The 51,967-nt window shown below is 45.7% G+C and overlaps 1 protein-coding gene and 1 long non-coding RNA gene across 4 annotated transcripts in view; both read right to left on the bottom strand.

Moving 5' to 3' along the window:
- LOC120096209 (glyceraldehyde-3-phosphate dehydrogenase-like) overlaps window positions 1-2,577 on the bottom strand; it is a 9,873-nt gene extending 7,296 nt beyond the window's left edge. The window contains exon 1 of the mRNA XM_039091209.2: window positions 2,337-2,577. The gene's annotated coding sequence lies outside the window, so the exon portion shown is untranslated. The remainder of the gene's footprint in view (window positions 1-2,336) is intronic.
- Window positions 2,578-23,918: 21,341 nt separating this feature from the next.
- On the bottom strand, window positions 23,919-39,273 carry LOC102549556 (uncharacterized). 3 transcript variants are annotated; one of them, XR_005492711.2, is made up of 5 exons: window positions 39,094-39,273; window positions 37,191-37,400; window positions 29,309-29,450; window positions 29,050-29,175; window positions 23,919-25,810 (listed from the first exon to the last, which is right to left on the bottom strand). It is a non-coding gene; the product is annotated as an uncharacterized LOC102549556 (long non-coding RNA). The 3 variants fall into 3 exon arrangements; XR_005492712.2 differs by lacking the exons at window positions 37,191-37,400; window positions 39,094-39,273 and adding an exon at window positions 29,689-35,132; XR_359180.5 differs by lacking the exons at window positions 37,191-37,400; window positions 39,094-39,273 and having other exon boundaries at window positions 29,309-35,132.
- Between the last annotated feature and the right edge of the window lie 12,694 nt (window positions 39,274-51,967).

Here is a 51,967-nt window from a genome sequence, read left to right on the forward strand (position 1 = left end):
GTGGAGGAATTTGAGGTTATAAAGGCTAGAATTAAATAATCCCGTTAAATAAGTGTGCTGGAATGCGTTTGGAACAAGTAGGCTTTGTCGTCTTACTGTAAACAAATGTTTAGCTCACAGGATGGACAGAGCGTACCTCAAAACAGGCCTGGTTGGTGAGAGTTAGCGCTGTCTCCCTTGCCAGTATCATCCTGCCCTGTTGTGGCTTGACTTTCCCTAAATACCTATGATCATCTGTGGGCTTCGGAAGGCTCTAAACTGAGCCAGGCACAGTGGGGCACACCTCCAGTCTCAGAACATTAGAGATGTTCTCCCATTTCCCAGACGGGAGAATTTATAACACATTTGAAACCAGTATGGTCTACGTGGTAAGTTCCAGACCGGCTAGGACAAAACAAAATGAAATGAAAAAGAATCCCCCAAATTCTTTTTTTGTAGTGTTCTGCTAAGACAAAAAATTCTGAAGATGTTTCCTCTCCTTTGTGGTAAACTTCTGACCACAAACCAACAAAGCCTCACTCGTACCTCTCTATCTAAAGGGGCTGTGTACTATATCCCAAGACTCTTTTGACTCTTAAGAAACAGCAAAGCCGTGGGTAGTTCACATTCACTCTAAAAAAGAGGGATTGCTGGGACCTAAGAATAATTATCCCCACACACACACACACCACACCCCTCGGAGCTAATGTCAATATTAATAAAATATAAATGGCAGACAGAAGGATGCTTCACATCAAGAAGAAGGAGGCTGCAAGAGTGTGAAGAGAGATGATGGCCTCAACCACATAACTCAAGGATGCCCTTGTGAAAATTCTGTGTTGGGTAAGAAAAGACAGAAATAATATGAGACCTGCTCAGGACACATGACAACGGGAGAGCATCGCCGCCGGAACCAGGCTCTCTCCTCCTCTGCCTCTTTTCTAGTTCTCTGTGCCATGGTCGGAACCAGGCTCTCTTGAGCAGTATCTTCTTTCCAGATTGTGTACTCTGCTTGGAGAACGTGGTGGGGAGAGATAAGCTCACAACTGTCAAAGAAACGATTGTGGAATTTATCCTAGTCCAATCTCATTGGCTTCTCCTCATTGTGGGCGCAGGGAAAACAACACCAGCCAGAGACCCAGCCCTACAACTGGTGAATGCCCCATGCTGGGCGAGGGAGACCCCAGCTAAGTTCTAAACCGTAGCCCTTTGGTTTCCCTCATGTCCGGCTCCTATAGCAGAAGCACAGAATGCTGACCGGCTCATTGGTGGGACACCTTTCCTTAGCCTCTTTTGCAAATGATTTGTGGAGAAGAACAAGATGTGAGATGATAGCTTGCGCCATCAGATGTGTATGACAACGGAGGCGGCTTTCCACGTGAGCCCGTTTGTCTGTCCTTCTGTGCCCAGTCCCGTTAAGAATCGGGACTGGAGAGATTCTGTGATTGACAGGACCGAACCCGTTCCTGAATTGTGTTCAGTCAACTTAGTGGAGGTGGAAGCACAGATCAAGAGACTCTTCCCTCAGCCCCAAAGCAGCTGGAATTTGTGCCAAAGGAAAAATGCAAGAGTTCTGGTGAAAGGGCTGTGTGACTAATTAAAAATCCTGATGCTGTACGAGATCTGAAGCAGCTGTACGGATGTGAGGATACCTAAGGGTCGGTAGAGAAAGCCGAGAAATGCAGAGTGACATGTAGGCAGTGAAGTCATAGACGCAGAGCGGTTGGGTTGGGTCAAGGAGTCAAGTTGCAATGGTCACAGTGAGGAAAGGAGGGGAGGACAATGTTAGGGGTCTTGGCTAGAGTAGGAGACAAAAAGAGCCCAGGAACAAAAGAAGTTCATGCCTGATAGGTACAGGTGCCCAGCAGCAGGTCAGTGAGCCTCCCTGACAAGGGCCAGTGTCTGGTGCTTCTGACCCCATGACAGCTTGCTGTCTGGAACTCCTCTATTCATGGAGCTGACTGTGCTAACATGTTTCTTAATTACCCACAGGCCTCAGTGCATTTGCTCATTCTCCTAAAACAGGTGATCCTAGTCAAGGAAGGGAAGGCATACTTTGCTTTGCGTTTGGTCCTTATATGATGTCATTGCAATATATGTGTTATGAAGGGCAGGTTTTTAAAACATAACATTTACATTCTCCCGTCTTCGTATTTAACCCCACATTCACAGAACTCTGCTTTGTTTGTGTGGAAATTGCACTCACATCCTGGTCCCCATGTCGCTGTCTTTCAGGGAACAAAGGCAAACACCAACCCCAAGTGTTCCCTTCTCCACCCCTTCCCCCTGTGTGCCCAGTCCCTGCTCTCCGCTTTCTCTTTACCTTTCCCCATGGGAATGAAAGGAGAGACACATACTTGCCTAGCAAGCGCTTTCCCATAAGCAAGGCAGCAGCTGCATTTGAAAGATGATGTCCGGATGTGTGTAGAAGAGCAGCAGGATGCAGGGTGGGTTGAGCTGGTGTTTCGCAATGCTGCCACAGTAAACACAGCCCAGCATCTGTCTCGATTCCAAGCCATACTGCTCCTCATGAGGCATGCTCTCGATGGAAGAGCTTTTGCCCACAAGCCCCTTGATGTCTTAGCGGCCCACGCAGGATCTGAATCCATTGCTCCTGGGATCCCGTGGTGTCTTTGAACACACTTCACAGGAGGAATTAAATGTAGGTCTCCTTAAGTCTCTCCCAAAGCAGAAAGTAGGGCTCATTTTACTTTCAAATCTCCAAGTGGATCAAAACTTTGGTCAGAAAATGCACAGAGAATGTGTGAGATTTGATTCTATGGGAACAGGTGCTTGGGCAAGATTTCTGCCATGTATTACAGCCTCTGCCATGGACTGCCACACTAACCATTCTTAGTGCCCTCTGGTGTAGCATTTATTGTATAAATGAGCAGGCTATACGCACAGAGAGACCAGCCCTTTCCCATCCTTTTGGTCCCTCATGAAATTACAGATTGGCATTTTCAGGCTACTTATAGCTTATTCACACCATAAACAATGTGTCCATTGGAAGATGACTGATTCCCCTTATTAATCATCAAAGGACCCGGGTTCCATTCTCAACACCCACAGGCAGTTTCCAGAAGATCCAATGCCATCTTCTGACTTCCGCCGGCACCAAGCATGCACACTGTTCACATTATATAGTCTAAACCTAAACACTCAGACACATAAAGAAACCTAATTTTTTTCAAAAGAATTTGTTAAAATAAAATAAAATGGATCCAGGCATGGTGGCACACACTTGTAACTCCATCACATAGGAGACCAAGGCAACAGGACCGTAGGTTAGAGGCTAGCCTTAACTGCCTAGCAAGACCCTGTCTCAAGCATGCCCTGTCTCAAGATATCTGATGCATACAGAAAGAGACGAAGTCTTGGCAGCTGGTGGAGCTCAGCTGGTAGAGTGCTTGCCCATCATGGAGCCTCGTGTTTGATCTCCAGCACCGCCTTAAGCTGGATGTAGTGGTAACGAGCCTGCATGCTCAGCACTCGGGAGCTGGAGTTCATCAGCTACACAGCAAAGTCAATGGCAGCCTACAGAGAGAGTGAAAGAAGGGGGAAAGGGTTCACATCAATGCTTAAAACTACAACTCACAACTCTGCGATGCCAAAAAGCTTGGAGATATCTTAATTAACGAGAAACATGATAACACAGCAGCCCATGTCTTCTTAGAGCGAGCTCTGAACCAATGGAAGAAAACAGACAGTAAAATCCAGAGATAAAAGGTTAGGGTGTGGTGACCTGAAGACAGTACGGGGTAGATTAGCAGTTGACTAGATGATTAGTGGTAGACCTTTACTGTGGTCCACACAGTAGCCACTTAACGATCTTCAGACTTAAGGCCAGAATTGTTTAGGCTCTACTGGTTTTGCATTATCATCTCCTAGTAGGCTGCTTCCTGTTCATTCTAACAGTTCACTGCAGCAGATGGGTTTGGGAGGTATCTTGTCCTATAACTTTTTGGCATCTTGCAAACCATAGTAATCCTGCCCTTGCTCAGAAACCAGAAGATGTGGGTGCTACCTGGCCCCAGACAAGAGAGGAAAACGAAGCCATGGTGGCCCTATGGCTCAAGGCCAGCACCTGCTCAAGGCCAGACTTGGATCTTGGATCCAGTAATAACTTCAGTAAGGGTGTCAATGTCTGTCGCCCATGTTACCACCAAAAGCTAAGCAAACATCCTTGGTCGGGACTGCTACCAGAAACCTTGTTGATGTCTAAGGGCTGGTTCTGCCCCTCACCTGGGCATCATGGAAGAACTTGCCCAGAGGGTAGAAGGACAGGAGAGCTGGCTCTACCCTTGCTCTGCTAGCACAGTAGAACTGGCCTTGGTGACAGTATTCAGGTGAGTGTAGGAAAGCTGCCCTTCCCTCCAGGGGCAGTGTAAGAGAGCTGGCCCTGGTGGCCTAGGTGCCCCCAGAGTGAGCTGGACAGCCCTGCCCTTTACTGGCTTCAGCACTCTGGAGAGCAGGTCTGCATCTTGCCTGGGCAGCATGGAAGATCTGGCCCTCATGGTGTGGGTCTTGAAGAGCCGGGTGTGCCACAGGCAGAAGAGCTGGCCCTGCCCCAAGCCTGAGCAGAGTGGGAAAGCTGGCTCTGGTGGCATGGGCACGGGAGAGATGGCAAGCAGACCACCTCAGCCACTACCCAGGCCCAGGGCTCTGAGTTTTCCCACCCCAACATCTACCCCATCTATGAACTACTGGGGTACGTGTAGGAGCTGCAGAGCTAACACTCTGGGATCTCTATGACACAGGGAAACAACAGGATATCCCAGAGGGATCCCAGTGAGATCCAGTGTTGATGTTGTAGCAGAAGCCAGAGGCCTTGGACCAGACCAATGGCCCAAGGCAATGACCATGTCTAAGTAAAGCTCTTTGGGCAAAAGGGTAAACTATGTGACACTCCATGGCACACATCACCTCCACAGCAAATTTCTTTTCTATTTTTATTTTTTATTTTTTTGTTCTCTTGGGGGGAGGGGTAAGGGTGCAAAAGCAGAGATGGAGGAACTGGGAGATGAGTGGGATTAGGTGCATAATGTGAAATTCACAGAGAGTCAACAAAATGTTTGTAAAACCCATGCTGAAGAAAGTAGACGGAAATGTAAAATCAGCTCTTCCCATAGCGTGTACAGGTAGTGATTTAGCCAAAGCCTCCCTCATCCCAACCCTGTTGATATCAAGCTAAGGCAAAAGCTGATATCAAGAACCGTTGAGGCCCACAGAAAAGCTTAACTGGTGTCCAGATGAGGCCCAACTTAGCTGAGTGCTTAAGACACACGGGAGAATGGGTTTGAACCCTTGGAACCCGGAGGGGCTTTAAGGCATAGTGTACCTGTGGAAAGAGTGGTGGTGTTCTTCTGTGAGGAGAATACATGAAAGACTGAGGGATGAGAGACATAGCTCTTAGAGCCTCCTGCTGTGCTCTGCTCACCTTGCCTTTCCCACCCTCCTTCCCTGCAAGGGTTGCATGTGTGTTCCGTGAACGCCCAACTCCAGATCCTGCTCTCTGTCCTGCACTGGGACATGGTTCTTCGCTTCACTGATATGTCAGTGCATTTAGCCTGGAGAGGTTAAGGACCACTGCTCAGCCAACCCTTCACATCCCTCCTCTCCATTTCCTAGACTTGGATCTCTCCAAGCTAATTGGCTAGGCCTAGTCCCTTGCACAAGTCCAATGGGACCACTGTTCTTTTTTTTTTTTTTTCCCAGAGCTGGGGACCGAACCCAGGGCCTTGTGCTTGCTAGGCAAGTGCTCTACCGCTGAGCTAAAGCCCCAACCCCAAGGGACCACTGTTCTTAAAGGGAAAGAAAGGGCAGTTGGTGTTTTTGCAGGATGAAGGAAACAGGCCCAGGAAAGCTTCAACACAGCTTCTTGTGACACTTCATGAATCAAAAAGAGATGATCCGGTTTTACATCTTAGAATTTAGCCATTTAACACCTGTTATTAAAAAAAAAATACACCTGTCAGTCAAGGGAACACACTTAGATGAGTACACTCAGGATATGAACGGTAGTCATTAATTCTTCCAAGATCTCACTCACATCAAAGGCAGAGTTCTTCTTACCCCTTCAATTAGGCTGTCTGGATGATCAGCCCCTACCTGTTACCCCTACTTCCACATTGATGCCCATGAATGAGCCTGCAGAACAGCCTCTAGGAAGATAAGAAGCCACAGGGACAGAGAGACCCCAAATATGAAGAAGGCGGTTTGTGGCAGCCTCTCTTACGTGGTGGTTTCTGGGGAGCCTGCTTCTCATTTATTTTGTCAGGCTCCCCAGGTATGTGTCCTAGAAAATCAGCCTAGGAGACATTGTATTTCTTTACCAAATGTAATACCAGAAGTCACGTGGTGACACTTCTTACATTGTATTCTTCAAAAGTGAGTGACTAGAACCAATTCAGTATTCAAAGGGAAGGGAGCTCAACTCCACCATGTTATGAGGGATATGTAAAAGAACTTACAATTTGTGTCTTAAACCACCACATAACTCGGGGCACTCCAGCTCTCAGTGGAAAGCAGCAAGATGTTTGAGAGTTACAGTGTATCAGCCTGCAAAGCACTTCAGGAACTATTCCAATGCCCTCATCACTATGTCCTGGCCTCAGATACCAACAACTGTGTGGAAGATGGGTAAGAAACAGTACTTAGAATTTCCTACATATGTATGAAAATGATTTGTGAGGATTAATGATCACTCTTTCAAAGGTAAAAGACTTAACTTCTGTAGCACTTTTCATGCAGTGGTGAGATCTCCCCACTAGCCTCAACTCCTCATCTTTCCTCACAGTAGTGGTCCATGTGAAAACATTCTGCACTTGTGGGGGGGGGGTCTCTGTGACCACCACAGCCAGCAGAGTAAGGATCTGTAGGAGGCTGAATGCACTACTCGCTGGTGTTGGTTCAAACTGAGTCTGATCCTGAGGACTTCATGTTAGGAATATTTAAGCACAGCATAGTTTGGTGATCTTTTTTTTTTTTTTTTGGTGGTGGGGGGTGGGGTGATAATTAACTTAATCCCACATGCACAATAAAACTTAAGACATGACTACATCAAAACTCATTATAAAATATATGTGACATCTTCCATAAAGAAGGAGTCTGGAGATTGACGGGCTCATGATAAGGGTCTGGGGAAGGTCTGCTGTGGTCTTGGCCACAGTGCAAAGGTCACCAGGTTATGAACCACCTTCTGGGCATTCTCCCAGCCTTATGGGCAGAACACGGTTTCCCTTTGAAGAGACAGCCCTGGGTGTTTACCGCTCCTAGTCACTTAGTGTTTATCTATGAGCGCTGAGAACCACAGTGCCTTCCATGCACACTCTCTTTCCTTCATGAGCAAGTCGTTCCCCCATCCACATGGTACCTTTTGGTATTATTTAGAGGGAACCCCTTACCATGAGGGAACCTTGTGTTCCGATCAGTAAGGACACAAATGGTAATGGAACTAAAGTCATAGGTTCTGAGCATGAATTAGGGGTACAGGGGCAAAGCTGACATCTGTATGGGGCTCTCTAAAATCATCTCATGTTTTCACTGTGGGAGGTTACCATAGATTTTCTGCCCAGTTGCCAATAAGAACATGGAGAAAGAGAGTGATGTTAGAGCTTGTGTTCAAAATAACTATCTGTTGCTATTGGTAACAAAGTCTCAGTGAACTGAGCTGTAGGAATCCGTGGCCCTTTTTGACTTTGGGATGGTTGAAGGTTTTAGAAAAGGGACTTGGCTTTTATTTTTAGTTCTTTATAGTTCACATATTTCTCAGAAGGTCAGTAGGCCTTGGGAAGGTTTGTAGCCTAAATTTAGATTATCAAAACTATGTTTTAAACAAAAATGTTGGGGAGTTAGCCAAAAATTGAACCTTACAAACTGAATTGGGAGATAATTTGCGTATCTTGGTGACACAGCCTGCCACCATGAGCTGCCCTTACTTCCCAGGAATCATTGCTCCTACTCTGTAGACCTTCCTGGACCCTCTTACCATGTGTTGGGACTTTTGTTTCTGTCTCCATTCTGTATCCACCCTTTGCACTTGAAAAAATTGAACTAACTCAGTACCTACATTCCAACTGTTTTTCCACATCTGCAGATAATACCATATTTGACTCGAACCAATCTGAATCAAAAAGAAATTTATCAGCTCGTTTCCTTGGGAAGTTCAAAAGTTCAGGCACGAACGAACATTCGACTGACTTCTGGGACTGACTTTCTATGTCACCTATGAGTCAGCTTCTGTGTTGATTCTGTTCTCCAGTTCTCTTTCTCTACAGCCCTAAAATAGTGCTACCTGCTCTGGGAACATCTTCCTGGTGATGCAGAAACATTGGTTGTCTTAGAGAACAACGGAAGCTTTCTCCACTCAAACAGCTAGGGTCCTGGTAAGAAAAATCAGTTGAAGGCCACGGAAGCCAACAGCCTTCAGGATCTTGTCTTGCAAATTTAAAGAAATGAAATTCACAGACCTCAGAGGGTGAGTTCTAGAAAGAGGTTTGCTATGGATTTCTGAGTGGAGAAGGGAAGGAGAAAAAGAGGGAGGGAAGGCAGGGAGAGGGAGAGAGCACACAGAGCTCCTAGTAGCAGGAGGGGTCATTCTGGTCAGACTTTGTAAAGGTCTGACTTACTGAAGAAACTGGGATGAAGTTGGAGAGTCGGTGAACTCGCTCCTCAGGGAACTTCTCTCTGTCTCTAGGCAGAGACAGGAGCTAAGGGAGGGATAAGAACCAGAGCTCTCTCCTGACATGATTGCTCTCTACTATGGATGCTCTAGAACTGTCATTTTAGGTCCCTGCCCTTCCTTGCCGGCCTTTATGTCTATTGTCACTCATTGTAAATTCGTACCTGGAGAACACAGTGAACAGTTCTTATTCAGAACTATTAAGAGATGTCCAGAAACTCGTGGTGACTCAACTGGTATGGAATGACAATTGGTTTAGGCCTTAATCCAGCTTCCACCCCCAGAGCAAGAGCCCCATCTGGACTGTAAGTGATAAGATGGAAAGGAAATGGATCCCAAAGGAGAACAGGGGCTCCCGACAGAAGCAGGATTGGACACCAGTGAGGCAAACAGCAAATATCCACCCGGCTTTGGCCATTAGTGCTTCCTCTGCCCAGATGGCACTCAACGCCGTGGCAGCCCCACTGAGCTCAGCACAGCCCACGAGCGTCTCTTCTCTTTCATCTTCGTGTTGACTGACGCTGACACGTGCTCAGTGGGTTCTGGTCCCACTGAATGTCGTGAAAGAGTATAAATGTTCTTCCTTTAAGACACAATGCAGGACACACATATACGGTCACCAGATTCCATTAAACAGAGCAGCATCCTGGCAACACCAGGGACTGGCAGAAATAAGTATTATCGTTCCCAAATGTGTTGACCATGTAAGCCAAGGCACAGATGGTTTTAATAGTCTATCCCCATGTAGAAAGAAGGGCGATAGTGATGGAGACAGGAATATACCACCCCAAAATAGGCTCCACGGCATATGGACTATTCTGTGCTGAAGGCAGTTGAGGAAAAGCAGACCCAGGGAAAGCTCTGGAAATAGAATGCTTAAGTTTCCCTTTTTAAGGACATCTACACTTACAAAAGCAATTCCCACTTGTAAAAGTGGCACATTCTCCTGTACCAACAAGAGGAAAGGACAGGAGCTGTAAGTCACTATGAAAGAAAGCACCAAGTTAAATCTGCAAACTGTGCAAACTTAACAGACTGCCCTGCCTAAGTCCCTTTCCCCACCAGGATTAAAATCCCCCATTCCTCGCCAAGCCTGAAATGGCTTGTAAACGCCTGGCGTCCGGCTGCTTCCTCAGCTCCATCTTCCTCTAGATGCTCATGATTCAAACTGACTTCCGTTTTCTCTTGCCCGTCTGTCAGTGTATGGCTTTGCTCACAGGCCCAAACCATTGACCCTAGGAACATAGAGAGCTATGCTAGGAAGCACTTAGCAGAGCGGCAAATCAAATTTGAGGGGGCTATAAGCTCTGTTATTTTTAAAGTATTAAGTTTCTTATCTGCTAAACAATTAATCCCTTTGAAACTACCTCCTTTCAACCCAGCTTCAAGTGTATCAATGAAGAGAACGGGTCTCCTATGTGATAGCTTTGCGGGGCATGTAGGCTAGAGCTAACGGGAAGGGAGCAAAACGAAACAGATCCCACTTGTCAGATTTTTATCGAGAGACACTAAGACCCAGATCTGGGTAAATCAAAATGACCCAAAACAAAGTCACCGCCCTCAAACAGCAGCCTAGAAAGAAACAGGCCCACAAGCAGTACACACGGGACCACCCGTGTTAATAAATGTTCCCAATGTAGCAGAGATGACACTGGTTGAGGGTCACTCGAATGCTTCACACTCGTCTCTCAACACCCACTGGAGAACAGGTGAATAGATCCATGCTCTGAAGTGGCCCTGGTCCACAGGTCCCTGTTAGGCGCCTTCCTGTTTGCGACCTCTCTCCCTTTCTGTTTCTCTGCCTGTTAAATCTCTTTCCTGTTGCTTTCCCCGTTGTTGCAGACCTGTGAACTGGAGAGAGGTTCACTGAATAATTTAAAGGCAGCAGCAGCATCAGACTTCCAGAAACAACGCTCTGGTTACCTAAGATAACATGGCCACCAGAGCGTTTGCCTGTGTGTTCCGGACAGACACATGCTGATGGTGACACTCTTAGGTGCTAGTTTGACAGGATTAGAGACCATTGGTGTCGGACTCCCTCTCCCCTGTAGGGAGCCGTATTGGATTTGGGCCTGGCCGCTTTGTGACTGTATGGCCACAGTTAAGATTCTTGAGATTGTTAGACAAAAAGCCTCTCCCATGAATTTACGGCACAAGAAGGTAACAATCAGCCCGAACAAGATACCTGCTAACTGGTGTACTTGGGGTATATAGTTTGGTGAATAAAGTTACAGGAGGCCCCTTCCTCTTCTGGCTTGACACGAATAACCTGTGTGTGTGTGTGTGTGTGTGTGTGTGTGTGTGTGTGTGTGTGTGTGTGTTTCTTTAATCCCACAGGCTTTCGCACGATTCTCAGTACCATGTCGATGCAGGCGCCGACACTCCCCTACCCGATAATCGACAGCTTATAAAACTAAGGCTAGAACTACAGTACCGAAACCACCAGCCCAAGGAATGAACCAAGTCAGACCTCTGGCTCTGGGAGGAGCTGCGGCATCTAAAACTGCTACATGCATAGTCACTAGCTGATACCTATTTAAACCTGATTCTACGATCCCTCAACCCTGTGAGATTACTATCAGGGTGTTTTCTGATAAAACTGAAGGGCACACCTTGGTCTCAGGGGAGAGTCGATCAAAACGGCCCTGTCAATCACCTATCCAGGAAAATGCTTCTCTGGAACACTCCCTGCTAAACTGTTTGAAATAGTATAATGCTATTCTACAATGTAGATCCGCACAATGGCTCATCAGGCCATTTTTACCCCTTAAGAGTATTTCTCTTTGTTCTCTTTGCTCCCTGGAACACGGTGTGCATCTTCTACACTACGCTGTGTGTGTGTGTGTGTGTGTGTGTGTGTGTGTGTGTGTGTTTCTGAAAATAAATTTCCCTCGGAGAGATCATAAGGTCTGAGGAGACGACAGTGAGATCCTGGTGATGCCATTAACCAGAATTGCCAGAGAATCAGCACCGATTGTAAGGATCCAGGGAGTTTGAACATCATGAGGAATTGAGGAACGATGATAGAAGTAGTCGGATTAGCTGGTGGTTAGCGACAAAACAAAGGCATCGCATAGCTGGAGTTTGTGGGAAGACAATACGTCCGCGAGGAGTTATCCGCCTTCAAAAGATCTGTGCACATTTATCTGATTCCGTTTCGCTACTCCCAGCCTCCCAGACACATTTCTACAAACACCTTCCCTAGGGAGTCAGCGCAAATCACAAATACATTAGAGTCCTAGACAGAAATAGAAGCGAGAAGCAAAACGTGGAAAGCTCTAGAACACCCTCCCCCCCACAGCAAGATTTGTTTATCCAAGTCCCCACAAAGCTGGGTTAGAACCAGTCCTTAAGTTATGAACCCTTAAGATTTGTAGGTGACTGTTGAAACGCGGGGACTGAGTCAGAGCCGGATGCAGAATACAAGATAAGCAGAGGAAGACCAGAAGCAAATCTGAGAAACATGGCACCTGCCCTGTGAAGGTTGCTTTTATTAATTGAAATAAGTTCCTGGATTAATTTAGGGAAACCCCCACCACTCCACCACCTCCTGTTCATTCCAGTCCCTACAAGGAACCCAGCCCTCACTTAAGGCTATCCGAGCCGGGGCTAAGGCGTGTCAAGGCTTGCCTCAAGGACTTTAGGAGTGTGGGAGAGCCACCAGGAATTTTCTTAGATGAGAAACCAGAGGTAGAGAACTCCTCAAGAAAGCTCTGGAGCAAACAAATCTGGGCCAGGAGAGTGGTCCAGAGTGGGAGAGGCCGAAGGGTAAAGAGAATGAGGGGGCATCTCTCAGAGGCTGGTGGAGTTTCAAATTCTTGAAATTTCCAGAGTATTACAGTAAGGGATATCAGCACTAGGTTATTATAAAAAAAAAAGGCATATTTTACACGTTTTCATTTAGCATACTTACGTGTTTAGTTTTTGACACCGAAATAAAAGACATGGCAAGTAATTGGTGTTATATTCGCAAGATATTAATGGATTTTGCAAGCCTTACAAGTTCATGGGATTTGTAGTGTTGTATTTTTTTTTCTTTTATCTTTTTTTCGGAGCTGGGGACCGAACCCAGGGCCTTGCGCTTGCTAGGCAAGCGCTCTACCACTGAGCTAAATCCCCAACCCGCCTTACAAGTTCATACTTCAGTGTTCGGTGTAGGTGATGTGATCCATCCAGCTCTTCCCAAAAAGGCATGCTGTCTTCCTTCAGTCCTGCTGATATCTCCCTGAGATGCTACCCAGGACCCCTCAAGTCATCCTTTTGATCCAGCCTCACCATCCCAGCCTGATATCATGCCTAACGGTCACAGCAAGCAGCAGACGTTCACCAAGACACCAAGCGTGCGGACCCGATACCAACAACGTCTTCAGCAACTCTGGTGACCATAGCAACCACAAGCATCCACACAGACATTCTCACCTTGACCAGGTGTGGGCAGCCCTGGCACCGCCCCTGTGTGGCACCAGCACTGGCTGCACCTTCCTAATGCACCTTCCAGATTGTCAGTGGAACTGTTGCTCACTGTTGGCTGCAAGACAGGTCACTAGTGAGAGCCAGGGCGGTGGGAGGAGCCAGATAGCCCAGAGATAACCAGGATTATTGCCTCCATCAACTTCCCTGCCCTCTCCATGGGTGGCTAGGCTTCGCTGTGGGAACACACACAGTTTCTGGTTTATTTTATAGAAGCTGACCATGCTGAGAACTACCAGGAATCACTGAATGAGTGACTCCTTTTAATTCTTTAGTTTAGTACCAAGAAGCCCAACCGGGGGCTAAAGAGAAGAGAAGGCACAAGGGGTAAGAGTATGTGCTGCTTTTGCAGGGGACCTGAGTCTAATTCCCAGCACCCATGCCTGGAGGCTTATATCCACTTGTGACTCCTGTCCCAGAGGGATTTGATGCCTTTGATCTCTGTGGGCACTGACACTCACTTGCACAAACCCCCACACAGACAGATTTTCATACACGTGGTTAAATATTTAAAAGAAGCAACACAAGGAATGTTGTCCCAGAACAGATTTATTGGGAAGATTTAAATGGTGTAACTTGGCTTTAGGCCACAGCGCTTTCTTTTATTCTTTTATTTTATTTAGTTCATAACTTGGAAAAGAGAAGTCTCACAGAAATCATCATCACCACCACCGTCGCCATCATCATCATCATCACCATCAATTGTTATCTCCCCCAGGATATGGTGTATTATTTGGTCCTAGAAGATGCCTAAAAATAGACTTAATGTGGGCCATTGAGATGGACTAGCAGGTGAAGGCATAGTACCCAGGCTAAAACAGTAAGGGCAGAACAGGTTTACTCCAAAGGAAGCCATGCATAGTCAACCCTGACAACCTGAGTTCAATCCATGGAACCCACATGGTGGGAAAAGAGAACGGACTTCCCCAAGTTGTCCTCTGACCCACACATGTTCTCACACACATATCCGAGAAACAAACAGATTGATTAAAGTAATATATGAGAACAGATATAATACTTGACCCTGGGTAATAACAGATATATTTGATAGAAATTTGGGGGATAAGGCCAAAAAGGCCTATCTAAAACACCGGATTAATGACTGTTCCATTACCTCGGTTTTTAGTTGAAGGGTGACGTACCCCATTCTTTTATGGATGTGTGCTTTGAAGAAACATGGTCTGCTCATCTAACGTGAAGTGGGTGTGTAGAAACCATCCCTTGTTCAGTCAGCGCACAAATCTATCTGGGCAGACAGTCTCAGTGTGAATATCAGAAGTTCAATATGACATGATTTACTAGCAATTCAAGCCAGTTACTGACGTGGTAGGAGGAGGTGAAAATTTATTCTGCTGGTCAAGAGGGCTGGGAAAGGTTCAGAAAACTGAAGACAGAAGTAAAAAAAAAAAACCTGAAGTTACTCACCTGGCAAGACAGCAGGTTAAGGGTGGGGGTGGGGGGGAGGTCTGTCAGCAGAGGTGAAAGAGCAGCACCACAGGATGGCATCTCAGTATTGGGCACCCTCCAAAGCTCAACACTTAGAAAGGTTTCCTTCCGAGGTTGGGGATTTAGCTCAGTGGTAGAGCGCTTGCCTACGAAGCACAAGGTCCTGGGTTCGGTCCCCAGCTCCGAAAAAAGAAAGAAAGAAAGAAAGAAAGAAAGAAAGAAAGAAAGAAAGAAAGAAAGAAAAGAAAACATAGCCTTTGGGCTGGAGAGATGGCTCAGTGGTTAAGAGCACCGACTGCTCTTCCTGAAGTCCTGAGTTCAAATCACAGCAACCACATGATGGCTCACAACCATCTGTAATGAGATCTGATGCCCTCTTCTGGTGTGTCTGAAGACAGCAACAGTGTACTCATATATAATAAATAAATAAAATATTAAAAAAAAAAAAAAGAAAGAAAGAAAGGTTTCCTTCCTGCCCAGAGGGGAACGGACTTGGGCTTTGACCCTGAAAGACCCTAGAGTCTTTCATCAGCCTTCTATGCACTGCCTCAGGTCAAGACTAGGCCAAGTACCAGCTTCCCGCCTTGGGTCAAGGCTAGGCCAAGTTTCATTCTCCATTCACAGTTCTCAGGGGGAGCAGGGACTTTCTTGAAAAACTGTAGAATGTACTGACTGGTAATCACCTGACCCTCTGGTCCCAGATAGAGCGAGTTCGAATGTGCGTCCTTTGCTTACTAGCCAATAGATTCAAAGGTCAATATGCTTAGCCAATAAGTTTAAACTGTAACCTTGCTGATGTAACCTGTACCTCTAAAAAGTATAAAAACTGCTTGTTATAGCCATTCAGGGTCGCCTTCTAGTCACTTGCCACAAGGGGCTGATTGAGGGTCGACCCCAACATGCTGGAAAAATAAACCTCTTGCGTTTGCATCGAACTCCATTCTCGTGTCTTACCTGGGGCGGGGGGTGTCTCCTGGTAGTTAAGGCTCACTTCAAGCCTTACAACCCCAACTTGAACCCATAATCCCCAACATTTAATAAAGAAGATGGAATCCAGAATCATCTCACAGCAACAGCAGAACATGAAATAACAAGAATGCTTCTGCTCTGGGAGACAGAGGGTCACAGCAGTGACATCCTCGAGTCCCAAAGTACCCACTGGAAGAAATACGTGTAAACATGGCTGCTGTGGTTAAAAAAAAAAACCCTGACAAAAGAAACAAGGGCTCACAATTCAAGAGGACAGTCCAGCGTGGTGGGGAATCCCTGGCAATAGGAGCTTGAGGCAGTCGGTCGTGTTGCACCTACAGCAATGCATGCTTCCACTGTCTTTTTTTTTTTGCATATTATTTTTATTGATTCTCTTGGGAATTTCACATCCTGCACCCTGATCACACTCACTTCCAAGCCCTTCCGTGTCTACCCTGTCCTTATGAACACCCCCCCCCAAAAAATAAATAAATAAAAAATTTAAAAGTCCGATTGTGTTATCTGTGTATCACTGGAGCATGGTCAAACTCTCAGTAGTCTGCCACTTAAATAGAACTGAGTCCTCCCCATCCTGCCAGAAGCCACCAATTGTAGAGAAATGCTACCCCTTGGAGTAACTTCCCCCTTGGAGTAGCCAGGCCCTTTGTGCATGGAGTTGGAGCTGGAGGGAAGGAAGCTTAACCAGGTGCTGGTGGATGCTGTGCAGGGTCTTGGTTGGCAATGAGTTCCAGGACAATGAACACAAAAGGGAACAGTTTCAGAGAGCTGGTTCATTTACTGGGGGCAGAGAAAAAGGGGTATTTCCATCCTTGAGGTTCCAGGGTCTCTGGGACAAGGTTTGTGTGACTGTGTATCATTGGACACGGGAGAGATGTTGAGAGATATTTCATCTACATACTTAGGGAATGTAGGGTCAGAGTGGGAGTGGGGGGACCTGTAGGTGGATGTCTTTATGCAGGAAGGCAGGTATAGGATAGAATGAGGCCTGTCATTGGACAAGAAGGAAGGCTGGGCAAGAGAAAAGTTTTAGAAGGACGACAAGGAGCCGGAGCAAGGAGAGGGACCTGGGAGAACGTGGCGGCAGGTGTTAAGATTCTTCTCTGTGCATAGATACAGGTTGATATGAATATTTTTAAGGGATAGGTGTGTACAGGGTTTTGTGCTGTGTAGATGGGCAAATTGTATCTCATGAATTGGGATCAGATTATTGTGTGGTGTGTTCTTGCATGTGGTGACTTAGTTGAGTTCATGGAGTTCAAGAGAAGGTATGGTGGCAGGATGCACCAAGCCTGCCACAAATTGGGATGTATATGCCTGGTGTGGTAACAACCTGCCAAGGGAACTGTGGATTCCTGCTAGAGTTGATGGTGGGAAAGCTGGCTTTATGGCACCAGGTTAGGAGGAAGGAGAGAGCCAGTTCCTGTCATCCTCATACTTGAGGTATCCAGGTTGAAGTTCCCTCAACCCTTCCTCCCTGAGCCTGAGCATTACAGTCCCACAGAGGGCCACACGTCACCATCCTATCACATTTTTAAAGAGTTCTCTTTGATGTTTTCCTATTTAGGCTATTACTTTGGGGAGAAGGGGGGAGGGTTGTCACAGAAGCCGTCTGTGTCCCTCTTTCTCAACTGTGCACCTGCAGTCATCGATATGCCTGAAAAAAAAAAAGTAGCTTCCTTGCTTTTTACCGTCAGCAGGAACACAGATCATGCATTGGGCTTCCACATGGTTTCTATCAACAGCACAGACCACGGACACCGGCCCCCAGTTGCAGTAGAACCACAGATCCAGACATAACCCTAGAGGGACAATTTTGGAATAAGAATGTGCTCTTGTTTTAATCCCAGGTATAGGGATGTGGGGCTGTTCCAGACTGAAGCAGCTGGCTATGATTTGCCTCGTGCTCTAGCAGAAGCGTGGTTTTCCCAGCTGCAGATAACTCCTGTGACCTGTGAATTCTGAGAACTTTTCAGAAGGTATATAAATGCTGGAGGTGGGGAGTTGGTGGTTAATGGTCCTTCAGAGGGGTTGGTTATGGTTTGTTAGTAGTCGTGCTCAAAGAAGAAACAGAAGAAAGAAATTAGATTCAAAGATTTCTTTCTCTATCCCACCTCCATCTTTCTTTCTCTCCTCTCTAGTAAAACTGAGAGGATAAAGGATGGGAAGAAGGATCCACAAAGTAGCAAAGACCCACTACACGGCCCTAGGAGGCAGCCTGGACCACAGACATTAGCATGGCTTCAGGATGCAGCACAGATCATGGACATGCATATGACCTTAGGTGATAACAGGGCCACAGAGGGGCCACATCAGAACCACTGACCTATGGTCTTCATGGTCCAGGAGCAGCATGGACCACAGGCCTCAACCTGGCCTCAAATGGTTATACAAGCCACTCACATCAACATCTGCCACCACCCCCATCCCCACTACCCTCATTCCACTCCCCACCCTGCCCCCAAGCTGTAGGACATCACCAAGGCCTCAGTCAGCAGCACAAACCAAGCTCTTCTATATGGATCTCGAGCTTCATCACAGTCTGAGGCAGCAGCATGGCCCAGCACAGACACCAACATAGCCTCCAGTGACATCGAGGACGACAGTGGTCTTTCCTTATCTTGGGCCTCTGTTGTTGCTCAGAGACAGGGTGATCCCTAAGCCAGGTGTTGTGTTGAAGGACTGAGTCTGAATCTGTATGAACTCCAGGCCATTGCACACTATTCCACTGATCCCATGGGGCAACAAAAGGTTCCACTGTCAGCCTCAGCCCTCTTCTATACCTGCCACAGGTTGTCGCATCTCCAGATCCAGATCTCTCCACAATGCACATACTGCTCCGTTTTTCGACCTTTCCCATGGCTCCATCACTTGTTCATCAGAGCAACACCTGACTCATGAGGCAGGACCGCCTAGCTTTACTTCCTCTTTCTAATTCAAACTGAGACCCAAGGCAAGAGAATGGTGTGCCTACTGTTAGGGTGGGTCTTCCACATCACTAACCAAATTAAGGTAATTCCTCGTGGATATAGACAGGCAGAGGCCAGATATGGGGAGAGAAAGTGTAAACCCAGTCAGAAAGAGTAAAAATGGCTTAGCTGCTAATAACCCAAGTCTTTGTGGAACAGATCTGCCTTCTACTTGTGGTCCTCTTGCTTCTAACAAATTTTATACATTCTTTTTTTTTCTTGCTTAAATTAATGATATTGATGGACTCTTGTCATTGAAGAGGTTTAGTCTTCAAAATGAAGGAGGGGGAGGAGGAAGGAGGAGGAAGGAGGAGGAGGAAGGAGGAAGAGGGAGGAGAAAGAGGAAGAAGAAGGAGGAGGAAGAAGAGGAAGAAGAAGAGGAAAAAGAAGAAGAGGAAGAAGAAGAGGAGGAGGAGGAAGAGGAAGAAGAAGAGGAAAAAGAAGAAGAGGAAGAAGAAGAGGAGGAGGAAGAGGAAGAAGAAGAAGAAGAAGAAGAAGAAGAAGAAGAAGAAGAAGAAGAAGAAGAAGAAGAAGAAGAAGAAGAAGGAAGAAGAAGAAGAAGAAGAAGAAGAAGAAGAAGAAGAAGAAGAAGAAGAAGAAGAAGAAGAAGAAGAAGAAGCAGCAGCAGCAGCAGCAGCAGCAGAGGCTCTTATCCAGGAGCTGTGATTTGTAACTAGGGTGGAAGAAGGTTTAGTTCACTTCACATTTAAAGAGCTCTCCAGTTGAGCATGGACAGCATTATTATTGGAGGTGGCTTATTTTTTTCCATTAAAACAAACAAACAAACAAAAACCCAACCAAACAGAGTTTCATAACCTGTCATATTGGGACCAGTAGATATGGAGCATGAATAAATGACTCAGAGACAAGGAACTTTTAACTTCTTTACCTTTTGAGGGATTTGGGAACAAAAGGGCTGTGACTCACTGAAAGTATAAGGTGAATGTTCACAAAGACAGCCCCACAGAGAGCGCTGACTTTTACCACAGTGAGGCAGCAGGCAGAGATATAAAGACCTCATCTAGTGGACTCAGAGGACAGGCCTGCTGGTGAGTCATTTTATTTTACATTTTATTGCCTTGTAATTACCTTCTGTGATACTAATATCTTCAGTAAAGTTATTATTACAGTCTGGTCTTGACTGGACTGCAAGGACAGGAATGACCTGTGTGTTGGGGTAGGGAGAGGCATAGACTCTCCTCACTCTGAGAAATCAGCTGTGGGATAGAATATTCCAGTAGAGGGAGATAGAGTGTTCTGGAGCAGCAGGCAATGGTCAACAGGAGAGTAAAGAAGACCCCAACCCCCACACCCACGCCTGCCCCCACCCCTGCCTCCACACCCACCCCACCCCAAGGCTGGAATCCTGCAATGCAGCAGCATAGGTGTGGGAAGATTGACCAGGAGGCAACCTCTCCTCCCCCACACCCTCTCCTCCCCACACCCTCTCCTACAGAAGCTGCAAGAGAGAAAGTAACAATTACAGCAGTCTGAATAGACGCTTAATATCATTTCTTTCTCCAGAGGACACACAAGACACCTCCCAGATTCCGTGGACTAGCCAAGGGAACTGTATTAGTTTCTTTTCTTGATGCTGTGATCATCTATGTGATGAAAGCAGCTTAAGGAAAGAAGGGCTGGTTCACTTTGGCTCACAGTTTGAAGATACAGTCTGTGTGGGGAGGGAGGGCGGGGAGGGGGCGGGTACGTAGGCAGAAGCATAAGGCAGCTGGTTACATTGAATCCACAGTCAGGAAGAGTCTGGTATTACAGATACTCACTGTTTATTTCCACATTTTTCTTGGGTTCTGGGGATTCACATTCAAGTCTGCATGCCAGGCCAGCAAGCTCTTTTACTCCTTTTGCGGCCAGGGAAAGGTACTGCCCACATGCAGGGTGGGTTTCCCCATCTCAACCATCACCATCTACATAATCCCTTCACAGACGTGCCGTGCCGTTGGTTTGCCTGGTACTTCTGAATCCCAACAAGTGGGCAGTAGAGATGGATCTTCAGAGGGGTGTAACTGAAAACCGTGCAAGCCTAGAATCTAAGAGTCCATAGACACCTCTACCCAAGCACTCTTTACCTGCTTTATTTAGTCAGGAGGATGTCAGGAGGGCTGCGCGGGACAGCATGCTCAAACACAGAGACTGAGTTCCTGAGCCATTAGAGGAGAGCTTGTAGGGCTGGTTTTGAATCCTGATGGAGTAAACAGTTACTGTATTAAACTATTGAGATCTTGTAGAAACCGAGAAAGACTGTATCCCTGAGCCATTAGAAGAGAGCTTGTAGGCCTGTTTTGATTCCTGATGGGGTAAACAGTTACTATATTAAGCTAGCAAGACCTTTTAGGTTGTTTTGTTGACATCAAATTACTCTGACTAACACAGCATCATAAAAGGATGTCTGTGGTCCTGTTGTTGTGCAGCCTTTAAACCACCAGAGATTTGAGTTTGCACAAACACGAATCCTCCCCGGGTCCTCACTCAAAGAGCTCATCTCATAAGAAGCTTAGAAGAAAAGATGACGACAAGAGGAGGAAAAAGCAGAAAGTTCCTGAACGGTTTGTTTTCCTCTTGTAAATATTAGTGATAAAGCACAGAGCCATCAGAGCGCACTTAAGCGGAGATTGCCGTGGAGCTGTTCCCTGGACAGAGCTACTGAGAGGAATACTCCTTTTACAAGTTGAGCCCCCGAGATCCTCCCGCACACTGAATGGAACTCTGTTCTCTCTGCTGAGCACATGCGTTTCTGCAGATGTCCTTTATTTCTGTATTGGTATAGCTTTGCCTCTTGCTGCCCTGGGTCTAGCGGAAAGTAAGACCCGTTAAAGAGGAGAAATCACGTCCACTCTCACTCATCCCCGGCCTAGCCAACACAGTACCATTCCTAACAGCTCTAAACTAAAATATAACCAAGACTTACAAAACAGTTGACTCTGTCTGGAAAAGTAGTTGTTCATCTGAGATGGATAAATACGTTTAATTTCTTTTAGTCCCCTTTGCCCATTTTCCAGGAATTTGGATGAGGCACTGCGTTTGAGTTTGTGGTGACCAGCGTTTCACAGACCACCAAGGAGAATGGGACAGATGGAGAAACCTAACAGCAGAAGCGGCTGGCTTATCTTTCTCTCTGAAGGTCAAAAGAAAGTCATGATCTAGGATAGGTCTTGGAAGCATGCTAAGGGAGCAGAGGGCCACGTGTGGTAGCTTCTGTCTCTGTGAAAGACCCAGGCAGATTAGTAGTTCCCAGAGACTGGAATGGGAGGGAGAGAAGGAGGGCTGCACCTTCGGGGCTGACAAACCATTCTGGAACCAGGAGGCGATGATGTCTAGCAATGCCGCCATGTATAGTGAAGGTAACTGGATAGTCAACTCTCTCATAATTAAAATGATTTTATGTCATACGAATTTCTTCTCAACTTCTAAAAAACCCTAATTTAAAAAAATCGTTTAGGGAGTCTAGGAGACGTCTCGTCACATACAAGCACCTGCTGAGCAAACACAAGAAACTAAATTCAAACACTTAGAACTCAGGCCAAAAAGCTAGGCCTGGCCACTGCACACCTACAACCTGAGAGCCATGAGGGTGGGGACGGGACAATCCCTGGGGCTTGCCGGCAACACCCTAGTTCCAAGATCAGTGAGAGACCCTTTCTCAACAGAGTAAGGCAGAGAATGGCTGAGCAGGAGACCTGACATTATCTCCAGCCTCTGAGCATGTGCGTGTGTGTTCAGGCCCCTCCCCCAAATATGCATACCTGTCCAGACATAATACATATATGCACGCTTACACACAGAGAGAGACAGAGACAGACAGAGAGAGTCAGAGGCAGAGACAGAAAGAGAGAATAAAAAAGTAAGTTATACGATCCCAACCTTCCAGATGAGCTGTGCTCACAGACAGAATAGTGGTACAAAGGTTATGTGTGTTATCCAATTGTCTTTGCACTGGATTTGAGGATTTCACAAGAGGGAATTCATGCCTGGTTACTATCAACGTGGTTTGGGATGCTATGGGCACTGGGGGCAGGAGAACTGACCTACTGCAATTTTGTTACCAAAGGGACACATTGTTAAACTGTTTTCTTCATAGTCGTGCTTAATCCCACAGATTAGGGCTTCTTTCAAGCTCGGCCAGATAATCTTCTCTCTCATGATCATCAGTTAATACGGAAACTCGTAGTTTGTCAACGCACCAAGAATAAGTGACAGCTGAGTGTCCAGCCCTGACTGGGGCACCTCGCTCTAGTCCTCCGGAACAGAGAGGAGAAGGTGGGAAGACTGTGAGATCTGGAGAGTGAGGAGATGTTGCTGCAATAACGCTGTCTCCGGACACGGCACGGCCATTGCACGCATGAGCTCACCGCAGCCACGGATGCCTGCACAAGGGCCGCACAGATCCAGCCAATGCCAAGGGTTAGCATTTCAACAGATAGTATCAGCTGGAATCACTGGGTTACAACAGAGCAGGGAGGACACGGAATGAGAAGGGAGAGGTCTTAGGAGTGCATCAGGCGAGCGAGAGGGGAGAGTTGGGGGTCAATATGAACGTGATACTTTGATGACATGCATGAGATTGTCTAAGAATAAATAAAGTACGTTCCATTTTTTAAAGTAGGCTCATGCTGACTTCTGCTTTTCTCCCCCTTGCTCCCGCATTCTCGCTCTGTCTCTCTTATGGGTTCAACATGAGAGATCTCTCACAGGCCCATGTATTTAAACAGTTAGTATTCAGCCGACGCTGATGGCAGTTTGGGGAAAATTGTCCATCCTTTAGGAGATGGAGTCCATCAGGAGAAGTAAAATCACTGGAGGCGGAGCTTGGGGAAAGTGTATCATTGGAGGTAGGCCTCGGGGGAAGTGTGTCACTAGATATACTGGGCAGCCCAGCCCAGAAGGGCCAATCCCAGCCCCACCACCAAACCCCTACCAGTAAGCCAAAAGTCTCCCGCTGCCAAAACTGAACTCCAAATAAACTCCTTTTTTAAAGTTGCTTCTTGTCGCAGTCGCATTCATGAGAAAAGTAATTAATTCGGTCTCTTACTTATTTTCCTGAAGCTACAGAGTTAGTAATGTCTGCATTAATCACAGTGGAAATTAAATACAACTCTTTGCAGAACTGGCAAAACATGCAAAACTCAATTTTAGGGCAATTGGCTGCCCAGTCAACAGACAACCTGAAAGGGGGAAACATGTGCTCTCCAGTGAGTCCTGGGGGAGCCTGGGTTACTACTCAGAATCAGCACAAAATTGTAGGTTCCCAGGTGGGAGGGAAGGTAACACAAAAAAATAAAGAAACATATTGAGGTCCTTTTTCCTTTTCAGTCACACACACACACACACACACACACACACACACACACACACACACACAATGATGTTGTTACCAATGCTTTTTATAGGTTCAGTCTTTTTTAAAATTCTTACCCTTCCTCTCCAAATTGGCTTTTGGACAAACCAGATGTGTGGAGCAAGGAAAGAAAGTGGTCAAGGCACAGAGAAGGGTTGGGTTTGGCTTGTGATTGTTACATTGACCTTAGAGACTCACGTCACAGACGCTGTGTAAATCAAGTGGAAAAACAAAAGCCTAGAGAAGACCCCTTGCTCTAAGTCCACTCTTCCTTCCCCTCGGCAACGCAGTTTGCTCCTCCAGGAACCAGTACTTCGGCCTGAGCTGGGAGAGTGGTTCTCAGGGGTGCTGTCACCACAGAAAGAAGCCAGAGCTCCACTCAGAAGCCCCCGTCTCTCCTGCCTGCTGATTTCCAAGCATCCAGGATGGGGAGTTATCAGGTGTATCAGATGCAGACTCTTCGCATGGAACACGGCATAGAGCAAACAGAATTTGGTGATTGGGGAAGGTGTGAAAAGAATCTGACCAGGTGGCTCGCACTCCCAGAGACAGGGGCAATCTGGGGCTGTGACAAGAGTGAAATGCCCAAGAATTCCCAAGGTGGTCTTAAGGAAAACTATTATTTGAAAGATTGCATCAGAAACCTTACTGGATCTCTGTTTCAAAGTCATAACCCACATGCAGTAGTAAATCAGCAGATGACCACAGGGCAGATATTAGGATAAACTGATTATGAGGGGATTTCACAGACTGGGATCAGCTCTGTTTCTCCTGTTATGGTTGAATTGCTCAAACATTGACCTTGGGTAGATAACCCAAGGAAAAATCAACAGAAACCTTTCGTGAGTGCCTACTGAAAGCGTCGAGTTTGCAAATAATCATAGTATACATTTTTATTACTAGTCATAAATAGTATGCCACCCATTGTTAAGGTCAATGAAGCAACAAACTATTTTTCCCCAGAAAGCCAATCATTAGATTTCATTAGCCCTCCGTTGCCGAGAGCTTGCAGCCCCAGGAGACCTGAACTGAGCAGTTTGTTCATCTTCTCAGTGAAAGAAGGAAAACAAGAAACTAGTGAAGAAGAAGAAGGGAGGGAAAGAGGGCTGATTAAGGTTGGGCGTCAAATTGATCAGGTTAAGAAACATCGAGGGGAGGGGTTGGGGATTTAGCTCAGTGGTAGAGCGCTTGCCTAGCGAGCGCAAGGCCCTGGGTTCGGTCCCCAGCTCCGAAAAAAAGAAAAAAAAAAAAAAAGCTCGAAGAAACACCGAGGGGATCCAGGATGTCCATCTCTGGATGCACCCTAATCTTACACAGGCGGAGCAGAAGGCCCCCTGATATGACTTTAGAGGTACCCCAAAGTCAGCCAGCTCATCACTCTCTACTGCTTTAGCCAATGCAAGCCTGCTCTTTGAAATTCATAGACTGTGTTGAGTCCTACCTTTGGGTCCTCCCAGAGCATTCTCCTGTCTCTATTACTGGTTTCCTCCATAATCATTATATAAATACCGAGATAGGACCTTGAAAAGCACCAGACTTGCCAAGCAGACACATACTCAAAGGTCCCAGTGTGGAGAGGAGCTGGGCAGTCACAAAACATCCATCAGATGTGCCTTGGCAGTGCAGGTCCAGTACGGTGTGACCCTCTCTGCGTTACAGCACAGGTGCTCAAGGGACATTCGGGACACGGAAGAGCTTTGAGGGGGAATTGCAAAGGCAGTGCAGACTCCATCACCTGCAACAGGCCTGCTGCACATTGGCGACTTCACTGGGAAGGACGAGCCCGTGCAGGACCTTCAAGTCTAATAGAGGAGCCGCCTCCTTGGATATGCTGGCCATCGTGGAGTCTCCGTCTATGTGGGCACAGGGCATACGGAAAGAGTCCGAGTCCTTTATTCCATTTCGCTTGGCCCTGAGATTGCTCTGGAAAAATTAACGACTTCTAAAAAGGAGGTTCAGCCCTAGTATTTGCCCAGTCTATAGTTTTGCAGCAGCACACCCAGGACCCCCACCCAGGATCCCCACCCAGGACCCCCACCCAGGATCCCCACCCAGGACCCCACTGCCCCTGGACCTTGGTATATTTATCTCCCAATGTCTCTCACCCTGACCGTGCTAATGAAATATAGGAAAATATAATTAGAACCTAATAATTAAGTAGGCACTAATGTCTACTTCTAGGGAATAATGGTCTGGTGAAGCAACCCCTTTATAAAGTGCTTGCACTGTAAGCATGGGTGCCTGCCTTTGATCCCCATCACTCACATTAAGGTAAGTTGGGAGTGAAAGTGTGTATATTCCTAATTTCAGTGCTGAGGAAGAGGAGACAGGTCTACACACACACATACACACACACATACACATATATACACACACACATACACATATATACACACACACATACACACACATATATACATATATCTACACACACATACACACACTCACTCACACACACATATATACACACATATATACACACTCATACACAAACTCACACACTCACACTCACACACTCACACACACAGTCAGTCACACACACACAGTCACACACACACACACTCACACACAGTCACACACACACACATACACTCACTTACACACACACACACACACACACTCCCCTCACATCTAGAGTCCACACCGAAGAGAAAACAGGCTGTTTCTCTGAGTCTGGCATAAAGCTGTATTTTTAGAATATGTATAGTGTTTGCTGTTAAAAAGCTCTTATAGCAATACATTAACCTTTCAATCCCATGTTTTAAAACAGCTTTCACCGGAAGGAATGGCAGTGTACTGCTTCTGAACTATTCTAAGAACCCATAGTGCAGCTTCTTCTCTCACACAGGTCATCAGTCCACAAGTGTCGATGTGTAAAAACTCTTAGAGTCCACATGTCTAAGGTGAGCGTGCCCTCAATACCATATCCCCAGCAAGGCGTCACATTCGAGACATTACTGCACACCTGGCCTTCGGTCTACATGGGATCATTTTTCTCAGATCCCAGGCAGACCAGTTGATGAATTGATCTGTCCAGATGTGAATAAACATTCTGGTTATTTCACTCTTCCCCACCAAGGAGGTAGCACCATGGAGACAGAGTGAGGGAGATGATGGCTGTGGAAGGCTATTACTTAACAACTAGAAACCGGACCAGGCATGGAGACCCACGCTTGCATTCCCAGTACTTGATGGCTGAGGCAAAAGGATTCCCATGAGTTCAAGGCTAGCTGAAGCTTCACAGAGAGACTGAGACCAAGCTAAGCTACATAGCAAGACCCTACTTCAAACAACAGCAAAGTAGAAACCACAGTGAGATCATGACTGCTTGCTTGCAGCCCTGGTCATCAGTACATGTGTGGCAATGCCTCTGAAGCCTTGCTGAGGATCTTGTCCATAAACTGTCAAATAGAGGCACTGCCCGGTCATTGCCCTCTCTTTGACTGCCTGCCAGGTTCTCTAGCTTCCTGGTTCTCAATAAAGGCAGAGGAAGAGGCCAGCAGAAGGACAGTGCGTTCTGTTGGTAGAGCGCCTACTTACTGTACTGCAGTCACAACTTAGAACGATCTCCTTTATCCGGGCTGCTGCAGATGCTGGTTTAACATCTGCAGGCAGCATTCATGGGCATCATCAAATGTAAAGAACATCTACCTAGAATTGGACTAACGTACACACACACACACACACACACACACACACACACACACACACACACCAGCAAGAACATTAGAAAAGGGGTGGGGTACTGGGCCGCTGAGTAGAGGCTTCTGGGCTGTGAGATGAACCAATAGCAGATACCTAAGCATAGCAGAGGGAACTAGAGTTGGCCAGGTGGTCCCATTACTGCCATCCCCACTGCAGCCTCCCGAGAGCAGGCAGGCAGACAGACAGACAGACAGACAGACAGACAGGAAGGTTGTAGGTAAGTAGGTAGTTGGATAGATAGATAGATAGATAGATAGATAGATAGATAGATAGATAGATACATAGATACATAGATACATAGATACATAGATACATAGATAGATAGATAGATAGATAGATAGATAGATAGATGGATAGGTAGATAGATAGAAGATAGATACATAGATAGATAGACAGACAGAAGGATAGATAGATAGACAGAAGGATAGATAGATAGATAGATAGACAGAAGGATAGATAGGTAGATAGATAGATAGATAGATAGATAGATAGATAGATAGATAGATAGATAGATAGATAGACAGACAGAAGGATAGATAGGTAGGTAGATAGATAGATAGATAGATAGATAGATAGATAGATAGATAGATAGATAGATCTATAGCACAACCTGATCTAAATGAGAAGCTCAGAGCTTCTAGAGTAGCTTTACCATTCATGAAGTTACATCTCTCCTCTCCCTTCTCACGGGTCATGGTTGCACCCCACTACAGCACACTCACATCTGCCTATCCCTAATTCTCATGGAGATTTATTTCGACTTGAATACAGTGATCTATGGAGGTCATCAGAACACCAGGACTATGATTCGTAAAAATCAGTGGGAAGACAAATGAAACAAGACAGGGTATTTGGGATTTGTGGTACTCTTTATAACACACTGCTGGTCATTGGCACCTCCCTGAGGCCCTATGAATAACACACCTTGAGCACTCTCTATGCAAGAAGCTTGGCATCGAAAGGAGCTTAGATTCTTTTCAGATTTTAGGATGTTGTCTCATAAATATATATATATATATGTGTGTGTGTGTATACATATATGTACACATGTATGTATATGTGAATATATATTTATATACATATATGCACACCTATGGATGTGTGTATATGTGAATATATATGTATATGTATATACATATATGCACACATGTATGTATATGTGAATATATATACATAATAAAAAAGGTAGAGATTGCATGATGCCTAAACACAAATTTAAGCCATCACAGAGCGATGTCTCAGCAAGTAAAAACGCTTACCATGCAATCCAAATGGCCCTACTTTAATCTCCAGAACCTACATAAATATGGAAGAAGAAACAAGCTCCAAAGGTTGTCCTCAGTTTTTAGGCATGTGCTATGGTGTACACACACACACACACACACACACACACACACACACACACACACACATACAACTTTTAATTAAACATGAAATCAAATTTGTTTCATACACACCTGTGAACATAGCTGAAGGTAATTTTACACACGCTTTTTTGCGGGCCTGCATTGTTGCTGTTTGCTTGCTCTGATTTGCTCCGATTTTTGAGGCAGGTTCTCTCTGTATTGCCCAAAGGCCGCAAACTGGTTGGAAAGGGAATGGGAAACATAGCATGGTACGTTAGCTAGCTCACAGGTACCTAACACAGCATTCCAGTTCTGCTTAAGAATCTCCATGTCTGGGGCTGGGGATTTAGCTCAGTGGTAGAGCGCTTACCTAGGAAGCGCAAGGCCCTGGGTTCAGTCCCCAGCTCCGAAAAAAAGAACCAAAAAAAAAAAAAAAAGAATCTCCATGTCTTCTCAGTGTGCAATAGGGCTCTCCAGGAATTCATTCTCAATTACCTCTGTACGACGGAATCCTAAGCCATAAAACAGAGACATGAGCAGAGACTTGAGGTCAGTCTGTCATCAAAATGACCCATGACTCTCTGGATAAGATGACAAAACTCCCAGAGTAGAGGAAAAGAGAGAAGAGCAATCAGAGTTCCAACTCAAACTTCAGAACAGGATGGCCAAGTTAACTGTGTCCTCCACGACTCCATGTTGAACACCAACAGTACTAGTCCCCATGGTCATAAGAACTATAAAGATACATACCTGGCAATTTTCTGGCATTTCCCCTTCCTATTTTGAAGCATGCCTAATTTTTCTGAGAAGAGGGTGTTCCAAATGACAAGACTTGCTGTCAGTCCTCACAGTTCACTGAGTATCTTCTTCTGAAGAATTCATAGGCTTCAAAATTAAAATTTCAAAGGTACCTACCTGTGTGGATAGAATCCACCTACATCTTAAAAAGCTAAAGGTTGAATCTTTGCTCTTGCTCCCGGCAATTAGATTTTTGTTATATAATTCTCTAAAACATTAGAGAACATTAGAGAACGTTAAAAACATTCGAGCTGTTGCATCAAACCTGTTTGGATGGGACGCCAGAGTCCTCAGAGCTCAGGGTTGAACATTAGATGTGAGAGTCATGTGGAGGCCAGGAGGGATGAGGGCTAGGTCTCAGATTGTTTATTTTTCAGAAGGCATTTTGAGGCAGGAGGAAAGAGGAGAAGGAATTCTAAAATGTGATCCTGTTGTGAGGCAAAAATAAAGCCACTTGCTCTGGGGAAGTAGGGTTGCCTTTGATAGACTTACCTGAGTGCTGGAGTCCAGTTATTGCTCTCCTGCTTCTTTACACCACAGGGGCATGATGGTGGATAAAGAAGGTGCCCCATAGTTGTGTCTAGAATGCCCAAAGTCCCACATATTAATGGGTTAGTTCCTAGCTCTGTACAATTGGAAGGCGAAGAGCCTTTAGGAGGTGTGGCCTAGTGGGAAGTAATTCCATCATGATGGGTGTGCACTAGAAGGAGACTATGGCACCCTGGGTTCTACCTCCTCCCTTTCATTTCTCCTCCTGGAAGAGACTGGTCTTGCTCTACCATGGACTCCCCACCCTAGGGCTCAAACAATGGGCCCAATTGGCTATGGCCTAGAGGGTTCAGAGCTAAGACCTGAAATAAACCTTGCTTTTTTTAAGTTGATTTCCTTAAGTATTTATTACAATAACTGAGAGCTGACTAACAAGGGTCATGGAAATGTTTCTTTTCACAATACCATACCCTCTCTCTGTCTCTCCCTTGTGTTCTGACAACTTTAAAAAACAAAAACAAAAACAAAAGCCTACAGGTTCTTGTATCATTTTTGAGAGACGCTGAGACATCAGTACATTCTGAAATAAAATTTCACAGGTGAGAGGATGAGAGAATAAGGACTCATCTGGCTACACCCTGGAGACAGATATACAGGGTATGGTAGGATAGAGAGATTGGTTGTGGTGTGGGGGAACCTGTATGTTGGGGATAGGAAAAGCAGGTATTGATCAAAGTCTAGGGATTGGTGGTGACACAGGCAGGGTTAGCCAGACTAGACTAGGGCACTGGTTGTGGGACCCAGATTAGATCTAGGTGGTTTTGGGGTAAGTGAGTGAAGGAGAGGATCAAGCAGACTAGACCCTGGAGAAGGATGTCTGAAAATGCAAGCTAAATAAACCATTTATTTCCCCAAAGATGCTTTTGGTCATAGTGTTTTATCATAACAATAGAGAGTCAATACTAGAACAGGTATTCAATTAAGCTGTTAGATTTCAGAAATAGAGGTACCAAAGGAAAAAGACCACAAACATCAAATACAAGAAAATAGTGTGGCATGAATCCAAACTATATCAATAACTACATTAAATATGAACGGACTAACTAGGGCTATTAAAAGGCAATGGTTATCAGATTAAATAAAGGGAAAGATTCCACTGTGTTTACACTATGTGTATTTACAAGAGATGTGCACTACATAAACAATAAGGTAAGTTACAAGTAAAAATGATAAAAAAAAGAAGATATATCATGCAAACAGGAATTATAAGAAAGTGAAATAAAATGTAAGAGGTGGACTTAGGGACTTAGCTCCATAGCAGAGAGCATTGGTTTAGCAAGCACAAGTCATCAGAAGACAAAAATAAGACAGCACAAAAGATAACATGAGAAGTGCAACAGTGTTGGTCACTACAGAAAGTAGATCTAAGGAAAGGGTCAAAGAAGTACCATGAAATTTTTCCTAGATTTGAAAGACATATACCTTCAAATTTAAAAAGCCCAACTGTGCCCAATATAATAAAAATTCTTTAAAATCCTCTTCAAAATACCAGTGATAGAGCATACTAAAAATGCTCAGAGAATAAAAATATCTATGTATGTACACATTCTAGGTTAAGAGTGACATCGGGCTCCTCAACCTTGTCCAAAGACAAAGACAAATAAATGGTTGTCAATCTAATCCTCTACTTAGTCCAGCTACCATTCAAGTGTGACACGACATAGAAGATATTTCTAGCCATGAGACACCTTGAAAATTTTAATTTCCTATTCCAAAAGCTATTGATGGGTATGTCTTGCCTGCAAGGGAGTAACGCTCAAGCGAAGCAGAGGCTGTGGCTCTGAAGAGGGGAAGGAACCAGAAGAGTGCTGAGGTTCTGGCTGAGCACCAAGCCTAAAGCATATTCAATGTAGGAGGTGACAGAACAAACTGGGGATGTCTCCAGGGAAGAAAAGCGGATACATCTACATAGGGAAAACACTGGGTAAGGAGGATTTCCCAGCAACCTTTGCACTTAGGAGGGACTGAGTAGCACAGCTCTGGCCAATGAGATGTGAGCTACATTCATGGGTAGAGATGATAGGAAAAACAATTGTTTTTCAATGGGGGAAATGCCAAAGACTGGCTGACAGTCACATTATGGTTCTCACTCCTTCCCCCTGCCTAGAATGAGGATGTGGAGTCTGAAGAATATGGAGAAGCCATTTTGAGCCCACCAGAAAGAAAGCCACACACTAAGGATCTTATACTCCTACCATCTACCCACAAACTCCAAGCTTGGACCAAGATGCAACTCCTGCGAATCAGCCAGCCCCAGACCTGGATTTTATTACATCTAAGACATAGCCAATGTCTAGACCCAACCCACACGGCCTTTGATCTGCCCCAACCTGCCCTGTGTGCATCTGACACAGAACAAGAGAAGTTCACACTCCACTTGCAAAAATAGAAATGACAGGAATAATTAAGGCAGCATTTGCCCCCAACCCACACAACCGTCTTATAGAATTGTCTGGCAATGAGAATGACTTAGGTGAACCCCGAGATGCAGAATTTAAAACTCCATCAAAAGATTCAAGGACTTTAAAGAACACACTCACACATTCACATGCCTGCACACGCGCACATGCACAGGCTCACACACGCTTAATTGTCTTAAAGAGAGAGAACTTGAAGAGAATAAATGCCTGAGAGATGCCCAGGAAAACACAAACTTAAGGCTGATAGAAACAACCCAGGATTTGAAAATGGAGTCCACTGAAGAGATTGAAATACTGAAGAGAACCCGGGTTTAAATAAAGATGGAATCGAGAACCCAACTGCCCTAGGGGAAGTCTCACGAATAGAGTGAACCAAGCTGGAGATGGTGTGGATGTGATTACAAAGGACGTGAAAAACTTGACACGGGAGAGGAGCAGTCAGGAAATGCGGGACACTAAGAAAAGATCAAGCTTTTCGGTTAGAGGCATCAACGAGGGAGACGAATCCTGACTCAGTGACGTAGAGTGGATATTCAACAAGATCATAGAAGAAAACTTCCCCGGACCAAAAAAAAGATATTCACATACAGATAAAAGAAACACACAGAACTCCAACTAAACTGGACCTAGAAAGAAACACCCCTACAGCACACCATAGCTAAGACACTAAGCATACAGGGCAAAGAGATGTGTCTGCTGGTGATACCAATTTACTCAATTCATGATCACGGATGACAGAACTTAAAGCATATGCAACATCCCCAGCTTGTCCTGTCACCTCCTACATTGAATGTGCTTTAGGTCCTCTACTGCATTGTAGCTAGGACCGAAAATCTGATCACTGAATTTTGCAGCTCTGGAATACATTTTCAGTCCATCTATAACAGAATTTGTTTCAGCACTTGAAAGGGGGCAATTTTATAGCGTTATCTGATTCTACACCTGTGGACTGCTCGTAGCTTGTGATGACGCTGGGGGAAATTGAGGGGTTTTAGCACAGAGTAGATTATGTAAACATGGCATAATTGCTAGTAAGGTTGAATTTTCACTCGAAAATGAAGCTAAAAGTGTTTTATCCCTAGATTAATCCAGAACAGATTGTCATTCCCACCTTGAATGGGTGCCCAGAGACATCAAACGTTAGCTCCCCTGCCCCCCCAAAATGGTTTCCAACTTAGGAAAGGAGGGAAGACTCTGCCAGAATAGGCACACATTATGGTAAGCGTTTTCTATAGTAATCCTAACACTTAGCTAAGTGAAACAATTCATTAAGCCCCAAAAGCTTCAGTAGATAATTAAAAGCCACATTGGAGAGAAAAAATAATTTATTCAGACTCTAATGTAGAAACCGCAACTGGGAACCCTGGGGACATGGCTCAGTCAGTCATGTGTCAGCTTCATAAGTCTGAAGCGCCCCTGTAAAAAGCCAGGCACTGTAGTGCCCACCTATAATTCTAGAGCTGGGGACAGGTCAGCCAGCCTGTCTAGCTGATTTGGTGAGCTCCAGTCTCAATGAGAGACCCTGTCTCAAAAACCAAAGTGGAGAGCAGGCTGAGGAAGACACTCAATGTCATCCTCCTGCCTTCACGTGCATGTGCACACATTTGCATGTGCACACAAGGGCTTGCATGTGAAACATGCATACACATGCACACTTATGTACACACGTCTGCTTGCATGTAAACATGCATACACATGCTTGCAGTAAACATGCACATACAAGCACATATACACCTGCTTGCATGTGAACATCCACACACATGCACACATACTGCTTACATGTGAACATACACATGCACACACCTGCTTGCACATGAACATGAAACATGCACACCTATCTGCTTGCACGTGAACATGTAAATGCATGCACACACACCCACACACCTGCTTGCATGTGAACACACACACACACACACACACACACACATAGGGGGAGAGAGAGAGAGAGAGAGAGAGAGAGAGAGAGAGAGAGAGAGAGAGAAGAAACAGACAGTAGCTGGGCCCTATTTCTGCAGTTGCAGAGTTCGATGTGTCTCCTCTCTGATCTAGAAGGTATCAATACTCCTTGCTCTCACACAGATTTTGCTTTTGTCTTTCTCAGATATTGATCATCTCTCAGTGTAGGAAAGCTGGGTCAAACTAATTTGCTTCTGATCTTTGTCAGATTCCCCTCTGAATCCCAGTCCCTTGTGCGTAAGGGAACTGAAAGCATCGTTCTATCAGACAACTTCTGCCCACCAGGCTGCTAGCACTAATGAAGTAGAAGTGGTGTCTTAGCTGAGAAGAACAGAGTTGTAGTTTAGATTTGGGGTGTCCCCCAAAGGCTCCGTGCTGAAGGCTCATCTGCTGTTGGGGGGGCAGCTTCAGCAGAAGAGGAAGTTAGATCACTGGGGGTGCACCCTTGAAGGGGTTGAGAGTCCTCCTCTCCTCCCCCTCTCCCCTCTCCTCCCCTCTTCTCCCTCTCCTCCCCTCTTCTCCCTCTCCTCCCCTCTTCTCCCTCTCCTTCCCTCTCCTCCTCTTTCCCTTGCTCCTCTCCCTTCCCTTTCTCCTCTCCTCCCTTCCCCCCACACTTTCCCCCTGCTTCCTGGAAGCCAAGAAGAAGCATTTTACTCCACCACACTCCCCCCCCCCCCCCCGTGCCATGATGCTCTCCCTAAACGCAGGTCAAAAGACCAACAGATTGAAATCTCTGAGCAGAGGAAATCTTTGCTCCCCTTTAACTGTTTCTCTTGGGTGTTTTGACACAGTGATGAAGACTGATTAATACTAAGCCTGTATTAAAGGTGGGCTCCTCAGAAGATAAAGACAGGAATTCATCTCTCCCACACTGGCCTGCTGCCTGACTTGCTAGGGAGTTCCTCAACGAGCCCTTCTCCAGGTCTTATGCAGAAACCATTTTCTGTGACAGGAATTTCTCCCTTCTATTACCTATGCCTAGTTCATTCTCCACAACTGTCCTGCTCTTCCTTCAGACTTCGACCTAAATCTCTTTAGAGAAAAACTAACCTTGACAATCAACCTCCACTGTCCGAGGATGGCCCAGCAGTTAAGAGCTAGGCTTGAGTGGGTGCAGGCTTGGTTCTGAGCATCCATAGGACGGCTGACGACCATCTTTAACTCCAGTTCTAGAGTATCTGACCCCTTCTCCTATCCATCATGAACATGCACATGATATACATACATACATACACACACACATACATACGTACATGCAAACCACGTGATTTAGGAACGTGAGCTTCCCTGAAAACAGTAAGCATCCTAAGAAAACTCGCATGCTTTGTATTGATAACACACTCTGGGTTATAAACTCTGTGGTGGCAGAAGCCATGCCAGAGAACTCAAGGATATAACCTTGAAACACAGACGTTGTGCAATAATTCACTGTTGTTAGCCACAGGCATCATGTGCACATACGGGTCTGTGTGGACTCTGTTGTGTGTTTAAAGTAGGGGAGATTGGGGAGAATGGGGTCTTCAGAAAGGGATTTTTACAGCATAGCTTTAAATATTAAAACCTTACACACACACACACACACACACACACACACACACACACCCCAAGAGCAAGGCAGAGACCAGCAGACTGAGGTGAACAGGGAGGTGCACTGCACGTGAAGCTTCTTACGTAACAGCTGAAGAGGGCTCGGGACAGAAAAGACAGCAGCGCAGAGCAACCTTCAGTCATTTGCAGCTGGCAGAGGCAGAAATCAAACGTGTTTGAATCCTGGCTGTTGTCCAGTTTGGCCAGGTTCCCAGATAGGTCCTCTCCATGTTTACTATGTCCTATTCCTCATAGTGAGGATCAGGGGACAGGTGATGTGTAGCGCAGCCTCCTTCCTTTATATAAAGAGGGTAAAAGTAGGTGGCTTTTCTGCAAGCGGAAGAACTCAACACAAGAATTACATTGTTGCTTCTAACGAAATACTTTCAGCATGGGTCAAAGGAAGGGGCTGGGCTGAAGCCGAGCTTTAGGTTTGAAACCTGAGCCTGGAGCCTGGATGAAAGAAAGGAAGAAGAGAGAAAGAGACAGACAAAAATTTTCTCTCAGGGGTTGGGGATTTAGCTCAGTGGTAGAGCGCTTGCCTAGCAACCGCAAGGCCCTGGGTTCGGTCCTCAGCTCCAAAAAAAAAAAAAAAGAAAAAAAAAAAAAAAAAGAAGGTAAAAAATTTTTTTCTCTTTAACTTACATGTGAATATGTATACTTTATGTAATGCATACGTATAATATGCATTATCCAAAGTATGTGTGTATCACTAACATTAAAGCAGCTACAGAAATGTATTATTAATTTATGAGCCTGCTTAAAGGATGTGCACAAATGCATCTTTAAGCAGTCTTGAAAGTTTGGATTAGAAACATCAACATGAAAGATAAAGGAAAAACAGTGCACTTCTTAGAGTCTATACTTGTCCATCAACTCCTCTCCCTACTATGGTTCATAGGAACTCCTCCTGGAAGGACAGACCCCCTTCTCCCTGGCTACCTTCATATGTGGTCCAGCTGAGGTTTCAGAGGTAATCCACTGCTATAAAGGTCATGACTCTGGAGCTGCTTAACCGAAGCCGGTACTTGACCACCATTCTGAAGAACTTCCTGTTCACTGACGTTTCAGAGATGGTCCTCATAAGTGGCGGAAGTTTAGAGCAGGTAAAGCCCCTGACCCCCTGCCTCGGATTGCCAGTTAGTCAGAGAACTGTGGAGAGAGGTATAGAGTGTGTGGGTAGTTTTACAAATGATCTTTCTCCTCAGAGTTTTGAAGCTAGCGGGTCACCTTTTGTTCTGCCTTCTTTGTTTTCTTTTCTGAATTCAGAAAGGGCTGTGTTCCAGTGTCTGCCGGGCAACGATGTTAGAGGCAGCATTCCCGGATGCTCCCTGCTCCAGATGATCCCAGACCTCACATGACCCGGCCACCACACGTCTGGAAGTATTGTCTTTCCAGCCTATGAATCCTTCTAGCATAGAGCTCACTGCCAGCCTCCTGTCTCAGAAGCTGCTTCTGTGAGCAGTTAGCCTGAGTAACGTCAAGCAAGGCAGCCTAAGCAAACACCTAGGCCCAAACTAGGTGGACAGCAGAGGTACCCAAGAAAGGTGCATGACCCACCAAACAGTGCCTTCTCGGACAGGGACATACCACACTCAGCTTAGCCAAAACGCTCAGCACGTCAGGAATGACAGGACAGTGGCGCTTGCTTTCCTGTTGAGCAGTTTATGGATGGTGCATGTTTTGTTATGGAAGCTCTTTCAGGTTATCTGGTTTGGATTCTGAGACAACCGTGGCAGACCATGGTGCATGGGTTGGATGAAAGAAACGGACTCTGAGTGCATACTTCAGACATGTGTAGAATAGTACACTGTGACTTTGGAGGGACATTAAACTGTGACAAGGTCTGTGGTAAAGACGTTTGTTTGGTGGCATATGTTCATCGTCTCAGCTGTCAGGAGGCTGAGGTTGGGGGATCAGGAGTTTGGGGCTACATAACTAGACCCTGCCTTTCAAAAAAAATGTTTTTAATCCATAGTGACTAAAAATAATTACAGAGACAAAATCTATACCTACGTTCACAACAATAACAAGTTCAATAATGATGACTCTTTACTGGGCTCGGCACATATGCCGGATGCCATGTCCAGAAAACCCACCAATAGCATGAGAGAACAGGTAAGATGGCTTCTCCGCTGTCAACTGGAAGAGTGGTAGCATCACCTGGGATATCTGCCTCTCTGGGCATGCCTGTGAGGAGGTCTTTATTAGATTGATTGAGATGGGAAGCCCTGCCCACTGTGGGCGGAACCGTCCCCTGGTCTGGGATCCTAGACTGCGTGAAGTGGGGGAAGTGAACACCATCATCCATTTGCTTTCTTCATCCTGGGCAAGGATAAAAGGTGACCAGCCGCTTCAGGCTCCTGCTGCCTTGACTCCCTTGTCAGGACAGACTATGCCTTGGAGCTGTGAGCCAACATAGTCTACCTAAATCTCCTTCATCAGCGTGTCTTCTCACAGCAGCAGAACAGTAACTAAAACCACAGGGTAGACCTCACCTTGTTGGGGAAGGGTAGAAGTGCTATGTAGCCCTGCTGGCCTTTAGCTGAGTATGTACCTGAGGATGACCTTGAAATCCCGATCCTCCTGCTGTCACCTACTGAGCGCTGGCCTTATTACATCTGAGTACTACCATGTTCAGTTTCTATCTAAGGAGCGCTAGGGCTAGAACCCAGGGCTACGTCCATGCTACCAACTGAGCTACATTCCCAATCATTCCCTAAAGTACCCTTAACTTTGCATCCTAAATGGGTCTGTCAGGGTCTGATTGATCATCCCCCTCACCCCCACCCGGTTATGCTGAGCTCCACCGTACCACACCGCCACCCAGGGCCCACGGATTTACCTCACGTTTTTTGAAGACAAGACTAGGCCTGGCGATGATGACTTCAGATTCTCACGTGTATCTCCCTTCCCCTCCCCCTCCTTCCCTTCCCTAACCACCTCCACTTGTACTTTAACTCGAGTCTTTTAAAACTAGATGGGGGTATCCAGGAAGTGTCTGCTTCCCTTTTTATTCCACAGTCTCCTAGCAACCCTGGCTCCTCGCAGCCTGGGAGGTGGATGTGTCGGGGGAGTCTGGGAGGCTGAGGTGAGAACGTGAGGAAAGCTCTTTCCTCCTAGGCCCCGAAGTACAGAATTGCTACTTCACAGTAATTAATATCGCCAAAAAAGGCATCGGTTCCCCTCTGTGCCATAGCGTGCGTCCAAGCCTCGGGGTAACAAATGATTTGTTGAGGAGGGCCAGGCTGCGCTTTTTTGCCAGAATCGGAGATTGTTTGAAAGATAATAGTTGATGCTGCATCTGCTTGGGCTCTGGTGAGGAGAACGGTTAAGCTAAGCACCACTTGGGAGCGCAAGTATACAAGGTCAGCTAGATCAACATGCTGGTCTCAGAAGATATTCTGAACTGTTCTTTGGTGATAATATAACTTTATTTTTTTTCCTTTTCTTTTTTTCCGGAGCTGGGGACCGAACCCAGGGCCTTGCGCTTGCTAGGCAAGCGCTCTACCACTGTGCTAAATCCCCAACCCCTGATAATATAACTTTAAGGCCAGAAGGGATCTTAGGGTCGTGTTGTTCAAAGACCACGGTTTTAAGCTGATAAGTAGAGGCCCAGAGATGTAAGATGGTCCACTTCTAATGAAGGAAGGTCCAAGCTAGGGCTCGAACCCTGTTCCCTGAGGTCAGCACGGCACTTCCAACTACCCAGTGCTGCCCATACAGAGAGCCATCCTGGCCCACCACTCAAGGGATGAGCTGCAAAGCTTTTAAGCGAAAAGCCTGTGCCATAGACAGAGCAGAAGTCTCTGAGTCACACGGCTGTGCCCATGGCCTCACTGGTAAGGTGTCTCTCCTGGCTGAGGGAAGGCAGACAACAGCCGGGAAATGCAGAAAGCAGGTTGGTCTGCTGTTCTTGAAAGACTGAGTCTGGTCTTCATCCTAACGGTCATATGGAGAAGGGAAGTGATGAGCCATTCCCAGTGACCCCAAATTTGGTTTCGGAGCTAGTTCTGGTAAGCTGTAGCAAACTGTAGAATTGCACCAAAATCCTCCATTGGGAGTGACCAAGGTCTAAGTCAAATGATCTTTGACGGGGGGGCGGGGGGGGGGACGACACTGATAAGCTTGTTATTAGGTAGTACAACTCGGAGCGACTCAAACAATGTGAGAGGCACTGCAGGCGCCAGGGTGAAAGGATTGGACCAGGAGCTCTGTCCTCTGCCTGGACCTTGTCTCTGGGTCTCTGCAGAGCTCTTAGCTGTCCTTTAAGCAAGCCGTCTCGGCTGGGCATGCTGACACACACCTGTAACCCCAGCACTTGGGAGATGGGGGCAGGAGGATAAGAGTTTAAAGACTCTACAGAGGCCCCCTCATACACCCACTGAAGTTCATACCCTCCCCTAAACCATCACTCTGTCAGGAAGGAATTGGGGAGCTGTGGTTAGCCCGCACCGCCACTGGCGCCTGCCTCTCAAGTGGTAGGGAGGGGATGGGTGCAGGCCAAGGGGTGACAGGAAGGAAGTAGCTCTAACAAGGCAGAGCGATAGCCATTGCTATCAGCTGCATTTCATTTTCCAAAGTGCCGGGGGCTCAGCGCTGCTTCCGTTACCACGTGTTCGTCCTCCCTCCAGCACGCATGCTCACGTCCGGACCGCTAATAAATAAACTTGGATGAAAACAGTGGCAGCCCAGGAAGTTCTAGATGCACTAAACAGCTCTGTCCCATGTGCGCCATATCCAGATAACCTATAGGACTCCTCCAAGGTCTGGAAGCAGGACAAGTGCACTGCGTGTAGAATCCAGAGTGGAGAAGCAAGCGTCAGTGCTCTAGTCTTGGTTTTGTCTGACTTTGTGGCCCTTGGAAAATCCTTTTCTGTTCCCTCTCTATTCTTGCTATATAAGTGGGAGAAGTCAGACCCACCTGACCCTACTATGCTATGATCCTGGTGCAACAGAGAGTGTCGTTGCCCCCTCTAGTGGTTCCTCCAAATTAGGAAAAGAACTCTGAGCATCTGAGTTCCTACCTCTCTAGAGAGCCTGGCACATTGCTACTGAAGTTGAAGGGCAGAGAGTGGGAGAGCACTCTGTTGCATGCACGTGCGGCAAGCATCCTCACCTCTCTTCACCAAGACACCGTGTCCATACAGCAGTTGACAGAAATACACCGTGCTGGCAACCTTGCAAGACAGTTGTATTCGGGAACAAACATATGCCAGCAGTTTTCCATGGCTTGAGTAACTGTGGAGGCAGTAGAGGGTTAGAGGAAGGTAAAGATCAGCCGTGGCAATGCTATTCATCAAAGCTCTTTTATTCCAGAAACATTTATTGTGCATGTGCTGAAGTGCAGTACTGAAGATGAGAGGATCTTCCTGTCTGGCCCTCTTGGTGCTTATTGGCTACTACAGGATTCAGAGATTATATAACGAAAGGAATAAACATTGCCATGAAAACCTAAGGCTTCTCTGCATGAGCGTGGTAACTGTGACAGTATCTGGGAAACTATCCCTGAGGAAGTGATCCTTAAACTGATGTTGTATGGGACTCTCCTGGGGAGACACGGCACAAACGTCTCTTCACCCCAGGTAGGGAGACAAGGCCAGGCCCAAGGAATGATCCTAGCGAAGCCCAACTTGGTGAACCAATGAGTTCTTTATTGGGAGTTTGAACTGCTTAACAGCTGCATCCCTTAAAAGGCCACCCAGCAAGGTGACGTCATGAAAGCTGCACCCAGGGAGCTCTCTGACAGCTTGGAACATCCTCTCCAGTCAAGTCTATCTCAGTTGTTTAAATTCTGCAGCAACCGTTTACTGCCTCTGTCGCCTTGGAGAGGGGCCTTGAGGACATTGGCAGTCTCCACTCTCCAGGATTTGGAAAGTTAGTCTCATGCCTCCCTCCAGCAGGGAATGTTTCACAATGGAAGGCACTGACAGCTGAGTTGTCTGAATGCCAAGAGGAACCAACTCAATCCTGGGTTAATTAGGTCAGAAACAGAGCAAAGGATGAGCAAATTGTGATTAAGTATTTTAAGTTTTAAAAGACGTCATATAAACGTCTTTTGCATTTACACACACCATGATCTGGGGGTGCACAGAGGAATAAGACATTATTGCCCTCATTGTGATCTATAGAGGATGAAGGAAGCTTGGAGCCTATCATAGCTGTATTCCCAGAAGGCCGTGATTGCAAATCAAGCATAGTTATGATGTTGATAGACATGTGAAGAATGTAGTAGACAGGTATGCCTTAATAACACCACACCTCAGGGAGTTGAGCTTTCTCCGTATTCATTTGGTAGTTCATGCTCTTCTGAGTAAGGCAGCCTCTGTGTATCCCAGAGTTGATTAAACTTTTACTCTTGCAACCCCCTTTTGTCTAAAAACCAAAATGTATGCACAATCCTGGTGTGCAGTATATAGAATCGGCATACTAATCAAACATCTACTGATAATAACTCATAAAGAAATTCAGTTAGAGCCACTGCAGAGTTATCCAACTGGTCGAAATGTAGAGATGGCCAGCCCTGATCAGGACTTGAACAATGCAACCCAACACCTACAGCTCGGGGAACAGTGTGGACAAAGACCTAGAACTATTGTAAAGACAGAAGACCAAAATCTCTGCTGTGTGATAGCATCTTCTAGACATGACAGGGATCTTGGCCGTATGATCATCTAAACAAGATGTAAAGACAACACCAGTCAATTTTGCAATAAGATCGGAAAAATATCTGGCCCTACCCCAGATTAAGATCCACAGGTGATCAAGTCCTTGGTCGTTGAAAGAGAGAATCAGCTTCTTCAGGCATGAACCTCTAGAGAGTTATCCAGTCCCAATGGTCAGCCCTAAACACGTATGCACTGTGGCAACACTAGGTAGGTCTAATCGGTTGTATGCATGTGTGCATGCAAGTGTGTGTATGTGTGTCTAACCAAACTAATTACAGAAAAAGAAGTCATAAACTTGAGAGGGAGGGGGAGTAGATACAGAAGGAGTTGGAGAGGCAGGGCGGAAATAATGTAAGTACAGTACTCATGTACAAAATTCTCAAAAAAATGAATTAGAAACTTCCCTTAGAAACAACTCTTTGATAGGCGTGGAGTTTTACCATTTATTAAAGACTAAGGCAAATTCACATACCAACGAGATGACTGTGTTTGTTTACTTTCACATAAAGAATGAAGCCTTGGCTGGATATTTGGTGCCAAAGGACTCAGAGCGCCTACATTCAAGGTTTTGTGTATAGGCGTGTGCGTGTTTATGTGTGTGCATGGTGCACACGCACATGGACCAGAAGACAATCTTTGGTGTCTGTCCTTAGTTGCTGTCCATGGTTTTTGTGATATAGGCTATAGTGGTGACTGACCAAAAGCAACTTACGGGAGAAAAAAAGGAAGATCATTTTATCAGGGAGACGTGGCAGCAATGGCAGGAGTGGCAGCAGGAGCAGGACGTTTCGAGATCGTCTATATTCTCAAGCACAAAGCTGAGGGAGTGGGGGTGGGCAGAGAAGTCTGAGATGGAGGGCAGCAGATGAAATGGAAACGCAGTACTTAGGCATGCAATTTTCAAAAAATAAAACTAAAAGCTTGCTTTGAAACAACTCTTTGATAGACGTGTCATTTTATCATTTATTAAAGAGTAGAGCAGATTTGCATTCTAATGTGATGAATGTGTTTATTTTCTACTTCACTGGAAGGAGAACAAGGTTATGGATTCTCCCTTCTCCAATGGCACACTCCCTCCAGCAAGGCTACGCTTTGCTACGTCCTTCCCACACAGCACCAGCCACTGGGGACCAAGTGTTCAAATGCCTGAGTCCTCGAGGAACATTTCTCATTTCAACTACCACATAGGGTCTCTCACCAGCCTGGAACTCTCCAAGCAGGAAGCCTGACTGGCCGAGGAGCTCTGGGCATCTGCCTATCTCTGCCTCCCTGGCACTGAGAATATAAATACATGTTATTGTGCCCAACTTTCCAACACGGGTTGTGAGTCTTGAACTCGGGTCCTTTAGTTTGTAAGCACTTTACGGATGAGACTCTCCCCCCCAGCCCACGTCTTCAATGCTCTTTGATATTGTCTGACGATGCTGTTTTGCATACATATGAAATGAATATAGAATGAAAGAGGTTCAGGGCCATATCAAAAGTTAGAAATGCTGTCATGATCACAATGCAACAAACTTCATTGCACAATTTTTTTTTCGAAGATTGTCTTAGGGTTTCTATTGCTGTGGTAAGACACCATGGCCAAAAGCACTTTGAGGAGGAAAGGGTTTATTTCATCCTATGATTCCAAATGTCTGCTCATCACTGAGAGAAGTCGGGGCAGGAACTTAGGGCTGAGACCATGCAGGCTGCTGCTTACTGACTTCCCCTCCTCCACCTTCTTATACAACCACAGGCTAGTCCTGGTCACGTCAATCATTCGTGAAGAAAATGCACAACAGACTTGCCTCTGGATGGAGGCCTTTTCTCAACTGTGGCTCCTTTTTCCAGATAGGTAGCTTCTGGTAAGTTGACAAAACCGAATAAAGCAAAAAAAGAAAAAAAATCAGGACAAAATTTGTTTTTATTTACTTATGTGCGTGTCTGTGTGGGTGAATGTGAACATGTGTGTGTGTTATGTCTGTGTGGGTCTGTGTAGGTCTATGTGAGTACGTGAATCTGTGTCTATATGGGTGTATGTGAATACTTGTATATGGGTGAATGAATCCGTGAGATCCTAGAGCCTTCTCCTCCTCCTCCTCCTCCTCCTCCTCCTCCTCCCCCCCTCCTCCTCCCCCCTCCTCCTCCTCCTCCTCCTTCTTCTTCTTCTTTCTTCTTTTTTGAGATTGCATCTCTCCAAGTAGCCCCTTGAAGGCTCTCTTGAAACTCACTGTAGATCAGGCTATAGATCACAGAGATCTGCCTGCCTCTGCCTCCCAAGTGCTAGTACACACATTAAAGGCACGCACAGCCACACCTGACCCAAAGAATATTTTGAAGGTGCAGTGAAAGAGGGAATAAGCTGGTTCTGATGCTTCATAATGGAATGAATGAATAAGTGAGTCAGTGGATGGGTGAGTTAGTAAGTGAATGAATGAATAGATAAGAGTGGATGGGTGAGTTAGTGAGTGAGTGAGTGAATGAATGAATGAATGAATGAATAGATAAGACAGTGGATGGGTGAGTTAGTGAGTGAGTGAATGAATGAATGAATGAATGAATAGATAAGACAGTGGATGGGTGAGTTAGTGAGTGAATGAATGAATAGTAAGACAGTGGATGGGTGAGTTAGTGAGTGAGTGAGTGAATGAATGAATGAATGAATAGATAAGACAGTGGATGGGTGAGTTAGTGAGTGAGTGAATGAATGAATGAATGAATGAATGAATAGTAAGACAGTGGATGGGTGAGTTAGTGAGTGAGTGAGTGAGTGAATGAATGAATGAATGAATAGATAAGACAGTGGATGGGTGAGTTAGTGAGTGAGTGAGTGAATGAATGAATGAATGAATGAATAGTAAGACAGTGGATGGGTGAGTTAGTGAGTGAGTGAGTGAATGAATGAATGAATAAATAGTAAGACAGTGGATGGGTGAGTTTGTAAGTAAGTGAATAAAAGAAAATGTTACTGTAGAACTGATAGCCCTTGGGAGGTGACCTTGTGCTCTGCAGGGACTTTTAGCAATGTTCAGTGGTGTTTCTGATCCTCACAACTGGCCTGAGTGGCACTGACATCTACAGTGTGAGGACAGGACAGCATTATTGGCACAAAGATGTCAAAGGCGCTTCAGGACACGGTGTTTCTTGAGGTCATCTTCTGCAGGGTACATGTGAAGCAGATGGCCACAGGTGCTCTCGGTGCCTGTGAGTTTGTCTGCGATGTCACTGGTGCGACGACTGAGCAAGGTATGACCTCGGGCCTCTGTTCTAACTCGGTCTTTGTTTTGTACAATAAAAGCAAGGTGCACTGTGGTCAGGTGCTGGTGCACACCTGTTACCCTAGCGCTCTGGAGGCTTGAGAGGGAGGTTTGTGAGTTCAAGGGAGGCCTGGGCTGCACAGTGCAATCCTTTGACAAAGAAAATTAAGTAGACAGCAACACAGCTGAGAGGGTAAAGGTGCTTGAGACTAAGTCATCTTTGGACCCATGTGATAGTAGGAGAGAAACAAAGCCCACAGGGTGTCTGTCTGTCCTCTGACCTCCATACAACCCCTGGCACGTGCTTGCACACACATCCACACAGTGAATAATTGTTTTAAAATATTCAAAACATCAATAAACAAAAAATAAATATATAAAAAGGGACACACACAAACACACACACACACACACACACACACACACACGCACACGCACGCACAGAATCCCAAAATTCATGGCTAGTATTGAAATGATAAAATTTGAATGAGTTAAAAGCAATGTTTAAGGACATTTCAGGGAAATATAATGAGAAACTACAGCTTCATTGAACAGCACTGCTTCTCTTAACGAGCGTCTGCCTGCTTCTTAGCAAATCTCAGGGAAGAGGAATCCTAATTAGTAAAAAGCACTCACATTTAGGATGTGATTGATCTTTGCCTTTAAACATCTTACAGTATGAATATGTTCATGCATTAAAACTTCTCAAAGGTTTTTTTTTCATATTCATTAGTGACTTTTGTTAAACCTCTTATCTATAGATCCATGGTCAATACTAAATACATTAAATTAAAAATATAGAAAACATTTAAAGAATTTCACTTACTAAGATATTAATGTGCATTTACCAGGGCTCCATTTAGTACTGAAATATTTATTAATACATGAATGAATTATTAATCCCTTTATTTTATTCATTACTTAACATCCCAGCACTTTTGAAATTTAATTTCTTTGAAAACAAAATCTCGAAATAAGAGATTTTTGCCGTTTTGTGGAGCCTGTTATCATAGTTTATAAAAATATCTTTCTCCAAGGGGAAAGTTTATTCTAGAGGATTTGGCTTAGTTAGAATGGCTGAGCTGTGCTAAGCCTACCTATTGCGAGATGTCAGGTAAACATCAAGCATATAATTAGTGCGCAGAAAGGAAGTGGGAGAGAAGGAGCAGAACAGACAAAAGAGAGCACTAAGCAGTGGCAGCCACCACTGGGGTGTGGTTCAGTCAGTTACCAGCTTGGTTTCACAAGACTTCATAAAGCAAAATGTGGACGGCTCCTTTCTGCACATAAATTCTATATCCATTCTGTGTTGTCCTAAGTGGAAGTAACATCAGACATTAACCGCTGTTAGGCAGACTCTCTCAGCACCCATTCTTTGAGCACAACAGGTAACCCTTTTTCCCTTTCAAATAGTGGGTAGGTACGTAATTCACTGCTATTTTGTGCTAAGAATAAAGCTTAGTGAGTCGGCCAGGAATTAAATACTGTTCAGAACGGGATCAGGTTTATATTAAAAAAAAAAAAGGCCGGTGCAGCTAAAAGTCACTTAAGACACTGGTGAGAGCTATGTGTTAAGGAAACATGGCCGGGCGGTGGTGGTGCACTCAGAAGGCAGAGGCAGGCAGCGAGTTCCCAGGTCTACACACAGATTCTGTCCTTAAAATCTGGGGGTGGGGAGTGGGGATATGATGTAGAAAGAAAGAAAAGAAAATATATAAAGCCAGGAGTAGTATCATGCACCTCACGGTGCCAGGAAAGGGACTGGAGACAAAACCAAGTTGAGGCCGTGCTTCAGAGACCCTCTCCTTCAACTAGACCACACTTCCCGTTGCTCCATCACCAGCCCCCCCCCATAGACCAATAAGTTATTAATCCATCAACAGATTAGTCTATTTATGATGTCAGAGCCTCCCAAAGATCAGCCGCTGGACACTGTTGGGTTGGGGACAGTTAAGATATGAGTCACAGCGACTGGTAACAACACAGTGTTGTAATTTAAGCTTTACATTGCTGACCTTAAGGAGCCATTTTTAGTTTGCACCTTGAATGCCCCCAAAGTCTCCTATAGTGAAAGCTTGGTGCCCAGCCCATGGGGGCGCCCGCAGGTAATGTTAACTGTAGGAAGTGGGATCTGAATATAGGAAGTAGGGTGAGATGTGGGGTGAGGTGACTTTGAAGGATGTGATTTGTCCCTTGCCTCCCTCCCTACCCCGCCCCTGTTCCTCTCTTCCAGCATGCAGGGCACTGGGGATTCAATTCAAGTCATCAAGCTTGGCGGAAACCATTCTTACTCACTGACTTATCTCACCAGCACCTAGAATCATTCTCAATTAACTCTTCCCAGAAATCTGTAAGATGTCGGTTGCTTTGGGGAAGAAAAATATATTCTACGTCGATCTCAAATCCAATATGTAGTCAAGGATGGGCTTGAATTTCTGGGGCTGAGCTTGGGGATCAGGCCTCCTGATAAGAAACTAAGGTCAAAGTATTGTCTGTCTGTCTGTCTGCGCCTCTCACACCCGTACACCCGTGTGTGTGTGTGCTGGAAATGAACCACGTGGTTAGTCATAAGGTCCTAGTGCCTAGTAGGTTTTGTTTTGTCTTGGTTTTGTTGTTGTTTGCTTGCTTAAATGTGTAAAATGAATGAATTTCACAGAGGCAAAAGATCGTCCTCCCTGCCCTTGAGAACATCGCCATCTAGTGGGGGAGACAGGAATGCAAACAACCCAAAAGACAAGTTGTTACTCTCAAAGAGAGATCCTGGCTGACTCATTCTCCTGGGCGGGGTTGGGGGCGGGAGCAGGGGGCGGGGCGAGATCAGATTTTTCGAAAGGTGAATTTGGAAATTAGAAAAAAAATTCCAAAGATATTTCAGCTGGCTTTTGAAAGATTCGTGATGAGATTTTGAGTGTGAAAACAGAAACTTAACAGATGGTCAGAAATCACTTTAGAACGTTCCTGTTTTGTGCTGATCTGAAACCTGGAGGTTTATTTAAGTTTTCCACGGGCTTTTTTGATTTAGGCACAAGAAAGATAGGAAAATGGGCCAGGAAGTGTAGTTCAGTAGTCAGCCGTTTCAAATGCAAAGTCTCATCACCTTATTGGCTACTAGCAAGACAGTTGTCCCTGACTCCATTGTGGGGAAGGAAGAGACTGAATCCAGGAGGGCAAAAACACTTGCTCACTAGATGTCAGTCAGTGAGAGGGGAAATTGGAAGGCTGGCGTGGGAACACTCGGAAGAATCCACTAAGGGCAACGTCCTCAGCTTCGGAATTAATTTAACTGTGAACGTCTTGGTGAGGACAGACGTTAAGATTCAACATGGATCTACATCACAAACAGATCAGAGACCCCTAGGGCAGAGGAGTACTTACCAGCTGCTCCGGACTGCAAACCCTGGTCCCCTCACACAGGCAGGCTGCGATCTCGAGGTGTGCATGGTGGCTTTAATGAAGGTAATGGGGAAAACATATGAAAGGAGACATTTCTCGCCTTTAAGCAGACTGAGCAATCCTAATGAGTCCTAAATTCCTAAAGGAGATGAGGCCACTGTCCTGAGCCCAACCCCCACCCCCAGTTTCACACTTCAGATTCTAAAATAGCTGAGCTTCTTGTTCACACCAGCTGCTGCTTCCTGTTCACACCAGCTGCTGCTTCCTGTTCACACCAGCTGCTGCTTCCTGTTCACACCAGCTGCTGCTTCCTGTTCACACCAGCTGCTGCTTCCTGTTCACACCAGCTGCTGCTTCCTGTTCACACCAGCTGCTGCTTCCTGTTCACACCAGCTGCTGCTTCCTGTTCACACCAGCTGCTGCTTCCTGTTCACACCAGCTGCTGCTTCCTGTTCACACCAGCTGCTGCTTCCTGTTCACACCAGCTGCTGCTTCCTGTTCACATCAGCTGCTGCTTCTTGTTCACACCAGTTGCTGTTGTCTCCTTAGTGTTAGGTCACGATGTGTCTTCTGCACCCTCCTCCTGTCTCACAAACTAGCTAAGATCAGCTGGCAAGACCCAGCTCTCTCTCTCTCTCTCTCTCTCTCTCTCTCTCTCTCTCTCTCTCTCTCTCTTTCTCTCTCTGTTTTTGTGTTTGTGTGTGTATGCGTGTGCACATGCGTGTGTGTTTTTAAATCTAATAAAATTTCCCTGCCCTGATAGGTACCCTTAAGTTTTTTGTTTGTTTGTTTGGGTTTTTTTCTTTTGTTTGTTTTAACAGGATCTCATTGTATTTTAGCCCTGGCTAGCTTGGAACTTGCTATGTAGGCCAGGCTAGCCCACAGCTCACAGAGATCCACCTGCTTCTGCCTGATGAATGCAGGAATAAAGGATGTTCACCACTATGCTTGGCTTTTTTTTGGAAAGTTGCTGTTAAGGGTTTATTCTGTTTTATTTCCATTACATGTATGTGTCTGTGTGTGGTTATATGCAAGTCTGGGTGCCCAGAAAATACCCCAGATGCCCGATCTTGAGTAAAAAGAATGATATTGGACAGATTGCTGTTTCCGACTTAAAGATGTATTGAGAGCTATACTGATAAAAACAGTATGGTACCGGCACAGACATGTGGGCCAGTGGACCAGAATAGAAGACCCAAATATGAGTACTCATGATTATAGCCCTCCGATAACTGACAAAGCGTCAAAAACCATGCCAAGCAAAACACAGTGCCTTCAACACATGGTGTCTGGAAAATGCTGTTGACATTCAGAAGAATGAAATTAGACCTGTAGGGGTGGTTCTGACGCTGTCCTCTTCCCAAATTGGTTCTTTGTCTGTCAGTAAAGAAGCCATGGGCCAATGTTTGAGTGAAAGGAATAATCAGGACTTCCGGGTCCCTGGAAGAAACAAGACAGATGGAAGGGAGGAGAGTGGTGGCCTGTGGCCGCTTGCTCCTGTAGGCGGATGGTCAGGGGTGTTCAGCAGGGACTAGCCACTAAAGTTTAGGTTAGGTGGACGATGTGGAGATAAGACTATTGTTAAAGGCACGCTTTTCCAGGCTGCAGATAGTAGCACCCAACAATTGTGCCAAGAAGGTAAGTTGAAAAAGAACAACTGTGTGTGTGTGTGTGTGTGTGTGTGTGTGTGTGTGTGTGTTTTATCTGTGGATTCGAGGGAAACTGGGTAAGGGCTGGTAGTGCAACCTGTTCCTGGGTGTTTAGGTGGGATAGCCAAAAGCTACATGCAACATAGATCCATATCTATCACCCTGAACAAAGATTAGGTCCAAGGGGATAAAGGCCTCAATCTGAAACTCAAAACACTAAATCCACTAGAAGGAAACATGGGCAGTACCTGTGGGACACATGTGTAGGGAGGAAACATGGGTAATTACTGTGGGACACATGTGTAGGGAGGCCTCCCTGAACAGGATTCCACTTGCCAAGGAATTACAGACAACGACTGGTAATGGGGACCTCCTACAACTAAAAGGTTTCTGCACAGCTAAGGAAACAACCAATCAAGAGAAGAAGAAGGGGTTGGGGATTTAGCTCAGTGATAGAGCGCTTGCCTAGGAACCGCAAGGCCCTGGGTTCGGTCCCCAGCTCCGAAAAAAAGAACAAAAAAAAAAAAAAAAAAAAGAGAGAGAGAGAGAAAAGAAGAAACTCACAGAATGAGAGCGCATACTCCCAGATACATGTCAGAGGATTAAGATCCAGATGATAAAGAAAAAGAACAATCAAAAACCCAAAGGGTTTAGGAAGCCAATGACCCAGTAGTAAATGGGTTAGGGATCTAAACAGAGTTCTCTGCAGAAGAAATAAAAGGCTAAGAAATGCCTCAGAAAGTTCATCATCCCTGGCAAGGATGATGTAA

The sequence above is a fragment of the Rattus norvegicus genome, chromosome 13 (genome assembly GCF_036323735.1).
Source record: "Rattus norvegicus strain BN/NHsdMcwi chromosome 13, GRCr8, whole genome shotgun sequence".
In the NCBI taxonomy this organism is placed as follows: domain Eukaryota; kingdom Metazoa; phylum Chordata; class Mammalia; order Rodentia; family Muridae; genus Rattus; species Rattus norvegicus.